General features: G+C 37.6%; 2 long non-coding RNA genes across 2 annotated transcripts; both read right to left on the minus strand.

The window, feature by feature from the left end:
• Window positions 1–14,683: 14,683 nt before the first annotated feature.
• Window positions 14,684–25,111, minus strand: LOC123379665. Its single transcript, XR_006584423.1, has 4 exons — window positions 24,880–25,111; window positions 23,157–23,255; window positions 16,591–16,778; window positions 14,684–15,426 (listed from the first exon to the last, which is right to left on the minus strand). It is a non-coding gene; the product is annotated as an uncharacterized LOC123379665 (long non-coding RNA).
• A 6,664-nt stretch (window positions 25,112–31,775) lies between these two features.
• On the minus strand, window positions 31,776–38,690 carry LOC123379366. Its single transcript, XR_006583753.1, has 4 exons — window positions 38,588–38,690; window positions 35,423–35,472; window positions 33,676–33,772; window positions 31,776–32,199 (listed from the first exon to the last, which is right to left on the minus strand). It is a non-coding gene; the product is annotated as an uncharacterized LOC123379366 (long non-coding RNA).
• Between the last annotated feature and the right edge of the window lie 33,399 nt (window positions 38,691–72,089).

The following is a 72,089-nucleotide window of genomic DNA, read 5'->3' on the forward strand; positions in this document are numbered from 1 at the left end:
GTCACAGCTAAAGCCATCAATAGCTACTAACCCCTTGGCATATTTATTTTCTTTTACTCTATTTGGTTTATGGAACATAGATGGGAAAAAAGAATGAAAATCCAAAGATCGTATTTCTATTCCTAGCAAAGCAAGTTACTAGCCTGGTCACCTTGAGATTGTTAGTTAGGATAATAGAATCTATCTGGCCTAACTGTTACAGATTTTGCCAATATCACAGGAGACCGCAAATATGAAAGTTCTTTGACAAAATGTAAGCATAGGTTAACAAAAGGATTTACCAAACAAGGACTTAACTCCCTGCTTTGACTGGATAGAAGCCGTAAAGGACCAAAGGTACAGAAAATTGTAAAGGAGAGAGGAACGTAGGTGGCTCAGAAGGTTAAGCATCCAAACTCAGCTCAGGTCATGAGCTCATAGCTCATGAGTTCAAGCCCCACATCAGGCTCTGTGCTGACAGCTTGGAGCCTGGAATCTGCTTCGGATTCTGTGTCTCCCTCCTCCTCTCTCTGTCCCTCTCTACCTGTGCCCCTCCCCCACTCACGCTGTCTCTCTCTCTCTCTCTCCCCTTCAAAATAAACATTAAAAAAATTTTTTTAATTAAAAAAAAATTGTAAAGGAGATCAGGCCCTAGGAATGGCAACAAATTTTGTGTCTAAAGTGAATGCCTCTTTTACAGTGTCCTTCCAAAGCTCAGCTGACCATTTTTCTCTAGTAGAATAATGTGGAGTTTCATGAAAGTTAGAAAATGTTATTTCTCCACATATAAATTCATAACAAAGGGGACACAATTGAACCTTTAAAAAAAAATTTCATAAATAGGACTATGAGAGGTGACAAGAGGTTAAGTTAGAAAATTTAATAATAATATCCAGTGCTCTTTACATTGACTGAATTCTTTGTGGACCTTTTTAAAAAAGTTTATTTATTTCTGTATTCCTAAAACTTTAACATGCCTGGCTAATGGTAGCTATATAATGGATTTTAAGCAAGTTAATATTTAAGACAGCTTTCCGACAAATGCATTAAAGTATTACAAATACTAAACGAACTAAAAAGAACATAATGTTTCCAATATCATACCTAAGAACAGGAACTAATCCGCAAAAAGTTTACCATTTTCAATAGAAATTTTAAATATGAGTGACATTAAACTCAATGTGCCTGTTTAAAATGAATTTAACTTAACTCTCCAACCAATCATCAGTTTAAGATCTTTCATACTTTGGAATATTGTCCATTTCCTGGCATTTTTCTAGAAGAAACAAGAGGTGATTATATGTATATGATAGATTTCAAAAGGCTGTGTCAAAGATTTCCCAAGCCTTCTAGAGAGCACTCTGAAAATAAAAAATAGTCCAATAATTGTCCATCCTACGGTCTAGGAAATGCCCCAAGGGAGAAAAAAATTTTTTCCTTAGTTTTTGCCAACAGACCAAAGCCAACTCAAAAAATACAGAAAGCAGTTGCTTCAAAATTAGGATGCTCCTGAATATACATGTTTAAAAACCCAAGGTGGGATCAAGTGAGGTTGAAAAATTAATTTCAAGTGGGAAAAATAGTGCCTATTGCACATAAAGCATTATAGCTTCTCCTGGAGGAAACATGAAGAAACTACAGTCATTTCCCTCAAGGAACTGAAAATCAGGTAAATTATTTTCATAAAGGTAAACAAATAACTATGAAGCAAAATGTATTCGGTATGGGAGGCATAAAATGCTGGGGAACCTCAGAAGAAATATTAAGCTTCTTTCTCAACCCAACACCTAGATGTTGAATTTCCTCCATTTTCAGTCCTAAGTCTTCACTTTACACTCTATTCCTAAACAATCTTATCCATTCCTGTAGTTTTAAATAACACTTACAGTCCAACAATTCCCAAATTTCTGTTTCCAGCCAAGACATCTCCTCTGAGCTTCAGACTTGTAGAACTAACTCTCTATTTAATGTCTTCACTTGAATGTCTCACAGGCGTAACAAATTAAATGTCTCTATCAGTCATAGTTCTTAGTTACAAGCAACAGAAATGGACTCTCGCTGAGAAATCAAAAAGGAATTTTTAAAAGGAGATTGAGACGCTTACAGAATTGCTAGGAGGGCTCGGAAACCAAGTTCAAGGCTAGATTTCTAGGGGGAAATCATCAAAACACACAAGAGGACTGGCCTGTCGAGAAAACTGCAGCTGCTGCTGTCACCAAACCCCGGAAGCTACCGTTCGCGTGGCTGCCATAAACGTAAAGTTTTCCGCAACTGACCACCAGCATGGACATCCTAACCCAAGTTGGTCTTGCAGCCACTGCCCCTGAACTCTGACAGCTGAAGCTAATGGAGTCCAATAGCAGAATGGATCATCAAGAACCAATCAACTTCTTGCATGAACTTACGTAATTCATGAACATCGAGTTTCAAGGAAAGCTGGGAGGAGTGTATACACACACACACACACACACACACACACACACACATTTGACTTCTATCTTGGGAAGACACAGTTTATAAATCAGAAAACTTCCCTGAACATAGCAATGGTGGTGAAAGGTACTGAGCACACAGAGACAAGACATATTGTATACTGCGGTATCCGAAACAGAGCTCTTCATTTTTCCTCCCCACAAATCACTCCACCTTTAGTCTTTTACATTTTATGTAACGGCATTTCCATCCACTTAGTTGTTCTAGTTAGAATTTAGACATTTGCCTTTAAATCCCCTTCTTTACACCCACATCTAATCTATTACCAAATTTTGCTGCCCATCCAGACATATTTCAACTCCCTCCACCTTCTCTGCATTTCTACTACTACTATTTGTCTAGATCAGGAGTCATCAAGTATTCCATATAGTAAGTGTTTTAGGCTTTGTGGACCACATACAGTCTTCCACCTATTTCTTCTAACCTTTAAGAACATAAAAAAAAGAAATCTAACTATGGGCCATACAAAGCAGGTCACAGATAGGTTTCAATCCACAGGCTGTAGGTTACCGACTTTTGGTCTAGACCATGCTACCGTCAGCTGATTTCTAGAGAGACACTAAAAGCTTTATGTTATCTGATCTCTACTTCTTCATCCATAGTCAATCCATTCACAAAGAAGAACATGGGTGGTATTTTGCTAACATAAATCTGATCCTGTTGCTTTCCTCCTTAAAGTCCTTTACTGGCTGCTCACTGCACTTAGCATCAAAACAAAACCGTTAGGTGGCCTTCGAGGCCTGCAACCATCTGGGCACTAGTGACCTCTTCACATTTACTGCATGTTCATTACATTCCAGCTGCATCAGCCTTACTTCGTCTCCCTGAATGACAAGCTGTGGCTCAACTCTGGAAATCTACACAGGCTCTTCTCTGCCACGAATCCTCATCATGCTTTTCTTTTACCTCTGAAGGCTCAGAGTCCCTTCTTCTGGGTCTTTTCTGAGCTTCCCAATAAGATTAGTTTCCTACTATTTTGTCAAGAGCACACTGCTATCTTCCTGCATAGACCACATTGTTATCTGCAGTTATATACTTGTTTCTTTACACTTTTATTTCCATCTTCTCTTGTAGAAGTAAAATTCCAACAGAACAGGAACCATATCTGAACTCTTCATTGCTATAGATTTGATGCCTAACATCCTAGCATATTCTAAAATAATTACTTGAAGGAATAAATAAATGAATATTCAAACCAAGGGAATGTTCAAGAAAATGTTCATGGAGCTAGTGAATTTTGAAATAAGCCTTGAAGAATGTAAAAAAAAAAAAAAAGGAAATCAAAGTTCAAATGGAAAATCTAGGGCATATATAAAAAGAGCAAGCGAGCTAGATTAGTGTACTGAGTTATATGGTATATAGGCTTACCTCAGAGATATTGCGGGTTTGGTTCCAGACCACTGCAATAAAGCAAATATTGCAATAAAGCAAGTCAAATGAATTTTTTTGGTTTCTCAGTGCATATAAAAGTTATGCTTACACTATATAGTAGTCTATTAAGTGTACAATAACTGTGTGTCTGAAAAAACAATATACATACCTTAATTTAAAATAATACTGTACTCGGGGTACCTTGTTGGCTCAGTTGGTTAAGAATCTGACCCTGATTTAGGCTCAGGTCATGATCTCATGGTTTGTGAGATGGAACCCATGTCAGGCTCTGTGCTGACAGCTCTGAGCCTGCTTGAGATTCACCCTCTCCCTCTCTCTCTGCCCATCCCCCACTCATTCTCTCTCAAAAGAAATAAACTTTTAAAAAAATACTATTAAAAGATGCTAACCATCACCTAAGCTTTCAGCAAGTCATAATCACTCACTACAGATCACCATAAAACATATAAAAAACTTCAACTACTGCAAGAATTACCAAATTGTAAGACACACAAAGTGAGAAAATGATGTCATAAATATGGTGCCAATAAATTTGTTTGATGCTGAATTGCCATAAACTTTTAATTAAAAAAAAACATGATATCTGCAAAATGTAATAAAGCAAAGTACAATAAAATGAGATGCCTATATAAGAAGTATGTAAGTAGAGAGAGAGAGAGAGAGAAGTAGGTTGGAAGCAAATTGTTGAAGGTCTTATGTGCAGAGATAAGGAGTATACTGTAACCTGAAAGTCTAATAGACTATTCCCATATGGTGTCTCCAAAGCCTTTAATGTGTGTTAAACATTTTAACTCTCTAAAGGAAGGGTTGCAGTAGAAAGAATCTAAAGTGGCCCCATGATCGTCACCTCCTGGTATTTAAATCCTTGTGTAACTCTCTCCTGTTGAGGGTAAGCAAAGTAAGTGACTTGCTTTTAACCATTGTAATTTGGCAAAGGTGATGGGATGGCACTGCCATGGTTCCTTTACACAATAAGACTGTAACCTAAGTCTTGCTAGGGGATATCCTTTTGATTTTGAAGACGCCAATTGACCACTTCGGGGATACTTCTGTGGCAAGGTAATGAAAGTCGCCTCTGGAGACAGCAGAGTCCAACGGGCCACAAGCAACTGAATTCTGCCAACCACTACATGAGCTTGGAAGCAGATACCTCCCCAGGAGAGCCTAGAGATGAGACCCATCCCTGAATGATAATCTGATCACAGTCTATAGATGACCCAGCTGAACTATGCCCAGATTTCCAATCCATACAAACTGTGAGATAATGTGTTATTTTAAATCTCAAGGTTTGTCATAATATTGTTATGAAGTAATAATTAATAAAGCATGTTAGAGGACAAGTTGTGTTCTCCCCAAAAGTACATATGTTGAAGTCCTATTATGCAGCACCTCAAAATGTGATATTTGGAGGTAGAGTTCCAATAAGGTCATTAGGGTAGGCAATGATCCAATATGACTTGTGTCCTAATTAGAACAGGATATGTGGACAGAGGTACATAAGGAAGGAAGATCAGAGAAGTCTTGGAGAGAACCAACCTACCAAAACCTTGATTTCAGGCTTCCAGCCTCCAGAACTGTGAGAAAGTACGTTTCCATTGTTTCAACCACCCAATCTGTGGTACTTTGTTACAGCAACACTAGTAAACTAATACACAGGGATTAAGTTATACAGAATCTCCCTTTTTAAGAAAGCTCTGTTAACACCTGAAACGCTACTGAGACATTCAGTTTAAGAAAGAGCTGTGGCGGGATAGAAGGAACATACTTAAAGATCATAAAAGCCATTTATGAAAAGCCCACAGCTAACATCATCCTCAACGGGGAAAAACTGAGAGCTTTTTCCCTGAGATCAGGAACACGACAAGGATGCCCACTCTCACCGCTGCTGTTTAACATAGTGCTGGAAGTTCTAGCATCAGCAATCAGACAACAAAAGGAAATCAAAGGCATCAAAGTTGGCAAAGATGAAGTCAAGCTTTCGCTTTTTGCAGATGACATGATATTATACATGGAAAATCCGATAGACTCCACCAAAAGTCTGCTAGAACTGATACAGGAATTCAGCAAAGTTGCAGGATACAAAATCAATGTACAGAAATCAGTTGCATTCTTATACACTAACAATGAAGCAACAGAAAGACAAATAAAGAAACTGATCCCATTCACAATTGCACCAAGAAGCATAAAATACCTAGGAATAAATCTAACCAAAGATGTAAAGGATCTGTATGCTGAAAACTATAGAAAGCTTATGAAGAAAACTGAAGAAGATTTAAAGAAATGGAAAGACATTCCCTGCTCATGGATTAGAAAAATAAATATTGTCAAAATGTCAATACTACCCAAAACTATCTACACATTCAATGCAATCCCAATCAAAATTGCACCAGCATTCTTCTCGAAACGAGAACAAGCAATCCTAAAATTCATATGGAACCACAAAAGGCCCCGAATAGCCAAAGGAATTTTGAAGAAGAAGACCAAAGCAGGAGGCATCACAATCCCAGACTTTAGCCTCTACTACAAAGCTGTCATCATCAAGACAGCATGGTATTGGCACAAACACAGACACATAGACCAATGGAATAGAATAGAAACCCCAGAACTAGACCCACAAACGTATGGCCAACTCATCTTTGACAAAGCAGGAAAGAACATCCAATGGAAAAAAGACAGCCTCTTTAACAAATGGTGCTGGGAGAACTGGACAGCAACATGCAGAAGGTTGAAACTAGACCACTTTCTCACACCATTCACAAAAATAAACTCAAAATGGAGAAAGGACCTAAATGTGAGACAGGAAACCATCAAAACCTTAGAGGAGAAAGCAGGAAAAGACCTCTCTGACCTCAGCCGTAGCAATCTCTTACTCGACACATCCCCAAAGGCAAGGGAATTAAAAGCAAAAGTGAATTACTGGGACCTTATGAAGATAAAAAGCTTCTGCACAGCAAAGGCAACAACCAACAAAACTAAAAGGCAACCAACGGAATGGGAAAAGATATTCGCAAATGACATATCGGACAAAGGGCTAGTATCCAAAATCTATAAAGAGCTCACCAAACTCCACACCCGAAAAACAAATAACCCAGTGAAGAAATGGGCAGATAACATGAATAGACACTTCTCTAAAGAAGACATCCGGATGGCCAACAGGCACATGAAAAGATGTTCAGCGTCGCTCCTTATCAGGGAAATACAAATCAAAACCACACTCAGGTATCACCTCACGCCAGTCAGAGTGGCCAAAATGAACAAATCAGGAGACTATAGATGCTGGAGAGGATGTGGAGAAACGGGAACCCTCTTGCACTGTTGGTGGGAATGCAAATTTGTGCAGCCGCTCTGGAAAGCAGTGTGGAGGTTCCTCAGAAAATTAAAAATAGACCTACCCTATGACCCAGCAATAGCACTGCTATGAATTTATCCAAGGGATACAGGAGGACTGATGCATAGGGCCACTTGTACCCCAATGTTCATAGCAGCACTCTCAACAATAGCCAAATTATGGAAAGAGCCTAAATGTCCATCAACTGATGAATGGGTAAAGAAATTGTGGTTTATATACACAATGGAGTACTACGTGGCAATGAGAAAAAATGAAATATGGCCTTTTGTAGCAACGTGGATGGAACTGGAGAGTGTGATGCTAAGTGAAATAAGCCATACAGAGAAAGACAGATACCATATGGTTTCACTCTTATGTGGATCCTGAGAAACTTAACAGGAACCCATGGGGGAGGGGAAGGAAAAAAAAAAAAAAAAGAGGTTAGAGTGGGAGAGAGCCAAAGCATAAGAGACTGTTAAAAACTGAGAACAAACTGAGGGTTGATGGGGGGTGGGAGGGAGGAGAGGGTGGGTGATGGGTATTGAGGAGGGCACCTTTTGGGATGAGCACTGGGTGTTGTATGGAAACCAATTTGTCAATAAATTTCATATATAAAAAAATAAAAAAAAATAAAAGGGCACCACACACACACACACACAAAAAAAAAAAAAAAAAAAAAAGAGCTGTGGGTAATGGAGCCGATGAATTGTTGAACCAGGGTATGGATGGCACGATCAAAGCTAGGTAGGCAAGTCTCTCCATATTTTTCCCCCTCAATAAAGGCTAATTATATTCTCAATAAGAATGTAATATTCCTCAGTACAGATAGGAAACTTCAATTTTTTTTCACTAGGTTAGGTAGGTCTTCCATCTATTTCTCTTGATGATGTGCCATCACCCATTTATCAGACCAGCACTCAATACATCAAGTCATTCTAATGTCACTTTCTTATCCATTATATCTTATAAAGGATAATTTCTAAGAAGCAACTATAAAAAAATAGTTTAAGTATTCTTCTCATGGGAAGTACAATGAAGGAAAGCCATTTTAAGCAGTTAGGAACACTGGTTTCATGCATATAAAATCAGGAACAGATTTTTTTCTTAATGCAACAAACTTTTATTCAAGAGACTATTTATTGGACTTGGCTATATCCCTCAGTAGCCTGATGTTTGGAGAAACTTGATTGAAACTGTTGCAAATGGCTGTTGTTTCCTTTTCATTTCGGTTTAGATCAAGGTTGTATATTCTCCTATGTATAATAAATGTCAAAGTACTCGTGGGTGGTTTTCAGACAATGAATGTGGTTTTCAACTACTAATTACCAAGTTTTGGTTACAAAAATCAGGCTTCTGAGACAGGGTTCTCAGAAGCTTTGATCACATATTTTTAGCTGGAAGTGTTTGGAAGTAGTCATTGCTTACTGGGGGTTCCTCTCCATCTCCCTGACAGCCATCCCCTCCTCCTTGTGATTTAGGTCTTCCTGTGAACCTTCTACATCAGACTCATGGTGTCTTTTTTTTTTTAACCTCTGATTTGTCACCAGTCTTGGTTACCTAATGGATTCAACTTATCGGTTATTATGCTGATTCAAGGTGCTGATTGAAGGTATTCAATCAAGGAAATACATCTACTTTCTTTGCTTTCTAATCAAGCTCAAGCCCTCATCTAGAAAGAAAAGTTGGTACTCTGTCAAATTCTTCACTTTTATTAAGTCTTTTGGTTACTTAGATGATATTTCCATGTCTATCACTTCTGATAGAACCCTCACTAGAGTTACCAATGATCTCCTAATTGCAAAATCCAAGACTCCTTTCAATACCCATTGTATTTGGTGTCTGAGCCATTTGCATCTCATCTCTGAGTTTCTTTCTTTAGCTTACGTGTTACTGTTTCCCCAGTTCTCCTTTTATCTCTTTAATTAAACCTTCTCTGTATCCATGGTGAGATCCTCTTTCTCAGTGCCCCCATTTTTCTTTTTTAATTTTTATAACTATGGAAGTACCATAGATTTTTCTCTCCTAATAACCTGCCCTATTTTCCATGTTCTTCATGCATATAAAGGTTATCTCACTTAATCCCATGATTCCAAAAACAGCTATCTAATGTCTAAATTATGAGCCCAAAATTTGTATCTTTAGCTCAAATTACTTTGAGTTCTAGATCTACATATGCCCAGGAAGCTTAGACTCTGCATCTCCAAAACAAACTCCATCAGTTCAACTTTCCCTCCCCACTTGCCATTAAACCTATGATTTCTCCTGCAACAATTACCTTGTCGGTTAATTGTGCCAATATTCTTCAAGATCAGATACACATTCTATACCAAACTGGCTTCATCTAATCAGTCACCTGAATGGTTTTCCTCTCTGGTTTATTGATTCCTTCCCTGCTGTTTACTATTCTTATTCAAGTCCTCACCATCCTCTACCTGGATTACTGTAATTATTTTTCTTCTGTTCCTCCTGCATCCAGTCTTGTACCATCTTGATGCAGCTTACATACTACTGTAAATCTTTCTAAAAGGTAATATTTCATTGCCTACATGTTACCTAAAAAAACATTTAAAATATAACTGAGTATCATTCATGATCTGGCCCCACCTCTATTCACATATGTTCTACCCTCCAGCCATGCAAAGTTCTTTTCATCTCCTTAATTTACCCATTTATACCCATGCCTACCCTGCTCAACCTACTGGAAGGCCCTTCTCCTGCACATGTCCACTTTTCTATGCTAGGCCTGAAGAATAGCTCATCATTGCTCATCACTCAGCTTAAGTACCTATTCTTCTTTGACTGTATTCTGAAAGCAATAGGTAAAACTCATCACTTCTTTCGGGCCTCACAAAATATTTGTATTCTAACATCTTAATCACTCCATACAGTGCTGCTGAATGAGCAGTCCATGGAAAAGCATGACCTGGAAGGTTCTTAGAAACCCAATTCAACCCTTGATCCCCTTCTGATATACTGAATCAGAGTCTCTGGGGTGGAAATCAAGACTTAGTGTCCTAATACGTTCTCCACATTTCCATGTTCACTAAAGTTTGAGATGCACTGCTCTGTAAATGTATTAGTTACCAGAGGTCTAAAAATTAGAGATTTAATATGACAGGTGGAAGTATGATAGTAAGATAATCTGAAAGACATGAGTGGCCTTTGCAGGACCCAGTGGGAGAGCTACTTTCTAGCCAAGAAACAAAAAGTTATACAGAGAAGGAAATACTAAGGCTGATGTACATGATGTGACTCAGTTCCTCTCTCCCTGACAAAATCAGAATGGATTCCTGCTGTGTGTGCACATTGAGTGGAGACTGTGCCAAGCAGGTTGCTGGGAGGCCTCTGTTCTTCTGGAAAAGAGAAAATAAAACCATCTCAGCCTGAGCTGCTGGAGGTGGGAACTCTGCCAACAGAGAAGCAGGAGAGCTATTAGCCCAAGGTAGAGCTGAAAGTGTCTGCCTGGCCTTCTCCAAAGTTTTGTCCATGCACATGCAGTGGAATATGGGAGCAACAAGCCATCTACACTCAGAAACCTTTTTCTTGGAAGACAAATATTTTCTATAAATGTTTATTACAGCTTTGTATAGAAATACTTGTCAACAGCTTGCCAGTAATGTGAAAGAAAGGAGTGACAGGAAGAGAGTCCGATAAGGGAATAGCATTAAATGGTACAGAAAATGTCCAGAAAACCAAATGCCTCAGGGAATTCATGAAAGGTGACAGTAAGGATATATATTCATTCTGTTTCACCATACTGAATGTAAAGCCTTTAAGGAGAAGAACAGTGTCTTTTCTTTTCATCTCTAATGAGGAGCCATTTGGGTACAAGGGACATAATAAGCATTCAATAAAAGCTTGCTCAATGAATGGTGAGAAGATTTTATGATTCATGCTGGTAGAAAATCTAGCAAGTTTTAGCTGCAAAAATGTTTCTGTAGAGATAATATGTTAATTTGAATATTGCTTTTAAAAATCTACATGCCATGTCCTGCTTAATTGAATTATTCATTACTCCTTTAAAGATTCTCATTCAGCATCACGCCTGGCAATGCTGTGTTTGTTTTTAAACACCAAATGGCAAACTGGAAACATAACTGCCCTCAAGTGCCTACAAAGAAAGTCTGGCCTACATACTGAGTGGTCACTTACACCTACAGCCTTCTGCTTACATTGATTAGTTTCAATGATCTGAAATGTGTCTACCCATGTATAAAACCACCTGTGTAATTTGATTATTGAACACATAATGCTGATATTTGTAATTTTTTAAATGCATACAATTTAAAACAGCTAATGTCAATATTGCATTTTTCCTAATTTAAAATGATGCATGATAGCAGAATAGGCTAATAATATAGCAATTACAATCTTCATTTCCTCCTACAAGGCCCATCCATGGGCATTTAGGCTTTGATCTAATTATGGGAGAAAAAAAAAAAAAAAAGGCATGATACTGTGGTGAGCCATGAAAATAAAATTCTCTGTAGAAATTATTTACAAATTAATCCTTTCAGAGATAAAAATAGAGGCTCAAATTCTCTCTTCCATTTATATATTTATTAATATCAGTATCTCAGGTGTCCCTTTTTAATCTTTCTGCTTATCCTTTAATTCCCTAGCTCACAAAGGCTCAAATGCATTCTATGTTTTGTTTGCATTAGCCATGCTATTGGAAATATTCTGGAGCTTTTGTATTATATGTCTATGCTAATGACAGCAAGTATTTTTGTGAGTTTTTGTTGAGTATTAAGAGCCATGAAAGCTGTGAACAAAATGACAAAGTTACAGAACTGTAATATTTCTTAAATCAGTGAGATAAATGCATTTATCATGAGAATAGTAAGAAAATGAGCTGGACATTGTCAACCTTGTTTAAAGACACTAGTTTAACTTCCCCCTGCCAAAAAAAAAAAAAAAAAAAAAAAAGTATAGGTGTCCACACATTCATTTGCATTTAAAATTTCAAAACGCACACACATATATGCTCATACACATATAATTATAAAGTCTTTGATTGTGGCTGATATTCAGTCTCTGGATTTTACTTTAGCTTATATGTTTGTCTGAGTTCCTCTAGTATAGGAAAGGATGTTTTTCATTTTATTCCTTCAAGTCCCCTAGAAAGTATCTGAAACTTAGCAGTCACACTACACAGGTCTCAAAAATGGACAAATTTATTAAATTTAATATGAAACAAAATTATAACTTACAGTTAAGTTGACATTATATTAGATGGTATGTTAGTTTTAAGTCACAATTGTGATACAATTTGCTTTAGTTGTGTTTGTGTATGCACACATACATACTACTATCTCCAATATTCAATGAATGGATAAAAAAGGCCCACTCCGTGAAAACTGGGTTATTTGAAAGGCAATAAACTGCTATATTTAAATAATTAGCTATATTTATATACATATTTTTGCTAAGCCCTTAACTTATAACACACTACGTCTGCAGGCAAATGCAATCAACTCTACGATAATGCACTTTGAAGTCTAGTTTGTCAAGGATTATGAATCTTTGTAGAAACTACTATTTACATGGAGTTTGTAAAGTCAAACATATTCAATTAAAATAGCATTTTTTTGTGCTAAACACAGATCTACATCTAACATTAGGCTATTGTGTTGAGAGAGCTAACAAAAGAACTTGACAAAAGTGATTATTTCATTCCCAAATTCACTTCATACTTGTATTTTTAGTAAGCAAAAGAGGAAGGAAGCAAATGCTGTCTGCTGAAGAGAATGATAATCTTAAGATGAGGACTACCACTGACTGGCTCTTCAGCCACCCAAATGTCTAGGATCACCTCACAGATTTGATGCACAGAGAATGTACTTGTCTTTAAAACATTCAAATTAATCCTACCAAAGCCTTAGAGTAGAAACTCCTATTTTCCATCCAATAAGGGGATCAGCACTCCAATCCTTATGGAGAATACTTCCCCATCCTAACCTTGGGAGTTGATTTAGAGCCACCAAGCATTTATAGGTCATCCCACTGCCCTGTTGATTAATCTAGATGTAGACACTGGCTTCAAATTGAATCTATCATAATATTTCACATTCCTGACAAATTTATTTCCTGCCTATTGAACATATCAGAATGCTTTCTAGGGTTATTTGTAGTTTTTAAAATTTGGGACTAGAGACCTAGCACATCCTAGGTCAATGATGCTGCGTATTATTCCTAAATGGACAACGAGGCCACTGAGGCAGAAAGAGGCCAACTGAATGACCCAGAGATCGCACAACTAGTAAGGGATGAAGCTGAAATTCAAACATAGTTTACCTCCAGGGCTCGTCAACTCAGAAACATTGTTTGTCCTTAGTGTGTTGTGGGCTCTGGAGTATCTGTAGTCTATACATACAGAGAACAAAGAATCTTTAAGCCATCCCTTTACCTTGAGTTCAAATCCTAAAATACACACTTACGCAGAATTCACAGGATAGCACAAATTTGCAAATGAATTCAATCCCCAAGTGTCCCTACACGCAAAGGTCTTAATATCAAAGAATTTTACAGCATTACAAGATGCTTTGACATGAGGCATTTTACCAAATGACACATCCTGTGAAGTATAATACCATCTACACATCTAAGAAATTCTGTTTCTCAGACTATCATTTTCATTATTCCTATTCCATTCTGTACTTCAGCACCAGTTGTCATCTCTTTGCTTTTTCTTTATAGCCTCTGTGTACCCCCTGTAAGTCTTAAAGGGTCACTGAAGAGTGAATAGGACCTTTCTCAATTCCCCACTCAACCTGAGAGAGAATTATACTTCTGCCATACCTACACAATGGAATTGCAGCAACATGACACAATTGATATGTGTCTTACTAAGGACTTTTTCCTTGTAATGAGTTTTGCTGAAAAGTCTGTACCTTTTTACCTCTCATAGGTTTTGACTAGCTTTTCTGAAATTGCCATATGGCTACACAGTGCTGGTACAGAGCTTGAGGATTTATTAGGTACCAATCCTGATCTCAGTTTCAGGTAATCAGGAAACAGAGCAGTTACAATTCAGCTATTAGGAGGTAGGAACGAAGCAATGGAAAGGTGGTCAGCAGTTTTCAGGAATGAAACAAGGAGAATGCAAGAGATATAGAACATTAACAATGACCTAAATTGCGGAGGAGGCCACTTGTAAGAATACCATCGCCGTCATCCCAATGAAGAGCTAGTCGTTGTACACAAAGTACATCTATCCCTATCCTTTCCTACCCCCTTAGAAGAGCAAACTTATTCACACCATCTGTACCATCAACAATGATCTGTTCCGCCATCACTTCTCTGGAAAAATGAGATAATAAGCAATGGGTGAAAAATTTGGCAAGAACTATAGTAACTGCAGTATTCATAACAGAAGATGGTTCCCATTGCTTCATGTTTAAATGAAGCTGTACTGGAAGTAAAGTTTATTTCTATTCCTGATTCATCACCAAAAGCTCTGGTTCATTGTGGAAGTTTTCTTGAGTATACTCTGTCACTGGTTTTTTTTTTTTTTTTTTTCATTTCTAAAACATGACCAAAATTTTGCTACGTATTATGAAAGTCTTCAGAATTACTTGTAGATATCTCCAGTGATCATTAATTCATTGTGAATACAAAGGGTATTATCATTAAGACTTACTTTCACTATAACTAATTTTATCAATTACTTTTGGCTGATTGAAAATGAAATTGCATTATGGCATATATATCTACATGCCGATTTATTTTTCTGACTGCAAGTTATTCTCAGTATATTCATGAAATCTCATTTATTTTTTCATTTCCTTTCCAATTATCCATAAGTGAACTCTCATTTTGTAATATCAGAAATCTATTTAGTGTTTGATCACCATGAGAAATGTATACCATATATGTATATGTACATACACATATAGTGACTAAAGCCCAATGTTTTTTAATTAATGTTTTCTGCTGAATACATCCCTATTGTTCTTTTCTACTTCAAATAGTAAGTAATCCACTGTGATTTCTCCAGCCTTCAGACAATGCCGTCCTTCAGCTCCAAGCCATAGTTGTTGGTTCCATGACTCAGTCCCAGAAGGAAAGCGCTTTAGCTAAATCAGTTGGTAGATTTCCCAGTTTCAGTGTCGTACATAAGCCAAGTATTGATCTACATGGAATAGCCTATATAACCAGTCCTTAGAGAACTCCATGGCTGATATAGAATTAAGGCATTCTCCCTTCCAATTTTATCATCACTAGAAAATATTCTGTGGGAACAAAGAAACAGTTCCATATTAACTTGGATTTGGTTTTCTAAAAAAGTTTCCTATATTCACAAGGCACAAACATTTGTTAAACACTAGCTGTGAGTCACACACCAGGCAAGGTAATTTACAGGCACTTAATTCTTGTTACAATTCTTGAATCAGTAATTATTACCCATGTTTGACATATGAAGAAATGGAAGAATAGAGAGGTTAAGTAGCTTACCCAAAGTTACAACACTAGCAGACGGTAAACCCAATGTAAAACCAACATAGTTTAGGGGTATCTGGGTGGCTCAGTCGGTTGAGCGTCCTACTTTAGCTCAGGTCATGATCTCACAGTTCATGGGTTTGAGCCCATGACAGCCCTGTGCTGACAGCTCAGAGCCTGGAGCCTGCTTCAGATTCTCTGTCTCCCTCTCTCTCTCTCTCTTCCCCTGTGTGCTTGCACTCTCACGCACCCTTACTCTCAAAAAATAAACATTAAAAAAAATTAAAACCAATGTACTTTAATATCCCAGTATGTATGCCTTACAAAATAGACTTCCTTTGTCTCTAAATATCTGAGCTTGATTCCTAAAGAAATTGATACCCAATTGCCTTTGCTATAAAAGTTTAAAAAGAATAATTCCTACTTAAGGTAACAGCAATTATACTGGGGTAACAGATACTATTGTCTAAGTCCAACCCTAATTTAATGCATTTTGTAAGTTTATTTATTTTGAGAGAGAAAGAGAGAGAGAGAGAGAGTCATGGGGGAGCAGAGAGAGGTGAACATAAAGAGAATCTTATAAGGGTCTGCAGTGTCAGCATGGAGCCCAACTTGGGGCTTGAACTCGCAAGCCAGGAGATCATGACCTGAGCCAAAATCTTAACCAAATGAGTTACCCAGGTGCCCCCAATCCCATTTTAAATACACATTTTCTCACTTGTCAGTCTTCACTCTAGCGGCTACCAAAACCAATTACCTATCTGGCATGTGGGTGGCTCAGTCAGTTGGATGTCTGACTCCTGATTTCAGCTCAGGTCATTATCTCACAGGTCGGGCGTTCAAGCCCCACATCAGGCTTTGCACTGACTGTAGATCCTGCTTGGGATTCTTCCCCTCTCTCTGCCCTTCCACTTGTGCTCTCTCAAAATAAATTTACAAAAAATAATAATAATTACCTTTACTCTCTAGTTTCCCTTGCACCAAGAAGAGCCATATGACACAGATTTATTCAATGATGTAGAATTAGAAGTTACAATAGGCTGCTGGGGAAAACTTGGTTTTTCTGATGAAGAGGCAGGACTCCTAGAATAGCTAAGATGCTCAGCAAATTCTCTCCAAAAAGTCATGGTAAAACTTGACACAACTATCAAAAACAAAAATTTCAGTTCTGAGAATCAACCAAAGGCATACAACAAATCGGAAACTTTAATTCAAGAGAAAACAACCAAAACTCAGATTAAAAAACAGTGGTACTCTGTGGTGTTTTAGCCTGAAACTAAAATTTCTCTCATCCCACCCCAATCCTAGTTCTATCAGCTCAGTAGTTGAAGAAAGCTGTGAAAACACTTTTCCTGCCAGAGGTGCTTTTTGACTTGGAGCAAAAGACATCCCCAGAGGGCTTGTTGAAACAATAGCAATCTCAGTGGTGTTGATTCAAGAGGCACCAACATCACAACCATTCAGAGGCTTTGATATCACTATGTCAAGCAAAAACCATCACACTAGCCAGGAATTTAAGAGTTATATCCAGAGAGAAAGTTTTGTAATGCATTCACTCATCTCTGTGGTCTGGAGGGTTATGCATATACCCAAGAGTGTATACATGCTCAGGAGACACCAGAGAAGTTCTGAGCTATTTATATATGACTGAATGTAAGGCCTACTCCAGAGAGGATAAAGGAGATGGCCAAGCAAAATTAAAAGCTAGGCACCCTCATAAACTGCCTGAACTTTGAATGCAAACCCTGATCCACACACAAATCCACTGAAAAAGATAGAAGATTTATTGACTCAAGATTTACTTGATCAGCCATGGTCTCCTCACTGAGCTATGATGATTCATCTCTAGGATGTCAGGCTTGGACATAAAAGAGAAACCTGAACAGAGGCATCAGTAGCTACACACTGAGGAAGAGAGACACTCTTTATGATTAGGCAGTGCAAGGTATTAAACAAGACAAATTTAAAAAAGAAAAGAAAACCCGTAACAGTCACCGCTGAGAAGAGGGGGATTCAGAATCTAGATTTGCTGCAATGTGGTTTTCAAGTTTGCAAAAATGCGAGACCCATAAAAAAACAGGAAGTGTGATACATGCACAGGAAAAAAAAAAAAGTCAACAGAAATGGTCTCTGAGGGGGCCGGGATGTTGAACTTATTCCAAATATGTTCAAAAGAACTAAAGAAAGCTTGATGATAATGGCACCAATAGAAAACGTCAGTTGAACCAATTTAAAGTCTAATTGAAAAGTGCAATAGTCAAAATGAAAAATCACTACAGAGGTCAAGAGTATAGGTGTGGTGGAAGAAGAAATAAACTTGAAGATAGACCAAGAAAAATTAATCTGAAAAACGAGAAAGACAAAAAAACAGCCTCCAAAACCTGTGCAACACCATCAAACACACCAATATGTGAAAAATGGGAGTCACAGAAAGCAAAGTGAAACAGAAAGGGCCAGAAGGAATATTTGAAGTAATATATCAAAAAAACTCCCCATGTTTGATGAAAACCATTAACTTATATACCCAAGAAGCTCCAAAAACTCCAGGTTGGAGAAATTAAAAAACAAAAACAAAAAAACCATACTTACACACATGAAATCGAACTGTTCAAAGTCAAAAACAGAAGAAAATCTTAAAAGCAGCAAGAGGAAAACGATTTGATCACATGGAGGGGAACCATAAGATTGATAGCAATCCTCTTTCTTAAATTAGTTCTTAATCATCTAAGACAATATTTAGAAACAGTGCTTTGTGCCTATAAATATAAATATGTAATATATACGACAAGGTCATCATGAACAACAGAAGAGAATATATAGCTATGTTAAAGTTTCTGTGTTGTACTGGAATTAAACAAGTATTACATTCTGCTATGGATTAACAAGATTCGTATTCTGACTCCTACAGAAACCACTAATAATTGAATAGTATACAAGATAACAAAAGAAATTTAAACAGTATGTTAGTAAATATCTATTATAACACATAACAGGACAGTAAACAAAAAGATATGGAACATATAGAAGACAAATAGCAAAATGACAGACATAACCATATCAAGGATTATAATAAATATGAATTAAACATTCCAAAAAAGGCAGAGATCGCCAGATTGGATAAAATATAATAAAGAGTTACATGCTGTAAGAGATGCTCTTCAGATTCAATCATATGAACAGGTTGAAAGAAGATATACCTTACAAACAGTAACTATAGCAGATTAAGTGGCTAAACTAACGTCAGATAAGTTTAAAGACTGAATTGTTTCTAGAGACAAAAGGCCACAGTTTATAACAGATCAAAAATATAAGAATTATGAATATATACACATCCAACAATACAACTCTAAAATAAGCAAACACTGACAAAATGTGAGAGAAATAGACACTTTAACAGTAATAAAGACTTCAAGACTCATTCTCAAATGATAGAATGCTTAGAAAGATCAAAGATACAGAAGACTTCAAGATTATCAACAAGTAGGACCAGGTTGTCTATTGCACACTTCATCCAACAATAAACTACACATCTTTTAAAGCACAAATATACATGTCCCAAGGTAAACAATATGATAGACCAGAAAACAAGTCCTTATTTTTTTTTAAGTACATTTTTAAAACAAGTCCATATTTAAAGGATTAAAGTGCCAAGTATATACTTTAACTATAATGTAAACATATTATTAGGTACCAGCAGTAGAAACAGATTGGATAACCACAAATATTAAAGGACACTTTTAAAGAACCCATGGACCCATGAAAAAAATGAGAAAGTTTTTTTTTAAAGGGAGGAAAAATCAAAGTGTATCATTATGATACCAAACACTAAACACTGCAACTAAAGCAGCGTTTAGGAAAACTTAAGGTCTTTAAATGCCAATAGACGAAAAAAATAACCTGCCATGGTGAAGACAGTTTCTCCATTCCTCCGAACTTTAAACATAGGATTAATACAGGACACAGCAATCCCATTCCTAGATGTATACCCAAGTGAGTTGAAAATAGATGTTCACACAAAAATTTTAACATGAATATTCATAGTAGCATTACTCATAACAGCCAGTGATAGAAACCACCCAAATATCCAAATGATGCACGGATATACAAAATGTGATATATCTATACAATGGAATATGAAGCCATAAAGATAAATAAATTACAGATATGTGCAATATGGATAAACCTTGAAAGCATTATGCTAAGTGAAAGAAAGCCAGACACAGAAGGCCACATATTGTATAATTCCATTTATATAAAAATGTATAAAATGGGAAAATCCAGAGACCTAGACAGTAGATAAGTGATTTTTCAGTAATTTGTGAAGAGGGAAAAATTGCGACTAATAGATTTGGTGCTTCATTTTGGGCCAAAGGAAGTGTTCTGGAATTAGATAGTACTGATGATTACATACAATAGTGAAGATGTTAAATAAAACCTGCTAAATCATACACCTTAAAATAATAAGTTTTGTTCTGTGAATTATATCCCAGGGGGAAAAAAATTTTATAACCTAAGAATCTACTTCAAAAATCTAGAAGAAAAATAACTAAGCCTAACACATCAGAAGGAAATAATATTAATGTGGAAACCAATAGAATATAAAACAGAACATTGGAATTGATTACACCAAGAATTTTTTTTGAAATAAAAAAAATCTGACAAACCTACTACACAAACCAAAGGAAAAATAAAAGATAAAAATTATCAAAACTGGAAATGAAAGAGGAAACATCATTTCACAGCTTACAGAAATTAAAAGAATTGTAAGGGATGGGATGTTATAACTTTGTCAAAAAATTAGACAGCTTCAATGAACTAGATATTCTCTTACATTGATTCAGGCAGAAGCCTAAATACACTTTTAATAAATAAGATTGAATTATTAATTACAAATCTCACAAAGAAAAGCTCAAGACCAAATGGCTTGAGTAGGGAATTCTATCAAGAACTTAGAAATACCAATCCTTCATAAACTCTTCCCAAAAAGTAGAGGAGGAAACACTGTCTAGTTCATTCTATGAATTCAGTATTACCCTGATACAAAAGCCAGCCAAAGAATTCATGAAAAAAATTAGAGATCAATATTATTCATGAATTTGGACATCAAAATGTAACAACATATAAATTCAGCAACATATTAAGAAGTATTATACATTATGATTAAGTGGGAGTTATCTCTAGGATGCAAGATTGGTTTAACATCTGAAAATTTAGGGGCACCTGGGTGGCTCAGTTGGTTGACTATCCAACTCTTGGTTTCAGCTCAGGTCATGATCTCAAGGTCATGGGATCAAGCCTCACATTGGGCACCACAGGCTCCAGCTGAGCCTGGAGTCTGCTTGAGATTCTCTTCTTCCTCTGCCCCTCTCCCCTACTCACACTCTCTAAAATTAAAAAAAAGAAAAAAAATCTGAAAATTTAACACCTTAATAAAGAACCAATACATCCAATCATTTCAATAGATGAAGAAAAAGCATTAAAAAAAAGTTTAACACCCATTTATGATTTAAATTCTCAAACTACAAAAGAACATCAACTTCAGAATATCATGAAAAAAGCTAGACGTAGAATATTTAATGGTGAAAGTAGAAACAAAATGCAGATAAATAACCAAAGGAAGTTAAAAATATAAATTACCCAATACCAAAACCAGGCAAGGTTCTTGCCAGGGGACAAGAAAGCCAAGATTAATTATTTTTAAGCAGAAGATTATTGCCTCACATCTTTCAGCCTGATGGATCCTTTTTTTGTGCCCACCCCCTGTGTTTACTAATATTTTGCATTATTAATCAGGAATTTTGTATTTAAGAATGATCTATTTATAATTTTGTTAGGCATATACTTTATTAGGTTTTGCTTAGTAATAAATATATATATTTTTTTTTTTTACAGGATTTTCTTTTTAAATTTTAGAAAGAGAACACACATATGAGTGGGGGAGAGGGGCAGAGAGAGAGAGGGAGAGAATCTCAAGCAGACATCACACTCAGTAGGAGCCCAAAGTGGAGCTGGATTCCAGGACCCTGGGATCATGACTTGAGCCAAAAATCAAGAGTCAGAAGCTCAAACCTACTGGGCCACTTAGGCACCCCTTTACTGAATTTTTTACAATCTCTTGCTAGTTTCTATTAAAATCAATAGCAGACACTGATAAAATATTTCACCAGAATAGTTGTGTAAAACATGGTTGTTAAAACACTCAAGAAGAAAAAAAAACTACAAAAACAAAAACACTCCAGTTAGCATGTATGGAAACTAAATCTATAATATTACCAAAAAACTTGATTCAATCTGCCCTCCTAGGTGTAGATAATCTGGTTTTGAGTCAAGATTTTTGTTTTATTTATTTTTATTTTTATTTTTTTATTTTTTTTTTTGGAGCACCTGGCTGGCTCAGTCAGTTAGGCATCTGACTTCAGCTCAGGTCATGATCTCACGGTTCGTGAGTTCAAGCCTCACATTGGGCTCTCTGCTCTCAGCATAGAGCCTGCTTCAGATCCTCTGTCCCCCTTTCTCTGCCCCTCCCTCTTTTGTGTTCATTCGCACTCTCCAAAATAAATATTAAAAAAGAGGGTTTTTTTATACCTATGTTATAAAGAGAACTATCAACAGACCTCAAATATAATCTCAAAACATTATGACCAATGTAAAAATTGATTTTATCATGCTAAAATTATGTTTAGATAAAAGCAAATAGTTGTTTAAATATTCAATGATAAATTTCAGAGACACCTAAAATCTACTGAGGTGATATTGAAATAAACAGGTGATTTTTAAATAGGTTAAACAAAGTGATTTACGTATGAAAATACACTATAAAATTCCCCAGTCATTCAAATTTTAAGTCAGGACTTTAAAAACACCAGATTTTAAAATGCAATCATGTTCACCATACTTTGACTATAAATCAGCTTTTATATTCATTTTGCACAACGGTGTATCATATTAATTTTGTTGCTTTATTATTTGCACAAAGAGATTAGTTACAGTTACTGAAGGAAACATAACTTGGAATTTTTTGACTTACACATTTAGAAAACTTGCCCTTAATGTTCTATTAATATAAGACTTTGCAATTAATTCCCAAAGCAAAGAGTAAATAAACAACAACAACAAAAAACTCTGCAAAAAATTTTAAATTCCTAATTCACTTCTAATGGGTTTTCTGAGTAGGATTTGAAATTCAGTGAACAAAATTGTAAATGCCTAATTATGTATCCTTTTATGAACTTGTTCTCATTATAATAAAATGCAGCTGTTATACTTTTCCCTTTCCCAGAATGTCACCTGAAATAAAAATAAAACCTGAAATTTAAAGGGCCAGACTATCAGAATAGTATATAGAACTTCTGAAAGAAGCCCAATGAATCAATGAGAAGTAGTGATGAGGCATCATTACCGTGTAAGACCTCGAATGCCTTTCTACCCAATTATTAATTTTGCTTCAGGCCCCTCATCAAACCCTAGTTCCTCTACGACGGCTTCTTTGATTTCAATAGTGCAAGCATTATTTCCCACTCACCTTCTTTTAGAACTACATCTGTTGCTTCTTCAAAGCATTTACCACTTGGTGCATTATATTCTGTTCCTTCTAGAGTTTAAAATTCAACACTGATACTTCCTAGAATACATAGCAAAATGTTTTGAGTACATGATGAATAATATTTTTGGACTCAAACAGGTAATTTGCTATAGTCTTCCATCATACCCTGTGCTCTGAACTACTGACAAACTCTTACAACTTTTCCCTCAATCCTCTGATATCTAAGAAGGATGGGATCCCGTGTTAATTGTAAACCTCAGTACTTCTACTATGTGGTAATAAACAAAAGTGTATTTTTAGAATGTGCTAACTTTGTGAGTAGACAAAGTTCATGATTCTCCTCAAACTGAAACAATGAATAATTTCACTTCATAAAGTCATAAAGCCAATAAAACCCCAAACTACAACCCGTTTTTCCTGTGACACTTGTCAAGTATTAAAACACACACACACACACACACACACACATGCAATAGGTCAAGAATAGACAAGACATTCCTGAACAAGGTGAGAAGACCATTGTACTGATTATGGAAACTTATAAAGTTCTAGTGATTAAGAGTGTGATATTGGTTCAAATATTGACTAGGAAATAGAGAAGAAGCTATAAGGTTCATAGATACTTGTTTTAGTGCAATGGTGTGTGGTTTCATGCATTAGTATTCACTAAAATTTGCAGGCCCTCCCTGCAGAAGGTAATATGTACACAAAGTTGTCGACCTGTCGGACACATTCTAGCTATGGTCAATGGGATAGGAGGTTAGCATCACTTCAGGAAATATGGTTTAAAAATCAATCTGTGTTTCCCTCATCCTCTCTCCTCTGCCACAAAGACCAGCTATGTTTCAGATAGAGGTTGTAGCATGAAGCCACAGCCCAGCCATGACAGACAATGAGTATCAGAAATAAACTTTGAGGCTTAAAGCTTCAAAGATTTGGGAATTATTTGTTTCTATAGTAAAACCTAGCCTTTCTAAATAGGAGTTTGCATTATAGAGTAGTACGGAAATAACCCAGTCTTTTCAGCTAATTGTGCTGGGATAAAAGTAGCTCCATATGGATAAGAATTTTTAGAAACACTTTTATACACTCTTTTATACTCCTATAATACACAAAAATTAATTCTAAGTGAGTTGCAGGTCCATAGAACTAGCAGATGATATACGAAAATATATTTATGACAGTAGGATAGAAAAGCCTTTCTAAATGAAACACAAGAAGGATTATCTTTATAGACCAATAAATCAAATTCCATAAAAATTAAAACTTATCTTGATCAATATATACCATTCAATCCTCCTGAGTAAAAGGAAAAAAAAGGGTAGTTTTATACACACACACACACACACACATATATCCAACAAAGGGCTTATAGACCAAATACAACACGATTTCCTTTAAATGGACAAAGTTCTTAAATAGCCACTTCACCAAGACTTTATCCATGTTGGTAGACAAATTAATACCAAATTATAACACCATTACAGACCCACCAAAGCAACTAAAAGAAAAACAACGGACCATACCAAGTGTTAAGAAAGAAATGAGGTAACTAAAAACTCTCGGATACCTTCATGCGGGTGCAAATAGAACAACTACTTTGGAAGAGAGTTTGGCGTTACGCGCTAAAGCCAGAGCTGCACATATTCTATCCCTTAGCAATTCCACTTCTGAGGTATACGCTCAGGAAACACACATGTACCTTTGCCGGACTTGGAGGTTCCCGCCAGGATCCTCTTCAAGAAAGGAGCCGCTGCCAGAGGCATCCACTGAAATCTGCAAGCGGCCTCCAGCTCTCGGCAACCTCATTATATACTTCAGCTGCAGAGAGCTCATTACCTGAGGTCACGCCCCTCCCGGGGCAGCAGCTCACATCCACACCTGGTTAACTGAGCGAGGCAGGTTCTAAAGGCCTGGCCCTTTGGCCTTATGTACTCACTGCAGACTTGCCTTCCAGGTTTTCCAGGTTTGCCAAGACACTGCCAGGCTTATATCTCGGTTCAGCTTCTTTCTCTGCCCGGTCCTGCCGCAACCCCCTTGCCTTTACGGGGGTTGTTTCCTAAAAAGCACTGCGTACCCTAAGTTCCATCTCAGCAAATGCTTCTGGAGAAATCGACGTGTGACAGTTGGTGTTAAGAATGGTCTTGTGAAAGTTGCTGACAAGTTAGGATTTGAGGCTAGCTCATTCACTGAACAACTGGCAGTGGAAAGTCCAAGAGTGATAGGTGGTACACAGGCAGCCTCCGGCGCACAGGTGTTGATCATATTGTAACTTTAATGGGCAGTAAATTGGGAGGGTGGGCTGGTAAAAGTGAGTGCACCTGTTTCAGGCTTTGAGGAAGTTTGGAGAAAACAGTAGCTACTAGCTATGGACTAACTATTACTAGACACCATTAGCAAGCTACAAAAAGATAATAAATAGCTCTGGGCAAAGAACTGGCAATACAAAGCCAGATGTAAAACCCTGAGGGCCTTTTGGGTTGTGTGCAAAGAAGCTCTCATCAGCTCTCTTGGTAGGATTGAAGAAAACCCAGGCTCAAGCCTAGCATTTAATAGAGGAGCTGAACTTCAGAGAGATTTGAATGCCCAACGAAAGCAGTTACTGGCCTTGGTTTAGAAAACTTCTCCCAGCTTACAGTCATAAGGGGAATCCTGATGATCAGTTAAAGGAGGAAGAAAATCTCTGAACTTGATTCATGGATGGTGTTGTAGGCTGGGGAATTATGTCCCCCTGAAATTCAGATGTTGAAGTCCTAACTCCCAATACCCCAAGAAGTGTATATACGTGGACATAGGGTCTTTAAAGAGGTAATTTAAGCAAAGTGAAGTTACTAGGATGGGCCCTAATCTAATATGACTGGTGTCATCATAAGAAGAGGAGATTAAGACATAGACCGGTACAGAGGGTATGAAGATAACAGAGGATGGCCAGCCATCCACCAGCAAAGGAGAGGCCTCAGAGGAAGACAAACTTGCTGGCACCTTGATCTCAGAGTTCTAGCCTCTACAACCGTGAGAAAATAAATTGCTCCCAGTCTATGGTACTTTGCTATGACAACCCCAACAAATAAATAGGTTTTCGTAATAAGAAGTGGGTTTCTGCTGTAAAAATATACCCAAAAATGGGGAACGGGCTTTGGAACTGGGCATTGTACAGAGGCTGGAAGAAGTTGAGTGTGTTGATAGAATTCCTTGAAAAGAATGTTGGTGGAAATACAGATGTTAAAGGCAATTCTGGTAAGAGCTCAAAAAGAAAAGAGGGGAGCTAGAGAGAAAGCTTCTCTCATCTTAGTGTATCATCATAAAGAGGATGTTGGTAGATATATAAATGTTAAAGGAAAAATATAAACACACATATATATATAAAAAGATGTTAAAGGTACTTCTGATGAGATCTCAGATGGAAATGAGGAACATGTTTTTGGACACTGGGGAACTCTGATTAATACAGATTTGTTGGCTCGGATGGTGGGTGCAAGCTGAACAAGGATGGCATCTATAGAACAGCTTCACTCAGATGGTCTTGAAAGACAACGGTGAGAGAAAATTCTCCCGATGGGCAGATCTCCAAACAGTGAATCTAGTCATCTACTTTGAGTGTAAAAAGAAGTGACCCAAGCCTATAGCGTACATGGACTTATGGTCCGTGGAAAATGGTCTGACTGGCTACTTGAGGGCATGGAAAAGAAATATCCATCAATACCAAAATGTGTAAAATTGATGGATAACATTTATAATATTTATACCATGAGGTATAATACAGCTATGACCATGAACTACTGCTACACTTCAAAAACATGGATGAATCTCACCAAATTGAGAAGTCAGAGAGCAAAGGATACATACTATATAAATCTATACTAGTTTTCTAGGGCTGCTGAGACAAAGTACCAAAGAGCGGATGGCTTAAACAAAAATGTATTGTCTCACAGTTCTGGAGGCTATAAGTGGGAGATCAAGAGGTTGGCACTGTTGGTTCCTTTGGACAGCTGTGAGGGAGAATCTGTTCCAGGCCTTTCCCTGTGGCTTGTAGATGGCTGTCTTTTCCATGTGTCTTCATATCAGCTCCTTCTATAGGTATCTGTCCAAGTTTCCTTTTATAAGGATACCAGTCATACTGGATTAGGGCACACCTTAAGAACCTCATTTTAACTTTATTACCCTATTTCCAAATAACATTTTGAGGTATTAGGAGTTAGTACTTCAAAACATATAAATTTTAGCAAGAATACAATTCAACCCATAACAGATTTAATTTTATAAAATCCAGAAATAGGCAAAACTACAGTGTTTAGTAATATATACATTTATGGTAAAACTACAAAGAAAAACATACATAAAATATACGTAACAATACTTCTAGTTATAGGGATGGAGGTGAGATCCAAAAAGGACACACAGGAGTGTTAACAATGTTCTATTTCTTGAGCTGGTGATCATTACACAGGTGTTTGCTTAATTATTCAATACAATCTTTACGTATTAGGCACTTTTTTGAATGCACATTTTATATTGGGCATTGTCTTACATGGTAGGCAAGTGGGCTTCCCAAAAGTGAACCTCCCACCTACCTTCGCAGGCAGAGGGAGGGCTGAACTACCACATACAGAACTGATAAAGACATGTGCATTCTCTAGACAGCTCATTCACAAGAGAGAGAGCATAGGCTGGTCTATGCATGTCCTTTTCCTCTCCTCTCCATAGTCAGATAAATCACTTCACTTCCCCTGGGGGGGGGGGGGGAGGCAGGGGGAGAGTGAGGAGGAGGAAAGAGAGCCCCAGAAGCAATATGTTCATAGAGCTTCATCAGTGTAAAAGGGGACATCAGGAGTGGAGAGTAAGCCTTGCCATTGTATCCAATACTGTTCCTGAAGTTTTGGCTGTTTTAAATCATTGATCTTAACCATTAAACTAAGGACTCTCGGCTTCTGTAACCATTCCACTTAGGAGTGTAAATCAGCACATCAAGACAGTCCTGTCCCCACTTTCATGAAACCATTCTTCCAATACCATCCCCTGTGAGGGTCCTCTTGATACCACTGGTGAGCAGTAAAGACGTGAATCCAAATTGATTTGGGGGCTACACTGATTTCTATTTGAAAATGATTCCATAGTACATTAAGCACATCAACGCCAAAGGCCAATTATACCAAAAGGTGAAAATGTATTCTATTTCTCATGCCCAACCATGTTGTCAAAAATAAGCAGACCAAAGAGCCTGTAATAAGATCAAATGAAAACACAAGGAGAATGCAATAGCAATTATCAATGTTAAGATATTCTAGAGATAAAATGTCAAATTTGAATATAAAGACCTCTGTAATTATCAAATTTCCAGCACAAAATTCAAGCCCAAAGATCAGATTCCCTTGCAAGATAGTTGCTAGAGCTCTAGTCATTAATTCTGTGTTCCAAGTAGGAGAAGAAGTGAAACAGAGCCTCCCCTCTCAATCTTTTTTGAAGAATTCTGGAAGCATCATATATCACTTTTATTTACAACTCCTTGGCCAGAATTTAGTCACGTAGGCTAATAGAGCTGCAAAGGAGGCTGTTAAATGTCTCTATCCTCGGTGGCAACTTGTTAGGATAAAAATGAGGATTATTTTACTAAGGAAGAACAACGATATCAGGAAGGCATTAGCAGTATTTGTTATAGAAGATCTTGTTTGAGATTTCCTCCTTTATATGCAAAATCTCCTACTATCATTTGGCCCCAGAGCCCCCATGATTCTAGCATAGGGATATTAAAAAGAAAGACACAATGACCACATTTTCTTTTTTTTTTTTTTTTTACGTTTATTTATTTTGAGAGAGAGGGAAAGAGAGAGTGCATGCCCACAAGAGAGTGAGGGGGAGAGAGAGAATCCCAAGCAGGCTTCATGCTGTCAGCGCACAGCCAGATATGGGGCTTGAACCCACAAAACAGAAGATCATGACCTGAGCCAAAATCAAGAGCGAGATGCTTAACTAAGCCACCCAAGTGCCCCACAATGACCGTATTTTCTATTGATGAGTTATTTTCAGACTTGTGCCATAGTGGCTGCTCCACTGCCTCTTGCTATGCTATTTATCCGACTAAGAAATCTGCCGGTGTAATCTAAGAAATTGGTGGGTAGGGGTACATTTGAGCTACAGGCAGGCAACGTGAACCAAGTTTAACTTTCTCCTCGGGACCCTGACGCTTGCCCCTCTCCTGGTCTGTCCCCACTTCCCCCTCTAGCAATCAGACCAATAACAAATCTCAGCACAGCTTTGACTGCCGATGTGCTGGGCCTGGCATGGAAGAGGAGGGAATAAATGCCAAAGGAGCTGCAGAACCTAACTGGCAGGGACCAGCATGAGCCAGGAGACTTTGCATCCTCAAGATGCTAACCCAAGGAAGTGGGAGTGGTGGGAGGTGAAACATCAAACTGGCTAAGGGAGAGTTTATTGACATGGGAGCTTTTTCCCACTGTAGAAAAGCCCTGACAATGAGATGGCGCTAACGTGCTGTGATGATAATCGTTGGAAGCTTACAAAAAGTGATGACCTACTTTAATTGAAGGAGAAACGTGGAAGTGTCTTAGATGATGGAGAATAGATGGGGCAGACTTGCCATAAGCAGCATGTAGATCTGAAAGACGCAGGGGGTGAACCGTAGTGCACTATGGTGCCGGGCCCAAATGCCCTCTCGAGGGCCAAGCACCCATTCCCCAGCTTCTGGCAGTATTAACAGCTGATGTCTCCAAGCCACGTCCCTCAGTGAGAATTACTATAGGCCTGGGGTCGGCAAACTATGACCTGCGGTTGGCTGCCTGCTTTAGTACATGAAGCTTCCCTGGAACACAGCCGTGCCATTTATTTACGTATTGTGTATACCCAGCTTTGTAGTACATCAGCAATGTGCAGTGGCTGTGACAGAGGTGGTATGGCTCACAGCAGCCCTGCTCTAGGACAGAGAAGGGGTCTTGTCCAAGGCTCCCCCTTCTAAAGGCAGCTCCTGGCTGAGACCGGTGACGCAGGGACATAAATATCTGGCCCTCTCACCTCAGTTAGAGAAAATTCTGAAGGCTGGACCAGCACCAGATGGGTTGAGGACTCCATTGCCATTGCTTTGAAAGTCAGTTCTTTTTTCCACACAGTCGTGTCTTCCTCCCTTCCTTACAGGTATCACTTCTGAAAATACTCTCCAATAAGCCTCCACACGCAACCCCCAGTTTCAGACTCTATTTCCAGAGAACTCAAACTAGAAACCACACCTACACTGGTTCAGTGACACCCATTCTGTAGCAGAGGTGTTTCACATCCCTGTGGTTTCACTGATGCTGTTTTCATTTCTCAGCTTGAAATTCTCCTTTCCAACCTGATAAATTCCTATTCATCCTTTAAGATCAAGACTCAAATGTTTTCCATTACCCCTTACAACAAACAAAATTAGTCATTCTATCATATCTATGCATACATGTGATAAAATATTAAAAAGTTAGAAAAATTAAGGTAAGAAAATGCATATTCTCCTTGACATCTGCAGGGACTCTGTGTTGTCTGCATGCGTATATACCTGTGTGTGATATGTGAGAGTCATAGGTGAGAAAGGGTTCAAAACTGAAATATTTCTAAATAAACAAAAACTTGGTTCAATCCTTTAATTAAGCAGTTAGTGTATGTATGTATTAGAGGCTAGGTTTCACTTTCCCCCCTCACTCTTTGCTTCTCAACACGGTAATAAGTTTATGATAAAATACACAAATTAAAAAACCGTAATATTAACAACACCAATGCACCAAGCAATTCTTAAGCATCAGGCAATAACCTACGAGCCTCACACTTACATTAGCTCATATAACCCTCCCAGCAAGCACAAGAGGAAGGCCCTATTATTATATCTACGTTGTAGATAAGGAGCAGAGACTCAAAGAGATTGTAACCTGCTATGGTCACACAGTTCATAGTGACAGAGCCACGATTCAAATTAATCATGTTTTAGCCCTTCTTCATTTCTTAACAATTACTGCCTAAAAAAGACTTTCTTTTCTTTAGTAATAGGATTATGGTTTCAGATGCTGTCATTATTTATAAGACAAAGGTGTGTTTGATTATTAAATAGTCCTCTTTTAAAAATCTGCAAGTTCTAGGTCACATATTGCCATCATTAGCAGAGGAAGACACAGCCGTCTGCTTCCAGGATGGAGGCAGGAAGAGAAGGCAGAGCGAGAGAAGATGGAGGGAACACAGAGGGATGAGAGAAGGAAAGAGCCCCTTGTGATGGGTCTTGTAGACACTCATCACAACTATGCTGTGCTCGAGTCTGAAATGTAGTGAATGCTTTTGCAACAGCCTTTGGACTGCATGTGTGCATGTAATCAGCTAATAGTGACACTGACTTCTTGCTGGTGACAGAGGAGAACTGCTTCCTTTCCTAGACACGATGAGTACAACCTAGGTGTTACACATGCATGCACGTTTACCGACAACGCACCATGTAGTTTCTTTGCACAGTGCAAAAGCATCTAATAAATGTCTGTCTCCTTTAATTAAATTATGTTTCACACACTTGATTTTCCCCATGTGAAGTTTAGCCTTTAATTTGACAGAATCAATAGGAAGGAGTCAAACTAGTAGGATGTCATTAACGTGTTAATGTGTTTATTGCAGAGGACTTAGTGATGAAAATAGATGAGAGAATTTTTAGACAGTAGGAGAATGTAAAACAATTTTTACTTTCAATTAGAAGCAGAGAATTTTCACTTTCATTGGGAGGTAAAGGGGTATTGTGAAAAGACTCCTGGGGTGCCTACATGCTTCAGTCGGTAGAGCATCAGACTCTTGATCTTGGGGTTTTGAGTTCAAGACCCACGTTGGGTGTAGAGCTTACTTTAAAAACAAACAAACAAAGGAACAAAGAAAGACTCCCCCAGGTCAGTAATCCTTGATCTGCCATGAAGAGGTTGTTTTCACTTTCAGCCAAGCTGTTTTGACTTTTCTCAGCTTTTTCATTTCAGGGATCTCGTGAGACTCCAACAAGATAATCCATGTCAGAACCCTACAAAAATTCTACCATATTGAAAAAAGTCTTTTCACTGTTGATCACGATACCTTATGCAAAGTAGACTTCCCTTAAAACTCCCCTGATTAAAATCAAGTCCCTCAATTTTAACATTTAATATGTGTGTCACTACTGACACATAAAAGTATAACAATAAAAATAGGTAAAACATCTTAATCATGTTATTTGTGTATAATACTTAAATAATCCCTACAATGACACTGTGACTTCTCTATTTTTGCTGTACCTATTTCACACCTGAGGATTAGAGAGGTCATATAACTGGTTACAAAGTTTCCTAACGGGTAAGTGCCAGAGAAAGAATCCAGCATATGGTCTACAGGAAACCAGTATCCATATCACTTCCACTATGAAGTCTTTCTCCTATTTGATATATAATTATCTCAGGGATATTCTCAGGGCAGAAAACATACCCACTATGGCCTCACAATAGCAAAACATGCCCCCAACAATTCAAATTTGTTTTAAATTTTAAATGCAAACACACACACACACACACACACACACACACACACACACGCACACCCCACATATAGATCCACATATATTAATGAATGCCTTGAAAATAATACAGGTCTGGGCCGAAATCTCTTTGTTTATGGAGCTATTTCTCATTTTCTAATTTCTTTGCTTTACATAATTATCATCTCTTGAAAAAAAATAGACGTAATTTGAAATGTTTTATTCAGAAAAGTTTCTGTTACTTTAAAGAACGCTCTGCTTGCAATATCACAAAGATAATCAGAACTGGTAACCCAAAGGAATAATATTGTAACAAGCCACCCTTCCCATCATAATATCATCATTCCCCAAGCAGCTGCTCCAAAAAAAAATCAAAAGTTTTACTCAGATGGCAATATTTATTTTAAATAGAAATAGAAATATATGCTGAACTCTTCAGAAAAGGTCTGATTACCTGTGAACCTTGGAGGCAGCCATCTATACATTAGCATACATGATAATTGCCTGCTTTTTGATGATGTGTACGAATTTGACATTCCAGCTACCTGTTTCCATGAGCAAGTATAAAATATTTACCACTTCTGGCATCCGACCAACTAATTACCTTCAAAAATTCAACCAGAGTCTGCATAAAATATAAAATTAAAACTTTTAAAATAGTTCCCTTACATTCTTTAACTTGATATTCTCTTTTAATTGTAAATAGTCCTTGGAGCTAAAAGTCTCAGGGTACTGAAAAAGTTATTCAGTGATCCTAGAAAAATAACTAAGGTCATGCCAGCAGTTTTTAAACACACTTTACGTGTTTAATTGAAAATCACATTTCCTTTACCTTCTTCCAGCATATATTGTACTTAACACTCTGAACATTAGCCTTTGGAATAAAGAAATGAATAATATATGAGTTGCTCTTTATTATGATTTTGAAGCCTGATTTAAAATTAATTTTCAAGACTATTATGGAATACCAAATGTCATATTCACTAGTACCTGTTCGCTGCTTCCCAATTGCAATGTGCTGTTTGCCACAGCCATCTGTTCATATTCTGTCTCTTCCAACTTGAATGAATATTGACAGAACCTCTTTCTAAACGAAAAGAATTAGAAATTTGAAGCTCTCTATGTTTTCGCACAAAGTTCATATAAAATTTGCACTCTGTAGTTAAGAATTATACAAAAAAAAAATACAGCTACAAGAACTCACATAAAAGTCATCTGTGATACGCTTGACTATGCCGGAAAAGTCTGGTATTGTATTTAAGTGATAGGTCTTACTGCACAAACGCTCATAAAGTGCACAATATGAAGTCTACGGGGACTATGGACATGAATGCGGTGCATAACTATGTAACACAGTCTTTAAAAATAATACTAAAAAAGAGGACGTTCGTAGGAATGGATGCCAAACTCCCAAAACTAACATCTTCAGCACATCATAATTATACTCATCAAGCATGAAGAACTTCCTAATGTTTAAAATAAACCTTTCCTGGCTGGAGGATGCAACAGTAAATGTGAAAATGAGGACCTTTACAAGTAGTATTTGACAGTTTCAAACTTGCAAAGTTATGACTATCTAAACAGAATAGATTCATACAGTGAACAACATTTCGTGAATCTATTTTATATGGAGCACTGTGCTAATTTGGAGAAGGAAGGGAAGAAAACACAAAGAAGATAATTGATAAAGTACTTATCCTCAAATTTACTTTACATCCAATAGGAAGGATATACAGGCTAACACACTGGCAGGAGAAAGAGAACAGAAAATCATAAAATCTAGTAACAAATGAAATAAACAACACAAGCAGCCCTCATCTCTACCAATCTCAAAGCAATATGCTTTGCGTGGAAACTTCTCTTTTGAAAAGAAGTTTAGGTAATCTAAGAGACCAACCCATGAATATGTTATCAAATACGTCGTTGTCTTTATTCCCAAAGCAGATTGAGGAGATGACTTTGGCAAAATTTCCTATGTGAAAATGGCAGGCACGGGACACTTTCCCTCAAGTGTAAATAGTGCCTTGTTCTCTTCCCAAGTAGTTGCTCAACGCTTGGAATAAATTCCAGAAATGAGTAGGATCTGCCTGTGACGTCTCAGCCCCATTGATCACCATGGTTGCTAGAGCCCATAGGCATCCCTTTGCTACTTAATCATTTCATGTATGCCAAACTAAAGCTGCAATTCTCAATCAATTTCCAGGAAAAGGTAAACCATTCTTAAAATAAGGCTATATAAGGAGATGAGTTCTCTTGCTGGAGCCTCCAAATAAATATACTTTCTTTCCAGATCCATGACTCGATTCAGTTAGTTTGACGCTGCAGTTTTTATTGTCCTATAACTTACTCTTTTTTGGTCATGTCGGTAAAATCACTGAGTAAGACTGAATCATATCTCTGACAGCCATATCTATAACTTTTCCAATTGGCATGAGCTGCCAAAACTGAATCAATATTACCATGATCCTGAACAATTAATGACATGCTCAGATATATTCTAACTGGCTGAGTGGCAATTTAATTGATTCTGCTGTACACGTTCCACAATATTAAACCTTTATTTTAGTATAATGAGCAACATGAATCGGTAAGTCCCTGAAAAAATAGTATCGTGGACAAATGCAAGATCAGTAAAGGTCTGAGTTTCTACTCAGGTGGAGAGCTGGAAAGCAAACACGAGTGAAGATTTAGGAATGATAGCAATCAGGTATTATTTTTGATAAGAGCAAATACATACCTCATTCCTTATGAGAGAATACAGCACACTGTTTCATTAATGGATATTCCCTGGGATAGATATCAAAGACAAAAAAGATGTGTTTGTTACACACACATACACACGCATATATATTTAAAGTTACTTGTCCATTACTGAAAAGAGATTACTCTAAAAGGTATCCAAAAGAGCAAAAAAGGAGACACTAATGTCCTTTTTCTTTTTCCAGACCATCAAGTAAGCCAACATAAAGGGCTTGATATATCAGACAGGGTTTCAGCTGAATGTGTCAGCATGAAATACAAGCACTGAGGTAAAGGAGAATAGATTATATGTTTTCAAAACGAGTGTACATTATATAATCTATCCTGCAGGGACTATAGGGTGAGACACATCAGGTGGGGATAATCAAACAAGCTTTATGAGTAAACACTTCCATGTAGATTTTTTTTTTCAGTTGAAACCACATTTCTAAGGATAGCTTTTATTCAACTCAACAAACTCCTGTTTTTAATCGCTCATTTAAACCTTTTTTTTTTTTTTAACAATTCATTACAGACTGCAAAAGGCTCTGTGTAGCATTTTGAAATGGGCTTTGCACTAATGTGATAAGAGATATCTTTTGAAAAAATAAAATAAAATAAAAGCCAACAGAGCATATGGTGCTTACCACTCAGATATTTCTGTTTTTTTAATACTAAAATTCACCAGGGAGCCCTGGAGTTTTTAAGAAACAAACAAAAATACTTCCATACTTACAGGAATGCTCTTGTGTCTCCCACATTTTAATTAACTTTAAAAATGATATCATTACGTCTTTTAGATGCAACTTTGTAAGTTGGGTAGGAAGGAAACATGTTTACTGCGAACCTACTATTGCGTCTTATGCCAAGCATTTTGCCTATGATATCCTATTGGAGCCTTGCGACAACCTCTCCAGGTAGGTACCATTACCTCACTTTACAAATGAAGGTGCTGAAAAACTTTCCCAACATCTTACAGCTTTGACAAGTCACCTAATTCATAAACTCAAAAGTCACATGCTAAGCAAAAGGTGCCAGAGAAACCACAGTCAACAGAACCATTGGTGCCCTGCTTTCATGGAATTGACAGACTGCCAGTACAACAAATAGCAAGGTGGTTGGCATCTTCCCTAAGAATCCTACCTGCTAACTGCATTAGGGCCTCCTGGAAAGCCCCAGTGTTATCCTAACACATAAACACTAGAAGGAGTTCAAAGAGGCTATATCCACAGAAAGATGCAGAGACTTGATAGCTTCTGTTTTAAATAGCTGCCGTGAAATAGGGACAAAAGTCACTCGTTATAAAAGTTGGATCTGGATTTGTTTTCTGGGAGATGAGCTAAGTGTACCTGTCGAGATGGTTCTCCACTTACATTTGAAGAAGACACTTAACATTTGAATGTCCTCTTTTTTTTATTTTTAATTTTTTATTTTTTAAACTGCATTTCACCCCCAAGGTGGGGCTTGAATTCAAGACCCTGAGATTAAGGGTCACATTCTCTACCAACTGAGCTAGCCAGGTATCCCAAGTTGTAGGTCCTTCTAACAGAGAGAAAACCAGATGCCAATTTTACACCAGCTTACTTTTGACATTAAAATTCATTTCTTTATAACTCCTTTTTAAAAAAAATTTTTTTTAATGTTTATTTAGTTTTGAGAGATAGAGAGAGACAGAGCCGTGAGTGGGGAAGGGGCAGAGAAAGAGGGAGACAAAGAATCCGAAGCAGGCTCCAGGCTCTGAGCTGTCAGCACAGAGCCCGACTCGGGGCTCAAACTCACGAACTGTGAGATCATGACCTGACCCCAAGTCGGACGCTTAATCAACTGGGCCACCCAGGTGCTCCTATAACTCCTTTTTTAAATGTTTATTTATTTTTGAAAGAGAGGCAGAACACCAGCAGGGGAGGGGCAGAGAGAGAGGGAAACACAGAGTTGGAAGCAAGCTCCAAGCTCTGAGGAGTTGGGTGCTCAACGTGGGCTAAAACCCACAAACCGTGAGATCGTGACCTGAGCTGCAGTCAGATGCTTAACCGACTGAACCACCCAGGCACCACAACATGAAAATTCATTTTTAAATAAATTCATTTTAGGGGCATCTGGGTGGCTCAGTCAGTTAAGCATCCGACTCTGGATTTCAGCTCAGGTCGTGATCTCATGGTTCATGAGACTGGTATCTGTGTGGGGCTCTGTGGAACCTGCTGGGGATTCTCTCTCTCCCTCTCTGTCTGCCCCTCCCTGGCTCATGCTCTCCCTCTCTCACTCAAAATAAATAAATAAACTTCAAAAAATTTTTCATTTTAATCTTAGCCAACTTGACCACACATAAAATTCCTTTTTCACAAAACTTCTGCAACTTTATTTTCTATATTTCAATTTTGCCCTATGTCTTTTTCTCTTAAAACAACTATTTAAGGGCAAAATTAACTTTCTTTCCTTTCAACAACAACAAAATCCATCTCCATTTCTCCTAGCTCCTCTTACTGAGAAAACACATCCTACTTTCCAAGCATACTATGTTGGTGTTTTAGCGTCCCAGTCTGGTTTCCTAGTGACAGCTCAGAGTGAAGTCACTACATTTTACGCCCCCCAAGTGCACAGAGGGACAACACATGAAGGTCTCAATCTGTGCATCCTGAGTTTTGATCTCATCTGCCAAGTTAAAAGCCCAAAGGGCTGTGGATAGTCTCATGTTCTTCTCCACTGCTAATTCTTCCTCCACCTGCCTTACTTTTGTTGCTGCTGCTAGCTGGGCATCAGTGGTCAGCGGAGGGGTCCAGAAGAGAGGCCAACTCAGCAAGGATACTACTCCACAGTCCGCCTTACCCTGGTGGGTGACTTTCTAATAGCAGCTACTTTAACCTGCACCACTTTTTCGGGCATCCCCTCCTCATGCAGTGGTCTACGGGAATCAAGCAAATAAATGATCATGCCTCCCCACACCAAGATGCTTGGTCACTTGGGGATTTCACCCACAGAAGCCTCATTCCCCTTGCTCCTTCTTAGGTCTCTAGGCTCCTCCTGGCTGGCTTGCCAATTGTTCTGTAAAAAGAAGGTACCCTATAGGCAAAACGAACTCCAAAGGCCGAAGGAGCAGTGAAACTGAACAAAAAGACTGACAAGTCCAGTTTAACAAAAAAAAAAAATGGTGTACTAAGGGACTTACGGATAGAAGCGTGTCACGGGCAGCTGCAAGAGCAGATCTCTGCAAGCCCAGCTTCTATTAGGAGCTGCTTTTACGGCCCCCTAGGCTGGGGAGCATTTGCTGGTAGGCCACCTGGGAGGAAATGTAACCAACCAGCGTGAGACTGCGTTTTGGTGAGTTGCAGAGGGAAACCACACCAGGTGAACCGCGGCACAAAGTAAACTTTAATTGGAGCAAATAAGGAGATCTCCAGGAATAACTTCCAAAGCTGTGACTACCCCAGCAAGGGTGAACAGGTTCCTTTTATTTAGGGTTAGGATGAATATTTATCTATAGGGAAGACTAGTCCTTACAGGCAAAGGAGCACAAAAGGAAACATTTCTAAACTTACAATGTGTGTTATGTAAATGAGGCTTGAGCTCCTCATTGAGCAGAGATTTTAGCATTATAATGAGGTACAGGTAATTGCGGGTCACTCCCTGGTCCATCTGCACAGGCACAAGTGGGGATTTAGGTCAAACTGGTTTAGGCTGCTGGAGCTCTGGGTCTGGGCAGTCAGTATTGCCAGAGGCATAGTTTCAGTTTCCTCACTGCTATGCCTGCAGGGTCTGTTGCTTGAGTTAAGAGATAAGAGCTTAAGGGAAATGTAGGACAAAGGTTGATGGGTTCAAGCTGGCAAAAAGGAACGTCACCTCTTGGAGTCTAGCTGGTGACAGGTTGGAAAACCCTAGTCATCTCCAGAACAGATCAATGACACTGTACTCCCAGGGTGTACTTAAGGGTGTGGTTAAACAAAAAGAGGGGCGGGGGGGCCTGGGTGGCTCAGTCCGTTGAGCTGCAGACTTCAGCTCAGGTCATGATCTCACAGTCTGTGGGTTTGAGCCCCGCATCCGGCTCTGTGCTGACAACTCAGGGCCTGGAGCCTGCTTCGAGTTCAGTGTCTCCCTCTCTGCCCCTCCCCGGCTTGCTCTCCGTGTCTCTCTCTCTCTCTCTCTCTCTCTCTCTCTCTCTCTCTCTCTCAAATAATAAACATTTAAAAAATTAAAAAAAAAAAGAGGGCGCCTGGGTGGCAAGCCGACTTTGGCTCAGGTCATGCTCTCCTGGTCCGTGCCTTTGAGGCCCGTGTCAGGCTCTGTGCTGACAGCTCAGAGCCTGGAGCCTGCTATGGATTCTGTGTCCCCTCTCTCTGTCTGCCCCTCCCCAACTCGTGCTCGGTCTCACTCTCTCAAAAATAAATGTTAAAAAAAATTTTTTTTTTTTTTTTTTAAACAAAAAGAATAGAAAGAGAGCTGCCCAGGATCTGTGCTCCAGCTTTTAGGTCATAGAGCAGTCATCAAGGTAGATTTGTCCAAGATGCCTTAGGCTGGTTCACACAGCACGATACATTCTTGAGAATGCTACAAAATAACATAGTCTTGATTATTTCTCCTTTCTTGGGCAAGGGTCTTAAATAAGTTACCATTTGCTCTCACTGCCATTCTTCCTTATTGAAGAAGATAGGAGGGCTTTTTTTTGGTTTTTATTTTTGTTTGATTTTTTTCTTTTACTGTTAACCATTTATTTATACCCTGCCTTATGCCAGAAAGGATCTGAAAAGACTGAACAGAGTTGATATTGACTAATTACCTACAGAGTTCAAAGTTCATATTCTCCTGTTCCATTCTTGCAGCAGTCCTACTGAGAGAATTCTTCATAATAAAACCAATAAAGAGAAAAAGAAATAAGGAGAGAAGATAGTGTTAATGCACTGACAACTAATTCCAAATTTCCTGATCACTTTAATCTAAAAGTCAATTTGGTGAAATGAAGTTTTCTTCTCTTACATTTGCATTATATATTTATATATATATATATATATATATATATATATAATTTTTTTTAATTTACTATGCTTATAATATCATCAAAAGTCATGTTGTGTGTGTGTTTTTGTTTTTGTTTTTCTGGAGAAAGGAAAAAAATTTGTTTGGACTCTAAACACGTTTCCCAGGGGATGTTTTTGATATGTTGGAAATTTAGGAAGAAGAGGCTAAAGCTTCAGCAGAAACCAAGTATGAAATATTTCTACGTTTCATTTTTGATCTTTAAGATGAAGACAAAATATTTTCTAGCCTTGGCCAAAAAAAAAAATATTAAAACTACATTTTTCCTGTTCTTTTTAAAATTTTATTTATTATGTTTATCGAGGTAATGAACTACAACATCATATTGGTTTCAGGTATTAGTTTTAACATAATGATTCAGTACATGTATATACTGCAAAATGAGCACCACAGTAAAATTAGTTAATGTCCATCACCACACATAATCACCTATTTTTTTTTCTTACAGTGAGACCTCTTAAGATCTATTCTCATAGCAACTTTCAAACATACAGTACATGTTATTAATTATAGTCATACTGTACATTATATCCTCTAGGACTTATTTCTTTTATAACCGGAAATTCGAACCTTTTGACCACATTCATCCATTTCACCCACCTCCCTCCCACACCCATCTCTGGCAACCATCAATCTGTTCTCTGTGTCTATGAGTTGGATTTATTGATTGACTGATTGATTGATTGTTCCACCCAAAAGTGAGATGATGTGGTATTTGTCTTATGCTGTCTTGGCTATTTCATTTAGCATAATGCGTTCAAGGTCCACTCATGTGGTCAGAAATGGCAGAGCATGATAAATTTAAAAACGACATTTTAAAAATGTATGCAAGACAAACAACTGATGCTGTTCATCTCATGGGTCTTTCTTTCCTTCTTCCTTCCTTCCTTCCTTCCTTCCTTCCTTCCTCCCTCTTCTCTCTCTCCCTTTCTTCCTTCCTCCCTTCCTCCCCTTTTCTCTTTCTTTCTCTTTCTTTCTTTCTTTCTTTCTTTCTTTCTTTCTTTCTTTCTTTCTTTCTTTCTTTCTTTCTTTCTTTCTTTCTTTCTTTCTTTCTTTCTTTCCTTATGCTGCTTACCCTTCAACTGTTTTTAAGGCCTTGGAGGAACTTTTCAGCTGCAGACAGTAAGCAGACATGGGCATAGTAGAGAGCATGCAGACCACAATTTGCTTTAGGACCAGCAGTTATGATGTCACGGTCAGAAATTGCTAAAGGTTATCAGAAAAATCTCCATCCATTATGGATGTGATTAGGTTTTGAGGAATAAACTGCTTCACCTGTCACAAATCCTACCTGAAGGGCCACATTTAGAATTGTGAGAAAGTATCATATTTTCTCTTTTCTCCTTTCATGATAGCCCTGCATGTGAAATTAATTGTTTCGAGCATCCACAGTGTTTATTCTACCTATCGTAGACCTACCTACTTGATTGAATGGTCTGTGAATCCTTGAAGCTTTTGGGATAACAAAAGTGCCTCCAACTCACACAGCTTATTTCAGAAAACCTTGAGAAGATTCCTAAAACTGCCAAAGGGTGTTTGCATACACATCTTCTTGCACCATTACAAGAGAAATGAGAAGTACTACATGGAAAACTGGTTTGTTTTGTATTTTAATCCAAAGGACTGAACTAGGAGGGTGCCCAGGTGGGTCAGTTGGTTAAGCAGCTGCCTTCGGCTCAGGTCATTAACTCACCGTTCGTGGGTTCAAGCCCCACATGGGGCTCTCTGCTGTCCCCACAGGGCCTGCTTCAGATCCTCATCCTCCTTTCTCTCTGTCCCTCCCCAACTTGTCCTCTCTCTCTCTCTCTCTTAAAAATAAGTTGGAAAAAAAAAAAAAAAGGATTGCACTAGGGATTTAAAGAATGAAAGCATTTTTATTTTTGAAGAAGAGGAGGAAAAATATCTTAGATTATTACTATCTGAAGTGATTTTTTCTGTGTATGCCACAAGAGCACAAACAAAGTGGGCTCTTTTCAGACTCTTAAAAAATGAGAACAAACTGAGGGCTGATGGGGGGTGGGAGGGAGGGGGAGGGGGGTGATGGGTATTGAAGAGGGCATCTTTTGGGATGAGCACTGGGTGTTGTATGGAAACCAATTTGACAATAAATTTCATATATTTAAAAAACAACAACAACAACAACAACAAAGTGGGCTCTTTTCCTCAAAGCAGCAGAAGCAAAATTGTATACCTATGTTTTATGGACACCAATACAGCAGGCACTATAGACGCCTTAAGATTTGTTCTTAAACAGTTCATAGTCTGTGCATTTCTTTTCTCATTTTCAGGATTACTTTTGAAGAGCACAAAATTATATATGATCATAATGAACTATTAATGTTTCTGATCCTAACTAGATAAAATCTCTAAAGATTAAATATTTCTCATCTAGTCTTGTGGTATGTAGACCCCACAAATGTTCAATTCCTAATGCCCCAAATCTGCCATATATTACATTGCATAGCAAGGGGCATTAAGGTTGAACATGGAATTAATATTGCTAATCAGATGACCTGGATTATATAGGTGAGCCCAGTGTAATCACAAGAGTACTTGAAAGTGGAAAAGTGAGGCAGGAGAGAAGGTCAGAATCCTTGAGAGATTGTTAAAAAAAAAAAGATTTTTTTTTTTTAATGTTTACTTATTTTTGAGAGAAAGAGAGAGATTGGGTGACAGAGTGCAAGTGAGGGAGGGGCAGAAAGGTAGGGAGACACAGAATCTGAAGGAGGCTCCAGGCTCCAAGCTGTTTGCACAGAGCCCAAAGCAGGGCTTGAACTCATGAACCACAAGATCATGACCTGAGCTGAAGTTGGATGCTTAACTGACTGAGCCACCCAGGTATCCCATTGAGAGACTTAAAGATTCTATGCTGGCTTTGAAAATGAAGGAAGAGGCCACAAGCCAACGAGTACAGGCAGCTTCTAAAGTCTTGGGGCGCCTGGGTGGCTCAGTCGGTTAAGCGGCCGACTTCAGCTCAGGTCATGATCTCGCGGTCCGTGAGTTCTAGCCCCGCGTCGGGGTCTGTGCTGACAGCTCAGAGCCTGGAGCCTGCTTCAGATTCTGTGTCTCCCTCTCTCTGACCCTCCCCTGTTCATGCTCTGTCTCTCCCTGTCTCAAAAATAAATAAACGTTAAAAAAAAAATTTAAAAAAATACTTTCTTAAATAAATAAATAAATAAATAATAAAGTCTGGAACAGTCAGGGAAACAGATTCTTCCTTACAGTTTTCAGAAAAACGTAAAACAACACATAAACACATACACACACACACACACACACACAACGCAGGCCTGAAAACACCTTGATTTTAGCCTAATGAGACCCACTTTAGAATTCTGACTCTTGGAACTGCACAATAATAAATGTGTGTTGTTGGCACAAAAACAGACACATAGACCAATGGAATAGAATAGAAACCCCAGAACTAGACCCACAAACGTATGGCCAACTCATCTTCGACAAAGCAGGAAAGAACATCCAATGGAAAAAAGACAGCCTCTTTAACAAATGGTGCTGGGAGAACTGGACAGCAACATGCAGAAGGTTGAAACTAGACCACTTTCTCACACCATTCACAAAAATAAACTCCAAATGGAGAAAGGACCTAAATGTGAGACAGGAAACCATCAAAACCTTAGAGGAGAAAGCAGGAAAAGACCTCTCTGACCTCAGCCGTAGCAATCTCTTACTCGACACATCCCCAAAGGCAAGGGAATTAAAAGCAAAAGTGAATTACTGGGACCTTATGAAGATAAAAAGCTTCTGCACAGCAAAGGCAACAACCAACAAAACCAAAAGGCAACCAACGGAATGGGAAAAGATATTCGCAAATGACATATCGGACAAAGGGCTAGTATCCAAAATCTATAAAGAGCTCACCAAACTCCACACCCGAAAAACAAATAACCCAGTGAAGAAATGGGCAGAAAACATGAATAGACACTTCTCTAAAGAAGACATCCGGATGGCCAACAGGCACATGAAAAGATGTTCAGCGTCGCTCCTTATCAGGGAAATACAAATCAAAACCACACTCAGGTATCACCTCACGCCAGTCAGAGTGGCCAAAATGAACAAATCAGGAGACTCTAGATGCTGGAGAGGATGTGGAGAAACGGGAACCCTCTTGCACTGTTGGTGGGAATGCAAATTTGTGCAGCCGCTCTGGAAAGCAGTGTGGAGGTTCCTCAGAAAATTAAAAATAGACCTACCCTATGACCCAGCAATAGCACTGCTAGGAATTTATCCAAGGGATACAGGAGTACTGATGCATAGGGCCACTTGTACCCCAATGTTCATAGCAGCACTCTCAACAATAGCCAAATTATGGAAAGAGCCTAAATGTCCATCAGTTGATGAATGGATAAAGAAATTGTGGTTTATATACACAATGGAATATTACGTGGCAATGAGAAAAAATGAAATATGGCCTTTTGTAGCAACGTGGATGGAACTGGAGAGTGTGATGCTAAGTGAAATAAGCCATACAGAGAAAGACAGATACCATATGGTTTCACTCTTATGTGGACCCTGAGAAATTAACAGGAACCCATGGGGGAGGGGAAGGAAAAAAAAAAAAAAAACAGGTTAGAGTGGGAGAGAGCCAAAGCATAAGAGACTGTTAAAAACTGAGAACAAACTGAGGGTTGATGGGGGGTGGGAGGGAGGAGAGGGTGGGTGATGGGTAATGAGGAGGGCACCTTTTGGGATGAGCACTGGGTGTTGTATGGAAACTAATTTGTCAATAAATTTCATATAAAAAAAAAATAAAAAAAAAAATAAAAAAAAAAAAAATAAAATAAATGTGTGTTGTTTCAAATCGCTAAATTTATCCTAATTTGTTACAACAGCAATAAAAAACTAAGTGTTAGTCCATGATTTTTATTGTAAAATTCATTTGTGTTATCAGTGTGAAAGGTATTTTAAAATATTTTTAGGAGTATAGGAAAAATTTGTGCTTCAATAGAAAACTTCATTGTCTACTGCACATTCCACTGGATTATTTGATTCTGAGTCTATGGGAGCTAGTTTCCAACTCTAAACTGGAGATAACGAATAAAAATATGAGATAATTCTTGCCTGTGCACATGTAAATCCAGTTCTGTCCAGTGCAGGTTTAATTGATTTCCCTCCCCGACCATGAAAGAAGTTGGTTTTGTGTCCATTTACATATTGATTTCAAAATTCCTGATCTACAGTTGTGTTTGTTCTTTGGATTCTCCTTTGAATTTGTTGTAATGCCTCAGCAGCTTTCTCATTAATAAGTTAAATAAAATAATTCGTATGCGTTTATTTTTCTATTTCTATAATAGTCATGATTTTACCTTTTTTGACAGTTATCTTTTAACAGAAGTACCAGAATTTATCTCAAGCTAAAAGAAGAACAAGAAGAAGCCAAAGAGGAGAGAAGGAAGAAGAGTGGGAGGAGGGCAAGAAGAATAAGATGAAGGTGAAAAGGTCAAGTTTTTAGAGCCTCACTTCACTCAATTCACCCTCGAGATTCCTGGCTTTTTGTACAGTTGGATGACCGTGCTCACATTTATGCCACCAGAAGCATGTTTCCTGTTTTAGCTTTCTCCCATGTGGGCATTTTTCTTAGCAAGCTCCTTCTTGAGAGAAGAAAGAATGAGAAGAATGCTTTTGAGCATTTCTAGGCTACTTGAGTCTCACTGTGTCAGATCCCAAACTTAGGCCAGTGTCTTGGCCAGTTCCATAATTCATATACACATCTATTTGGTATCTATGTGACTGGATACTATATCTAGAAATTTGGATGGCACCAGTAAATACAACAAATACCTCCATCCTCATAGAGCTTACATTCTATTGGGGGAGACAGATCTGTAATAATAAAAAGAAATGAGGTGATTACATAATATATTAATGGATGATAACCCACAGGGCACATGGGTGGTTCAGCTGGTTAAGTGTAGACTTTGGCTCAGGTCATGATCTCATGGTTTGTGAGTTCCAGCCCCGAGTCGGGCTTTATGCTGACAGCTCAGAGCCTGGAACTTGCCTGGATTCTGTGTCTCCCTCTATCTCTGTCCCTCTCCAGCTCATGCTCTCTCTCTCTCTCTCTCTCTCAAAAATAAATAAACATTAAAAAAAAAAAAAAGATGTTAAGATCCATCTTTGGAGACAAAGTAAAGTTGGGGATCAAGAATGTTAAGGACGGAGACCAGTTGGTAGTATTAATTAGAGGTCAGGCAGGCCCCTTTGAGAGGGGGAAATTTGAGCAAAGGCTGCAGAAGAGGAAGGGAGTTGTATGAATAACTATAAAAGAGCAGTCCAAACAGAAGAAACAGTCAACGCAAAGACCCTACTACAAGGGAACTGTTAGCATTTTTCAGGAATCACACATTGGCTTGTTGGCTGGAGAAGAGTGAGAAAAAGGGAGAAAAGTAGATGGTTTTGAGGGGCTAATCATGTAGCACCTCAGGCCACTTTAAGGACTTTGGCCTTGCTCTAAATCAAATGAGAATTCTCGCAGTGTTTCCAGCAGAAGAATGACATCATCTGACTTACATTAAAAAAAAAAAATCCGTTTGCTGTGTGCTATGAATTGATTTAAATGGGCAAACATAGAAGCCTGTTAGGAAGCTAGTGCCGTAATCCAGTTAAGGAAAAATGGCAGCTTGACCCACAGTGATAGCAGTGGAAATGTAGTAGTGGTGAAAAGTGATCAGACTACGAAGACATTTTGAAGACAGAATGAAATTGATTTTTAGCGAGGTGTGAAACACGGGGATCAAATGTGATTTCATAATTTTCAGTTGAATAAGCAGAAGGAAGGAGTTACCAGCAACTGGAAAGTGAGGGTTTCAATTATTGGAGGAAGATCAGAAGTTTCATTCTTTACATGATGAATTTGAGTTGTCTGTTATATAAGTAGATGGAAAAATCGAATGGGAAATTGAATATATGAGTCTAGGGTTTAGGACAGAGGTCTGGGATGGAGATATAAATTTAAGCATCATGCACATTTAGATCTTATTTGAAGACTGGATAAGGTCGGCAAAGGAGCAAGGACAGACAGGGAAGTGATCAAGCACTGCTCAGTCCACACTGAGAGGTAAGGAAAAAGAGGAAGAACCAGCAATGATGACAAAGAATTAAAGTAGGGGAAATCCAAGAGAGTGTGGCATACTAACACCAGATGAAGAAAGTGTATCAAAAAACAGGAGATTATTAACTGCATCAAATGCCCTGAGGATTGTAACTAGGACAAGAATTGACTATTGGAATTGACAGCAAGAAGGCCATAATGAAGGGGATGACAGCAAATGTGGTTGGAGTAGTGAACTCCAAACACTCTTTCAATAACATTTAATAGAGAATACAGAGAATCAAGAAAAGGGTCTATATGGTGATAACCGGAGACAGTTCTTAAGTGTTGCTGCAAAAGGAGCTGGTGGTGAATAAGAAATCAAGCGAAAGGTTTGGATTTTTATGGCAGAAATAATTTTATGTATATTGTAATGGCCATTTCCAATAGAGTGTGAAAAATGCAATGAAGTAGGAGCTAGAAGGGACAATTGCTAGAGCTATTTCTTTAGGAAAGGAGGAGAGGGATGAATCTAGTATCCACAGGGAGGGATTATCTCAAGTAAATATGATGCTATTCATTTACAGAACCAGGTATGAAGGCAGAGTGAGTACAGAAACAGTGTAGGTTAGTTGTGGAGGGCAGGGATATAATTATCTGAATGTTTTAATTTTTTTAATGAAGAAGGAAGTAAGATCCTACCTGAGAGTGAAGATGAGGGAGGAAGTATTGAGGCTAAGGAAGAGAATTGGAAATAGTCATCAGAGTGGGAAAAATAGGAGACTTGGGACATAATGTACGATGACTGGCTGTATTAAAGTCCCTCCTGAGGCTCACAGTCATGAATTTGAAATGAGACCAGTCATCAGGGTTGAGTCTTTTCCTCCAGCTCTGGCTAACTGCACAGGTACAGGTACAGGTACAGGTACAGGTACAGGTACAGGTACAGGTACAGAGTGGTGAAGAGTTGAGCTTAAGTACGGTTTTGCTTTTGCCAAATGAGTTTAAAATTCCCAGGGCACATAAGCTATGTTTAACTTGTGTAAAACATGTAAAGTGAAAGGAATTTTAAACCTCTTGGGTATCCTATCAGGAAACAAAAGTGTCTTATTCCTAAGGGCTTATTTACCTAAGGATGTTTAAGGCTCCCACATGTCTGGCAAGAATTCAGCAGCATATCCTAATTGTGAAGTTGAGTTTTAAAAGTTTGTGTATTGACCAACTAATTGAAAGTTATTTACAAGGGGGAGAAACTATACTGAAATAGTACATTTTACTATGACAAAGAATTCAACATTCTATTGTTGTGTCAGCATAAAATGTAGTTATATATACTGCTGTCATTTCCATTTATTGTTAGAAGTGTCTGTGTTTTATTTCGCAACTAGGGTGACTGTTTATTTTAGGCAGATACTGTGTTTTATTCTTTGTATTCCCCACTGAACTTAGCATATGACACAGCACATGGAAAATTCTCAAAAACAAAAAACGAAACAAACAAAACAAAACAGACAAATAAACAAAAAAACTCTTCATCAATTGAAATTATCGACTTTACTATTTTGGATGCATAAAGTCCCCGAGTTGGTTACCATATTATACAAAGATTCAAATTCACACTGCAGATGATCTTTAAAGCATGTTTTTCAATTGCAGTCATTTCTGAATATTGGCTAAACAAAAGAGTTTAAATTCTGTTACTATCTTGTTTCAATAACTTAAATATAATTCCAATAATTTTCCACATACACAAAATATTCAGTAGACAAGTGAGATACATTACATGTCAAGGACCATATCTAGTATGGTATCAAAAAAAAAAAAAAGCACAACACTAAGGCAGATTTTAGGACTGAAATATAAATCCTGAAAAATAGCGTTTATAATGGAAATGCTGACAGACCCATAACAATCGCAGTGCTAGCAGGCGCCGCTATAATACCCAACATCATCAGCCAATTTACCTCTTCATTCATGTCTGTTGCTAAGTGTCTAGTTACTGTAAATGCTTTAGATTTTGCATAATTTATGTAAATTATTAAACACCTGTTCTCTTCCCAGAAAACAAAGATATGGAACAGTCTCCTTAGTTTAATTGATTCCTGGCTTGAGTTCTGTCATTGTTTCCCCAGCAACTACAAGGGAGTTGTAGCTCCCTAATGGTCAGATATTGTTGGAAAGACACAGATGTTAAGAATTGATCTTTCAGACACATGTATCCGTATAGCTTTATGTGTGGTTGGGTGAGCATGTAAATGAATAAATGAAAATATCATTGTTTCTCCTGAATGCATTTAAAACAGAGTGTGTCCATTATCAATGATACTTAATTGCAAAGCACTTTTCCTGATTTTTCCTACATTTACCTTTTCTACATTAGTATTATCCTTAAATTTAAAAAACAGAACTGGGCCGTATTTTCCTTTTATGAAGCAAGTCATATTATTTTTTGAATACCCAAATTGAGTGATTTTCTTTAAAGATTTCCAAACATCTAGCTCAAGAAAATTGTGCTTCAGGTATAGAGAAATCTCAGTGAGGTCACTTGAAGTCTATTGCAGAAGCACATGATTTTTGTGAAAAATGATTCATTGTTATTATTACTCTCCTTGTTCAACCGTCAAGAAGTTGTTGGATTGAAATACCATCAGAATTACCTAGTTACTCTAGACAATGCTTTAAATTGGGACTTTGCTAGGCAAAAATTCAGGATAGCCAAAAATGGGTTAGTTACACTTGGTCAATTAGATGCAATGTATTATTTGCATATATAAAATCTTTCCATGAAATTATTTTCTTTAATGCAGTTGATTTGGGAAGTTATTTTCCTCAGAGAGGCATTTAAAAGTAATTTTAAAGTAATCTTGAAAGTATTTTTAAAATTTTAAAGTAATTTTAAAGTAACTTTAAAAGTATTCACAAATATAACATTGGTGAATAGGTTGTTCTGACTTTGAAGTTCTTTGACTACCAGGAGAACCTGAGTCAACCACTGAAGGAAGTCATGACCTAAAAAGCAGTAAGTAAAAGAAAAAAAAAAAAAGGACGACTAGAAAGGTGTTTGAGTTGCTTTTACCTACCATATTTTTATTCTTTGCCATTATTTATAAACCTTACCCATAACTGTTTAAAATTTTCAGTATTTGAAATCGATGTGGAAAAGTGTATCTGAATTCTGAGTTCATATTCAGCTACAAACACAGTAAACCCCAATTTTTGGAGTTAAGAATGTGAACTCAGAGTGGCTTTTAGACAACCTAAAAGGTGAAGAAGAAGGGGGGGTGGGGAAAGGGGCATAGTAAAAATGTAAATAATACATTTAATGCAGATAAGTTGAATGCATGCAATTTTTACAATACATAAATTAAAACCCAACATAGTAGATGTTTTATGATAAAAATATAGGTATTTAACTTAATACAAACTTAATATGAGTCCATAGTGTAAGGTAGGTAGTTAATAAAATGAAATAAGATGCCTAATACATGGCAAGCAGCTGTGTATCAATTATTTTTCACTAAATAACAAACAACACACAATTTCAGGTGCATTCAATAACAAACATTTATTTCTTACTCACATGTCTGTAGCACAACTGGTCTAAACTGGCCTCCTCTGAGTTTGATTCCAAGATGTGGGATGGGTCCAAATCTTTTCTACATGTCTTTCATCACATTGAACCATTAGGCACCAAAGCAGAAGCTTCTTTCTGTCAAAAGCAGGAGCACAAGTGAACATGGCCACCTGCACAAGCATATGTCAAGCCCCAGTTCACATGTTGTCTGTTAACACCCATTGCAAGAGAAGTCACATGGCCAAGCCCAATATCAATGGAATAGGAAATAGGTTCTTCCAATGGAGGTAAATTAGGATAGAGTGAATATTTGCTGAATAAAGTTTTAATTGACTGTAGTCAGCTGTTATTATTTTAAATGCAATGATAAACTGAGGCTACATTAATAGATGTCTAGTGCCTAGTACAAAGGAAGCATGTCTAGTCAGATAGTAAAATAAAGAATTTAGCTATTTTTAATGGCATTGACCCCATGCTTGTTCACTGATCGTGTGCACGTGTGTGAGTATATGTATGTGTGTGTGGCATGTAAAGAGAGAAAGAGATTTATTTAGAAATAATTTCTAGATTATATTGCTATCCCTTAGAAGACTTGCAATCCATGACCTACATAGTCATGGTCTCTCTACGTCGTTTCTCCTTCAGCACCCTACACAATGCCCAACTCCTACCTTCCTGCTCATCATGTTTGATTGACCAAGGGATAATACCTCTTCCAATATGGGTCAATCAAATGATTCTCTGGGACATTTGTAATTAAATGTAAAAGGCGTTGTTCAATTGAGGTTGGTCCTCTGAGGAAGGACCTTGTACTATTGGGGGTAGCCATGTACAGCAAAACTAACTTCAAAGAGAGGGGTGAAACAGCAGAGAAACTTCAAAGAGAGAAGGGACTTGACTTTGTTCCTGGAATTTTTGGTTCTTGATACTCCCTGCTCTGAAGCCTAGCCCTTCTTAGGTTCTGTGAGATGACCTAGAACCCTTCCAATTAATTGATCTTCTTGTGGCTAACTAAGGTGATATTCTAATTCTTACATCCCGAATAACCTTGGTTCAAAGCAGAAAATTCTTGTGTTTAGGTTTGAAGTGAATATATCAATACTTACCAAAGAAGAGCAATAAAATGATCTCTGAAGTATTTTCAGTTAATTCTTATTTATATTTACATTTATATACCTAATACCTATAGCATCTTATTTTATTCTCAACAAATTAAAACTAAATTAAACTAAATGACACGAATTTCAGTCCAACTCTGTGAAGCAGGTAGCATGTATAGGATTCTTTACAATTAGCATGCAGTAAAGAATTAATGAATTATATAAAAATGTATCTGGAAATTTTTTTTTTTTTTTAGCGTTTATTTATTTTTGAGACAGAGAGAGACAGAGCATGAACGGAGGAGGGTCAGAGAAAGGGAGACACAGAATCTGAAACAGGCTCCAGGCTCTGAGTTGTCAGCGCAGAGCCTGACGCGGGGCTTGAACTCACGGACCGCGAGATCATGACCTGAGCCGAAGTCGGCGGCTTAACCGACTGAGCCACCCAGGCGCCCCTGGAAAATGTTTTATAAATGGGTCTTGGTAATTAATTTCAGAGAGCATTTCTAGATTATGCATTTCTTTTTATTTACCAGGGCTCCTAAAGATACATAAAATGCAGGATGTGCTCACTTACTGGTGCCTCATGTGGTATGGTTTAATTAACAGAAATATTATGTAACACAAATTTACCTAATATGCTCAGCCCAGATTTCTGCTGAGCTCCTTCTGTTTCTCAAATCTTTTGGGAAAAGTAAAAGTTTTGGTGTCATTGCCTCTCATTGTTTGTTCACCAATATTACAATTCTATTCCATATCCCCTAGGTTTTTAGTGGACTATCATTTGCTACTTACTGTCCATTCCCAGTGGAAACTCATGTCATGGTCCACATGATGAGCTGCTATCCCACTCTGCTTTATCTGGGAAAGATTTAGAGTAGAGCTTACTGTCCCTTTTGTTTCCCTAAGTCCAGTACATGAGATTTTGTTACATATGTTCATTTTCTTTCTTTCTTTCTTTCTTTCTTTCTTTCTTTCTTTCTTTCTTTCTTTCCTTCTTTCTTTTTACTGAAGCATTAAGATAATTTCAGGAGAGAATTTCCACACACACTGGAAAATCCTTAAGTTCTAGCCACAAGGAAATCTTAAATTTTCTGTGAGTCTAAATATGGAAGAAATCTGAATACTGGAGACTTCCATAAAAACAGAAGCCTTCCATACCACATTATTACAATATTATTGACTATACTCCATATGATATACTTTTCATCTCCATGACTGATTTATTTTATAACTGGAAATTTGTACCCCTTAATCCCTTTGATGTATTTTGCCCATCCCCCCACCCATCTCCCCTCTGGCAACCACCAGTTTATTCTCTGTAGAAAAGAGTCTGTTTGGTTTTGTTTGTTCATTTGTTTTGTTTTTTTAGATTCCACCTGTAAGTGAAATCATATGGTGACAGATGGTGACTACGCTTATCATGGCGAGCACTGAGTAATGTATAGAATTGTTGAATCAATATGTTGTGTACTTGAAACTAATATAACATTGTATGTTAATTATACGTCAGTTTAAAAAAAGAAAGAAAGTATGTCTTCCATGGGTATCTCTTCAAATCTTCAATTTCTTCTCTTCTTGTAGGTAAATACACCTTCTCAATTCATCTTGCTTCAGATGATTCCCTCCAAATCTTAATCCCGTTCATCACCATTATTATAATTTTACAAAGCAGAGCATTAAGAGCATAGATTCAGGCTTTTAACTGCTTAGGTGAATATCCTGGATTTGCTCTTTTGTGGTTATGGGAAAATTTTTAAAATCTCCCTATGCCCACATTTCTTTATCTGTGAAATGAGTATAGTAATAGTACTTATTAGATAGTGTGGAGGTTAAACAGATTGTTATGTACAAATGCTTAAAGAGTGCTTGTTGGGGCACTTGGGTGTCTCAGTCAGTTAAGCTGGTTTCAGCTCTTTGCTTCAGCTCAGGTCATGATCTCATGGGTTCCTGAGATCAGCCCTGAGTTGGGATCTGACAGTGTGGAACCTACTTGGGATTCTCTCTTCCTCTTTCTCTCTCTACTCCTCCCGCGCTCCCTTGCGCTCTCTCTCTTTCAAAATAAATAAATAAACATTAAAAAAAGTGCCAGTCAGGTAAGAAGCACAAAATGTGTTTGTTGTTTTTGTTGTTGTTATTATTAATATGTATTGCTCCTTGTCAAAGTCTTGTGGGCTCAAGAAACTTTCTCAGGGTTACCCAAATGACAATGATATCCATCAGTACTCAATGCCAAGGGTTTATCAGCCCCATGGATGAATTAAGTACAGCATACAATTAGTATTTCCTAATCAAAATTCTCACCTGTATGACTCTGTTCTGCTATTTCCCTTAGTAAATGGAACCATTAAAGTAGGGACATCTATCAGGGATAGACTTTAACTTATCTTTTGGCTACAGTCTAAATCCATATTGAAAAAGGAAAACTCTTTTTTTTTTTTCTTCCAATTAGCAAGGAGGCTGTCTGCTCTTTGAGTCAATGGCTCCCGATTAGTGGAGGAGCATTTGATTTCTTTCCTGCCCCACCCCAATGGGCCTACCTGCACCATAAAAGAGATATATATAAGCTTTTACCGTGTGCTCTCCTGGTTAATATGGAAGGACAGGGAACTTAATACTTTATACCCAGCTACCTTCAGCAGTGGGAAGAATACAAAAGGATTACCAAACTCTTCCACCAAACCTAGAAAATATATAAACAATGACAAATCCCAGACATTTGAAACTTCCAAGGGCTACTTTGCCCTGTTCCTACTAGCCATGACAATCCTGTTAATGAATTTTACACTTGAATTAGGTTCCAGCCTCTTTAAACTAGAACCTACTTTTCCTAAAGGCTGTTTTCAAAATAACTGATAAGATTTGCTTATATCTATAAAAGCAGTGCTTTGGCCATTGTTAAAAACACGTGAAATATTATATTCTATTTGTCTAGTTGTCTAATACCAATTTTAATTTTCTGCTTAAAGTATGCTTATAAAGTAGAACACAGAAAAATAGAAACTAAAAGATTTTGCTGTAATTATAGGCAATTTGAGGATCTTATTATTCAATTCACTATAGCCTCTTCTCGTGGAATCTTTCTGAGACACCTAAAGCCATACTAGTATGTATTCCTGAGAAATTGGGTAAAAGTGTTTGTATGAGTAAGTTTTTTTAATTAATTGTAATTCTTTCTTAAATCTCTTTTTTTTTCACCTTCACCATCATTAAAATTTTGAGGTTTAATTTAATTTTGCTTAAGCAAATTGCAATAGAAATGATTCAGCCACCCAAAGAATGCATTCTGGGGAATTGAAGCTTGCAATTATTTGCTCTGAGATGTAAGTATGCCTTAGAGGGATGCTTTAGAAGCTACTTGGGTTTGCCAGGTGTTCTAACTCAGATATACTCTTGACTAGCATGTCAACTGAACACACTGCGAAATGGGGACTCTTCTATTAGTGGCTCTCCATGGTGCACTGGAGCCCAATACAAGTGGTTGAATATAAAAAGAAAATAGACTATATTCTATGATTTTCATCTATATTAACAGTAGTATATTTTGTCAAACCATATTCTCAGTAATACCAGCAGATAGCATGTGAACCTTACGTTAAGTTTAGGGAATATTTCCTCCCCCAAACTTTCCAAATACAGTAAATTTTATTAAGAGTATATCCAAGTTGGTTGTTCTTTTTGTAGAGCATCCATCCTTTATATTCCAGTACTTGTAACAGATTTAAATATCAAAACCATCCTAGTTAAGAAGTTACATAATTTAAACAAACATCTCCATTGTTAAGACTATGTTTTCTCATACTATATTTTCAGTTACAAGAGCTGAATCTTATGTCTGTTATATTGTCAGAAAATCTGACTTGTAGTACTAATTCCTCTGTAGACTGTGGGGAACTTGGGCAATCCACTCACAATCCCCTTTCTCTCAATTGTATCATCCCTCAAATGGGATAATAATAATGATAATATAATCTATCGCTTCCATTGTGCTCCAAAGACCAATGTGTTTATGTGGACAAGTTTACAATTATAAGTCATTATCTGTGTGTGATACAGAGTTTTCACTTGTAAGTCACTATGAGTTTTGGCTTTTGATTTGTCCATAACCTTTAGAATAAAGGAGATGTTAAATATCACTAAATATGTTTCACCTGGTAACCACTGATGACCTTCTCTAACCATTATTAAATTGGTCCAAATTGAAGAGTATAAAATGATGGGGCACATTTCCAATAGCTTAAGGGATAGAACTTTATGTGTGCATAATAAAGTTTGCTCAAGTCCCTTTCCTCGACTCTTGCTTCTCTTTGCTTCTCCAAGCAGCAAATGTAGTGCTAACATTGCATTGCTCTAAGTTTAGCTGTATATTTTCCCATGTCCCGTGTCCCGTAAATTCAGATTTAGTTCTGAATGAAATGGGTTACTTTTTTGTTTGTTTTACTCATGACATAAAAGAGATCACGAGTCTTATTTTTTGTTTTTGTAATCTAGATTTTTCTTTCTGAAGGTGTATTTGCAATTTTGAAATTTTTAAATAAATAATTAATGCTCCGAGAACATTAGAGAAATAATAAGCTAATTCTCATGATCTCATTTATCGTCTGCCATTCTTCTATAGGTAAATTACACTTCAGTACTTTCTCAATATGCATGATTTGATCATTACAAGAACTCTTAAGTTTAAAACTGGATTATAAATTAATAATGCTAACCATACAATTTTGTAGAGCCCCAAGGCTTAAATAAAGTAGGCAAGGGTCAAAGGAAAAGGAAAAAAAAATGGGGGAAAAATGCCCTCAGTCTCCTCTTAGCCCAACCATCTGTCTAAAGAAAATTTAAGATCATCAAAGAGAAGATGAAGGCTTTATTTGGCTAATGTTCACAAGAGAACACCTGAACACCAGCTAACTCTTCCAAGTTAAAGCAAAATTGGAGTTTCATAGGGTCAGAGGAAGAGAGGAATACATGCTTTTGTGGCTTGGCTCAGATTACACTTTCTGTTTCTAACTGCTCCTAAAATTGTGGTTACAACAGCTGGAGGTCATTCTGCTTTTTCCTGCCTCTTTCTTGGTATCATTGGTACAACTCCATCCCGATAACTGCCAGCATACTTCTTTTGCGAGCTGTTATTTGTAAGCATTGTGCTGTGATATGTTGGTTGGTTAAGGTTTAGGAGGTGGATGGTCAGGGGGAAAAAGTGGGCGGGGTGGAAAAGGAAGGGAGAAAATGGAAGAAGCTAAGGGTAAAAGGTTAGGGTGACTAAGGGCTCTCTATCATGTCTAATTTAATCCTTTTACACATCTTTCCTTAAACTCTGAATTTCTTTGCTGTCAAATAAATGATCCTTTGGTGTCTAAAAAAGCATGTTAGGAGTTAGTGAAAGGCTATAAAATTGACAAATTCTTTGAATCTTTCTCTAAGATTGAATTTTATAGCACCTTTCAATTACATTCCTAAACCCAAATATCAGTAATGCCACCTATTCACAATAATCATTGCATAACTAAAGCCTTGATTCTCAGACATTTACACAATACTGAAAAGGCCCTGTTCTGCATATACATTGGGGGAAGTTATTGTATGGTAAAGCTTGCAACTCAAATTTGTAAAAAACATTTCATCTCCCAAAGCATTAGAGAAAGGATTCTTCCTCTTCTGGTAAATTTCCACTTCCGGTAAATTTCAGTAGTTTGACTAGATTAGAGTTTACACATGGTTTCAATAAATTTAAATAATAGGACAGAATGAGATGGATTCATTAATGACTTTGGAATGAACCACTTGTAGTCTGAAAGTTAACAAGAATCTTGGTGGCATTCAGTCTTACTCTCCAGAGCTCAAAGGATGATTTTATCTACATTGTAACACAATGTTTTAATTTACAAACAATCTTCTTCTACAACAATTCGTTTTTTGGCCCAGCTCTGTTTGAAAGAATGAAAGGTCTTTGGCATCAATTCCTATTTTTCTCCTACATGGCCAGTAGATACCCTTTTGCTTCCAGAACAAACTTTCTCTTGCCTTCTCTCAAAACATTGTCTTAGAACTCATTATTAACATCTCAAATTTCAAGACCAAAGCATGGAAACAAACATTTGAAACTTTATTAGTGTTTACCCAACTAAATATATCCTTATTTGATTTCCTTATTATAAAATGTAATGTTTTACTGAATATTGCATTAATTGTGTTGGAGTCTGCTAACTGGTTAACTGAAAAATAATCTCAACTCCATCTTGTTTAGAATGACTAGACTTTGAACCAGAACCTCTCTGAAGTTCTTGCTATTTCAGAAAATGTATGAAAAAGATAGTAATTTAGCACCATGCGCCTTATAATTAGCTTAATCGTTGTCAGCATGTAGCTATAAACCAAATACCAATTAGTCCTATTTGTATATCCATGGGCTTTTCTGGTTGTCTTTGAGCTAAAGTTTCTTATTTGTGCAACTTAGAGCCCCCCTAGTGTGCAAGGGAAATGTTTTTTTTTTTTTTTAACATTTTTAAATGTGCAAATTAACTGCATATTTAGTTTTACTATGCAAATAAGCTGAGCTGATAAGTTCTTATTAGCAAAAGACAGGTTTTGTAATGCTTAAAATTCCACAAATGTAGGAAAGCAATCTGTGATATGCTTCAACAGTCCATAAATGGTGGTTAGGTATTATTAGAGATTCAGTTACTGTTTAACAATCATTTAATCCCTATAGCTTCCTGTATTTAACAAAAGCCTATTTTCCAAATTGAAGAAAGCATATATATCAAAATGAGTTGTGTTCACATATTAAGACAGGCACAGAGAAAAATCATTGCATACATACTGAGAGAAGTACCCTGAAAAAGATTCAAACATATATCAAGAAAGGCACCCATAAATAGAGCAAGTCACGTACATACAGAGAGACCTATAAACATTCAGAGAAATAAATATATTCAGAAAGAAAGGAAAGAAAGAGACATACTCAGATCCAAAAAATGGATTCAAAATTCCTACAGGAGGGAAATCAATGTTCATCAAAATCTGTTTCCTCCTGTTCTGGAAACACAGACAATATTTCCAGTCTTGCTTGCAGATGTGATCGTGTGACAGTTCTAGACAATGGAAAGGGAGAAGGTAATGAGTTCCGTCTCCATGCTTTGCCCATAGTGACATCCTATGTGACTTTCTGCTCTGGCTGAATAGGGTGGAGGTGTGATTTATGACGACCACGGTAGCTCTGTGTTAAAGACAGCAGAGATGCTGTTAACCTAGATATCTGACTTAGGACTGAGTCCCTCCTTGCATTCTTTCTCTACCATGCCCCTTGGACTATTAATGAAAAGAAATAAACACCTTGGACTACTAAATGGAAAGAAATATATTTCTATTACATTTGAGCCATTATGCATCTTGATCTGTTACATTTGCATATCATGCTTGAATTAATGCAGTGGAAGAGTTACAAATGTAAGGGACATCTTCCAGCTTTTCAACATTTGTTTTCCTTCAAGATTATCAGAGCTTGTTGAGTTGAAGAAAATGCTTTCATATATTTGATTTCAGCTACTTTGAAATTGCATTATAGGCCAAATACCAAGGCTTAATGAAAGCAGTGAGAGTATAGTATAAACAGCACTGGACTAGAAATTAAAAGGTATTATTATCTTCATGATACTGCTCCTTCCTAGCTGATGACAAACAAGTGACTTCTCCTTACTAGAACTCCTTCTATTTCACATCTATAAAATGTGAGCACCTAGATTAAATGACCACCAAAGCTCTATCACAGCATAGTTCTCATTCTGTTAACTATAATTCAAAATGGGGTCAAAATATTAGAGATCCTCCTGTCAATAATAAATAAATAAAACAAAGTAAAATTAAGAAAGGTGAAAATTTATATGCTTAGTTTTTCTTCTAGTTTCTCTGGGACTTTTGAGACTCGAGCTCTAGCTCTGGTATAACCCTGAGCTAGTTCTTATATACTGTCTCATATATTACTACTCAAGAATGATAGGATAATATGGACAATTTCTAAAATTATTTCAAAATCTAATGCACCATGGTGCTGAGAAACAGAAAATGTTAATCCCCAGGAATAATTTGCTTATTGGAATCTTTGTTAAATACACCCCTGCTTCTGTGAGCAAAAGAATAATTTAGAAAACTGAGTTTTGAAACAGGCTCTATGTGTTAATGAGTAAGTTGTTTAACCTCTTGGAAACTTATTGTCTTCAACTACAAGTGGGGATTAACATTGACTACCTATTATTATTTCAAGGACTAAAGGAGATTAGGAATATGGAAATTCCAAGGTTAGCCCCTGCCATTCAATAGCCTCTCTATATGTATTTGGCTTATCCCCCCCCTTTACTGCATGTTTACACAAAGGGTATACTATACAGCAGACCCAACTCTGGCCCAAATACTTTCAAGCTGCTGGGAGATATTCAGGATGGTTAACAGAAACTAAGTATTAGGAGAACATGCTGGTTGTGGCAGAAAGACAAATAGAGATGTATCAGTGTAAAATTAATTGTAATCATTGATGAATATTTTCTTGGAGTTATATAATTTATGCTTATAGAGAGAATGTTAATAATCATTTTTAGTATTATTTGTTAATATTAAGCAATGGTTTGTTTTCAAAGTACTAAAGGTAATTGACATTTCCTGATTATATACTAAATGCCAGACATGCTTTTTCTTTGTTACAGACTCTAATTCTCATAAACAAACCTTCAAAGTATGTAGGTGACCCTCCTCCATTATTTGGATTAAAAAAAAAAAGGAGGGGTCAAAGAGCCTAAGTCACCTGTTCAGAACTACCTACTGAGCTTGATTTAGAAGGAAAACCCACTTATAGAGCCAAACCCAAGTTTGTCTGGCTCCAAAGCCTCTTTTTTTTTGACCATATCACAAAACCTTTTCATAATAAAGTCTACAGAACCTCCAAATGGTTGTGCCTTAATTTGTCAGCTCTTCTCATACTCGCCTTTCCTCTCAAGTGAGTTCATGTATTAAAACTCAGAAAAACAAATCCCAGGGTGAGCTTGTGGGGGTAGTACAGCAATTGATAGGCTTACTAATCCTTTCTAAATAGTGCTTTGCATTATGGAAGGATACAATTGTCCCAAAATATATAAATACATGTATTTATTGGCAGAATGTTAGGATGTAGTAGGCACATTCTGATATGTGGGTAAGTCAAATATAACATAATCAGCATAGAGAACAAACAAGAGAAACTTTGCTGTGACAGTTCTTTTGCATGATGTCATTTGGCTTTTGTTGGTGAAAATCTATAAATGACATCTGTTTATTCATTTGTGAACAAGACATAGCCATATTTTGTACCGGGTCTCTCTACATAGTCCCCCGAAGGAAGGCCCCTTGTAAGTGATGATGTGTCAAAAGTCACAAAAAACCGTTAAAATTCTACTTCTGTTGAGAAAATAGTTTGCTTGATGGATATGTGTGTGAAATGTATTAAATCCAGATGAGAGTGGTATTTCTGTCTCCATTAGCAACAAACACCCAGGAGAATGAAATGTTTAACTTAAAGAAAAGATTGTTTGTGATCTGAATGGCAATTTCCTCGAGAGAGACCAAAATGCAGACAACTATACCACCTGGATATGCTTCAAAATTTCAGTTCCCACCATCCTCCTGAATCATTGTATGTGCACAAGTAGAAGACTTCAGAAAAAAGTTTTACTGTTATGTCTGGAAAGAATTTCCTCATTTTTAAACGATGCTCTTTCAAGAATTGTTACTCATAAAACTTGCAAGAATTGTCTGTCATCAACTCTACAAATTAACCTTCCTTTCTTTAATCATTGGTAATTCCTGAAATACTCCTGTATCTCTGGCTTGCCTCGGCAGGCTTCCTATATACACTATTTGTGCACCAGTGGCCTGCAGACTCAAATCAAGAAAAGTTCCCATGCGCTTGTCATTTGCATGCCTCTACAGGCAGCCTCAATAGAAGGACTCAACCAGGTACAGTCCATGGGGAGGGGGGGTACGCATCATACCTGAGGGGCAGTTGCGCGTACTTAATACCAAATCATTGAGGTTTGTTGGCTTATAACTTGCTGAAAGAAAGAAATTAAATAGAACAGCAATACTACTACAAGATAAAAAATACACTAGTGCTTTCAGTTATCATTTGCTATGAAAAAATGAAAATGAAAATAAAACCTAATGGCTTAAAGTGCTAATTACATTTGGTCACAATCCCACAAGTCAGTAATGTGAGCTGGGCTCAGCTAAAAAATTCTTCTGCTGGTCTCAGCTGAGATCACTCATGTGGCCGCCCTCATCTGGCAGCTCAATTGAATTGAATGATTGAAGATCATGTCACTTACATGTCTAGTGGCTGGTGCGGGCTGTTGGCTGGGGCTGTGCAGGTGATAGGGCCATTTGCTTTCTCGTATGCCATTAAACTTGTCCAGATTGCTTCACCTGTCAGTTTCAAAGGAGTAAAAACAGGACAAGCCCTGAAGTGCCAGTGTCTTCTAGCACCTTAATTCTTACTTCTGTGATAGGCCCTTTGTTGCTAGGATGAGTCCCCATCACAGCTATCCCGTGGAATATGTTCCACTCCAGAAGGCTAGGCTTGACTGCTTTCTGTACTGACCACTGACCCACAGGAACATTTACCCACCAAAGCTTAGGAATATGGGCCATTTTCATTGTCTTCAGAGGCATGGTCAGACAAGCCTTTTCTTTCAGCTTTTTAAAGTAAGAGTCAAGGACACTTTCCATATACAGCAAACTTTAGATGAAGGTCGGTTCTTCAAAGATCTCCCTCACCGTGCTTCGCTCCGGTGGCATCATGAGAAGGATCTATGAGCCTCCGAAGAATGAAAAGTATCCCAGTGGAGTAAGGATGTCAATTTTCCTTTCTGGTAAGCAGTTTACTATCCTCCGAGTGGTTTTCTAGCTTCCTCTCTGGTATGATTTGTGTAGTAGCATCTCCCTTTCGTCCTCCAAAGAGAGGGGAGGGCAAATGCCTCAGTGCTTTAAATGGGAAAAGCCTATTGAACAGTCTATTACTTAAATATTTATTTATGTAACATTTTCCCCCTCTGCACTCTCAAGTTTAATATCTAATGCAGCAGACTTTCTGAAGTAACTATTGCTACCGTTCTTTATCATTTGTCTATTCTATGCAGATTTACATATTTGTATATGCATGATGATGCATACCAGGAGACTCTCTTCTCAGACTAATCAGAAAAACATAAGACTTCTTTTTACTCTGTTGTACATTATGATTGGTGCCTCCAGCATTAATCTCTGCTAGACTCACTTTTGCTTGCTGCATTAACCAAAGTTCTGCGCTTCCCAAAGCTTTTTTATAATTCTCTTAGCCTCACTCCCTTAAGAATATTTTTCTTCTAAGACCACAGGGCTTGTAAGACCAGGCTTCAGTGGGCCCCTTGACTTGTACTGAGTCCCATTCATGAGTAGCAAAACAGGTTGGTGATTTCAGTTTTCACATAATCTTTCTGGCTTGGCTTTGCACCTTGGCTACCTGAATCTTTAGCCACCCAGCACAGTCTGCTGTCCCTACTGCTGTCACATCTCTCTGCACTGCTCTAAACCTTGGGCCATGATTTTTCACATCTGTCCTGACTCATGCCAGCTGTTGTCTGAAATGCTCTAGGAACTCATTTATCCTGCTCTCAAGAGTTCCAATTTCAGGTAAGAAATGGATAGGATTTAGGCTGCAATCGCCATTTTAGGAAAAGCAGATGGATGTACCTATTTTCTTTGTTGTGTGTTTTTTTTTTGTTCTTTCCAAATGTCTTCCTTTCCAAACACTAATAAGGTAAAGAATGGGAAACTCATATTGAATACGCAAAATGTCTAACTCTTACTCGAACAGTCCTTCAAAACAAAACAAATAAGACCACTTCACATGTTTAACTTATACCACCAAACAAGTCTAGATTACACTAGTATTCAGGGCCATACTCATAGATGAGAAGGAGCTCTTACTTTTCTATTTTAGATGTCTGGTAGCAGAAAAGCATTGGCTGATCTTTCACAAACTCTATCACTTAGTTCTTCTAGTCTGGACTCTATTGAAATTATTCAAAGGAGTTTATACAAGTGCTCAAGCAAGACCAAAGATATGGAAAATATTGTCCCAAAGGATACCCGTTTGAAATCACCATAGCTCCGACTCTTTCAGGATGCTTCTTTTCTCTTAGAATATATTGCAAAAAATTTTAAATGAAAACAAGAGCTATTTTATTCAACGTTTAAGTAAAATCTCAAGATCTATCGAAGTCTAAAATAGCCTGAATTTATGTTTGAATGTGAAATCAATTTCATTAATGGGGGGAGGTAATATTTTTAAAGAGCTTTTTGGTCATGGGTACCCTAGGCATAGGTGGACCCTCATCTGAGTCGTGTACTTCTGAGGCCAGGACATGGGCTCTAAGAATGTGTTCACAGGGTTATCTATTTTTGTAAAATTTGAAAAGGTGTTATGTTACCACAATTTTATCTGCTATCATCTTTCATTCCTGTATCCCCAATATTAGTTGCCCATCCCCTCTTGTCTTGTAGCTTTGGCGTGGAACAGGCATAGTAAGGTGAAGAGGAGATAGGCATGTTTGGGTTTGGTAGTTTATAGTCACTTCTGTATATAGTTCAAAGGTTGCTTGTTACCCACTCAGATTCAGAAATGGCTTTCAGAAAAACCACCACTGAGCCACTGGAATTGTGACTGACCTTGCAAGGTCAGAGGTCGGAAAGCTGCGTGAAGGTATCCTATGATATCTGACATCAGCAGGACATGACTAACAGCTCATGAGTTTCCTTCAAAGAATATTTAACATTAGTCAACAAGAGGCTTATATATGAAAGAATCTTGAGAGATGGTTTGCCAAATTTGACAATAATCCTAAAAATGTATTTGATATTACCAGTAATAAGGTGTGAAGCCAAAACAAACTTTTCTAAAGCTAACAATAGAAGATTGAATTATCTGAGATAAGATTGAATTATCTTACTATTATTTCTAAGGAAATAATAGTCTAAAATGTTGTCGAGTGAAGTTATAACCAGAGAGCATGAAGCAAAATTTCAAGAAAGAAAGTAGGTAAAATATGTAATAGAAATGTCTTGGGGAATTTATAAATTTAAAATATTGCTATTTCTTTGGATTCCATGATATTTGTGGTTAACTTTTTAAAATTTTACAGGTTTTCATGATTTCTTTCCCAATTTCATATATAATTTAATGGTATTTTCTTTTCGAGGGCTCCACACAGTGCATAACCTTAGGCCCACAAAACCTGGATCTACCCCTGCCTCTAGGGTAGGTACATAGATTAGATAGATGATGATAGATAGACAGATAGATGATAATAGATAGATAGGTAGATAGATAGATAGATAGATAGATAGATAGACAGATAGATAGATAGAAAGAAGAGTAGACAACTCTCTCTAGTTTACTTCAGCTTCTAGGAAGGAAAATTAGTGAAGGCAGGCAATACCCAAACCATACAGGACTTTAAATCAATATTTCAATGCAACCAGCTTGCACTTAGGAGCTAACTAGGAGCCAGTACAAAACACATAGATGACTCACATAAATAAAGGAAACCTCCTAATGGAGTACATGTGAAAATTAAGACAACAACAACAACATCCCACTTAAGAAAATTATCTGAAGAAGCCAAGTTCCCTTCTGGAGATGGTGTGTTCTCAGTAAAACCCTGGGACACATTAACAAGATAGCTTATCTACCCTTTCCCTTAATTGGCTCTTAGTGAAGGGGTGATGGATGTAGCAGCCATTGAGATTTGGAGAGGAATTTGTCTGAGATAGATTTATGATTAGGTAAAAGTTTTTCAATCAAAATATTATACTATTTGACATTCAAAAAAAATCCCATTTGTTAACATAGGACTCCAATTTCTGTTGTCTTTGTTTTGTTTTGATTTAAAATCCTTTGATGATTTGGGGGTTGCCGTCAGTTATGGTGTTTGAATGAGATGTTCCTTGTCTTCCAACTTTCAAGAAGTTTAAACTAAAGCATGTTCCACAACAACATATTCTTGGATAAATATGTATCTGAGCAACAATTTTTCAATATTCTGGAATAGTGGAATTTCAGTTGTTAATAAGTTCTGGGCAGAATTTATATATGTTTTTGAATAACAAGTGAATTTTCTTCTTTTTAAATAAATCTCTGAAAGAGAATTCCCTAAAATCATAACCCCACAGTGCAAGAGGTAAAAAGTTCTGATCATAACCAAGCCTATATTTATATCCTCAATACACCTTCTCTGATGAGGGACTGAGAATATGGCTTCAACTCTGAGCCTCATTGTATTCAGACCTAAAACGCATCTTGTAATGGAGCTTAAATCCAAACCCTGTGGTGAGGGTTAAGTGTGATCCCAGGTGAAAATGTTTTAACATAGGGCCTTTATACAATAATTAAAGGCATTATAAAACTCATTTTCAACTTGCTTTTTTTCAGAGCTAATTAAAGTTAACTTGCTACTAAAATGCTGGTATCAAATTTTTGGAAACAAGTTCTTAAAGGAAGTAGAATGTGTGACTAACACATATTGAAGATACAACAAACAGAAATGAAGTACAGGACATACAAACTCAGATGAATTAGTAACACTGAGAAAGCAAGCAAGAAAAGGAAGGAAGGAAGGAAGGAAGGAAGGAAGGAAGGAAGGAAGGGAGGAAGGGAGGGAGGAAGAGAGGAAGGAGAGCAAAGCAGTATTTTCCCATATAAAGTTTACCTTGCCAGGCCATGTCAGTGTTTCTGTGAGTTAGCGATGCTTAGGATAATTCAGAGTAATGGGTGTCTCCTCCGTTTGTTTCCTTCCTCCCACTCTCTATTTCTTTTTTTTTTTTTGAGAGAGAGACAGCCCCCTCACATGTGAGTGGGGGAGGGTCGGGGGGGGGAGGGAGAGAGGGAGAGAGAGAGAGAGAGAGAGAGAGAGAGAGAGAATCCTGAGCAGGTTCCTTGCTGTTAGCACAGATCCCGTGACCCAGGGATCAGGACCTGAGCCGAAATGAAGAGTAGGCCTCTTAACTCACTGAATCACCCCGGCACCCCTCCTCTGTTTTCTAAATGGCTTTTAGTGCACTGAAGCAAGAAAATGAATAATTCATTCCATTACCACTGGTTTGGCTTTTGTTTTTTTGGTTTTTTGTTTTTTTTGTTTTTAGGGGGCGGTGGGGAGGTGGGTGAGGGGTTGCAGGGCAGATATTCCAATAGGGAAAAAAAATACCACACTCTCAAAGATTTGAAAAATAATTCTCTGACTTAAAATTTCTCTCTCTCTCTCTCTCTCTCTCCCTCTTCCCTCCCCCCCCCCCCCCCCCCCCCCTGCCGCCTTTCTCACACACACACACATTCACATACACACTATTTCTGTTCTTTTTTCCCCCCGTAGGGGCAAAAGGAACATAAACCTTAGAACTTTGTGGATTGTGGAGGAAATAACAATTAATGGACTAGAGATTGCTTTGTTAATTTCAACCTTTATTAAGACTTGAGTTTATCTTTCTTGTCATTAAAGGAAACAACATTGAGTAATAACTGTCCAAATTGTAATTTGTCTTTTAAAATTTAATTTAGTATGCCATGCATTTGAAGCCTTTTGAGAAAATACTAGAATTTTTAACCAGTGGTATTCTAAAAGTTCTGAATTTGTCCAAATTCTGTATTACTGCTGCTAGTGACCGTCACTACATAATAGTAACAGTGACTATTTTCATTGTGTGCTCAAGTGATGATTAAATATTATATTATCTTCCTTACTTTTTAAAACGACTTAGGAGATATTATTTTTACCATTTTGAAGATAAGGAAACTGAAACTAAGAGGTAGCAAATCACTTGCCATAGGGAGCTTTCCAGGAATTGATCAAATTAAAATGCATATTTAAATTCAAGAACCTACGAGATTTCATTTTCTGCAAGATTATCCAGAAAGAACCATGTTCTGAGTCATTGTTTGACCTAATAACAATAATATTAATAGTTCATGTTTTCAAATTTTCACTATACCTAGAACTGTATTAAATCTTTTATATATAGGAAGGGAAGCAAAAATAATATAAAAACGGGGAGGGGGACAAAACATAAGAGACTCTTAAATATGGAGAACAGAGGATTACTGGAGGGGGTGTGGGGGGGGGAAGGGCCAAATGGATAAGGGGCATTAAGGAATCTACTCCTGAAATCATCGTTGCACTGTATGCTAACTAACTTGGATATAAATTAAAAAAATAAATTAAGTTTTAAAAATCTTATATATATATAATTTATAAAGTCAGTACAAAACCCTATGATTATCTCCATATCTCCAAAAAAAACTGAATCTCAGAGAAAATGAAAAATGTACTGCAAAATCACACAGGTTTGTCTCTCAGAGTCTATGCTATGTATCACACCACAAGATGCCTTTCTCATGTAGATGAGATAGGTATTGATATAGCATAAATTGAAAAATGCCACTGTTTGCCTCTAAACAGTTCCACCTTTGGAGTCTTTGGACCAAGTTATTATTTAAAGGCAAGTGATAGATGATTTATCCATTAAGTTATTATTATCTAGTCCAGACCTACCTAAGACTATCCCCAGATCATTCAGAAAAGAGACTAACAAACACAGAGGGCTGCTGGGTAAGAGAAAATCCAAGGCTAAAAGAACAATTCAGATGGAAAGCAAAACAATCAGCTGTGATGTCAGCGTGGTGTCAAAATAAGGAGCAAATGTCCTTTAAAACAAACAAAATACCTACAAATGACTAACATGCAAAGAGTAGGATCTTAGCTTCAGGCATATTAATAAATACAGTCCCCTTGTTTGGAAGAGGTCAATGAACTTTAAAAAGCAAGATTTCTCAAGACTTTCTATTGCTTGTGATTTTTCAAATGGTAACATTTCATTATCACGTTGGCACTTATTTCTTTCAATATGATTCAAAAGTTTGTAGACAAAACAAGTTTTCCAAAAATTGCATAGATTTTGCTTAGAGCCACCTATATGCTTGATGTGAGATGCAGGAGTTGTTAATACTCTCTCTCCTAAGTGCAGTAGAGATCTTTCCATATGCAAAATAGATGAGTTTCAGAAAGGCAGTCTTTAAAGCAATATTCATGCATTAAACAAACCTATATTAAGGCACAAGGTATCTTTGTCCTGCAGAAATGTTTGATGGAAGAAAGGAAAGAGAGGAGTGGTGGAAGTTAGCCACCACATTAATAGTATGACAGTGGTCCATCTGGGCTATATTTTGTTGACACATCTGAAGGGTCATAGCCCTTTTATTTTTTTCCATGAGAATACAATATATTTTCTTGAACCAATGAGGAACAGGCTTGTCTGTGGAGCTCTTGTTCATCTTTCTGGCTCCGAGATTCTCCAATGTAGTGCTCCCACTCTTGCCCTAGTTTGTCATTTTCTCAGCATTTCCACAAGGAAAACATATGGAGGCCTTGGGAATCCTATGTTGTAGAGAAACACTAATAAAAAACAAAACGTTGCAGAGCCGTTAAGTTGTCAAACTTCACAAATCAGTCTTTCTTTCTTGTTTCTGCCCTCCTGACTCCTATCCCTGCTCCCCTGTAGTCTCCCCTCCACATGAGCCAAAGGAGGAAGACCCAAAGCCAAAATTTTGAATGGGCTTCTCTTTTCATTCCAACCTACATTCCTGCCTCAAGTTTTTCCTTTCAAACTCTTTCCTCACAAGGAGGCCTCCTTTCTTCTCCAGTGTATAGTCTGAGAGGGCAAGACATAGTTCTTAAACACCGATTAGTACCAGGGGACTGTGGAAAACCGGTACCTAAAGGGAGAAATCGTTTCAGTCCCCATGTACTCACAGCCAAAGACTAATTTTTTGGTATGCTTATATTTTTAACATCCACATTTCTATCCAACAAGCATTTATTATATACAAGTAACTGTCAGATCTTGTGTTAGTTTCTAGGAAAACAAAATAAATTGGATGTGGACTCTGCTCTCAAATGTCTTTCCATTTAGTACAAACGTGCCTGAATGCATCTCAGTATACATTGGTTAGGGTAGTTTATGTTCCCAAAGATGATCACAGTATCTCCCATCTTACGTGTTCTTTGGTAATGGGATATTGTCACTCCCATAAAGATGTACAGTTGATTTTCCCTCTTTGAATCCATGCTTGCCCTATGAGGTATTCTGACCAAAAATATGTGAAGAACGTGAGGCTAGGTGATCCTCAAGGCCAGTCTTTAAGTATCTGTTTGTGATACTCTGTTGTGGAAAGCACTCACTTTTTTAAGGAAGCTCAACTAGCTAAGTGCAGAGGCCCCAGAGAAGAAAACAGGTTTCTAATTAATAGACCCATTGAACTGTCACTTAGAAGCTTGCCTCAACTGTTGCCCACGTGCATGAGTTTGGATCATCATGAGTTTTGGCCATTTTGAACTTCCAGTCATCCCAATATCCCAGAAAATAGCACATGAATCACAATAACTGAGTAGGCAACCCACAGAATTGTGAAAATGATACACTATTGCCATTTAAGCCACTAAGTTTTGTGGTGGTTGGTCATGCAGCAATGGATAATTAAGAACAAAGGGTATGTAGCTTTGATTTTTTTTCCTGGAACTGGCCTTCCATACTTCAATACATAAATAACTGAATGCATATATATGAATAATATACTATATTTAAGTGACTAAACATGAATTTTATTTTAGTTGTCAGAAAGGTAACACTATGCAAGCAATCAGCTCCATTGTATGGTTTCATTCTTTATTCAACAAGAATTTGGGGAAATTTGCTATAAACCAGGCACATTTCTGGCAATGGGGAAGAAAATATGACCTCCACCTTTAACCATTCTGTCTGGTGAAAGTGACAGACAAGTGCACTTTGGAGATAAGTGATGTGATACACTGTAAAATGTTACCAACTCCCTTGCTATCCCACCTTCACTTCCCTTGAGCGCCATCCTACCCCCTGCCTTCTGAATTCAGCCTCAGCTACTGCAGAAGTTTCCATGTGACCTCAGACTCACATTGCCATGGCAAGGATCCACCTCAGTCTCCTGCCACCCATCTTCCTGCTTTTTGCTCTCAGAACTTCTCCAACGCGAGAGAAGCCTCTGCCTAAATATTTAGGGGAATTAATGCCTCTAGGGGCAACTCTCAACCAATGAGGGAAGGCAGGCAGGGAATACGTGTTCCAGCCTCCATGGTTCAGATGGACAACTCTGGGAAACATTGTGCTTGCTTCTCAAAGGTTCAAAGACAGCTGAGTTCCTGTTCTCTGTGGCAACCTCAAGGATGCTCACTTACATAGTCTTTCTTCCTTCCGTGACCAACTCTCTTTTTCCCTTCTCCCTTCACAAATAAACTACCTGCATCAAATCCTGTCTCAGCCTCTGCTTTTGGGTAAACTCAAAACAAAACAATGAACAGTGCTCTGGGAACAGAAGAGGGCCCCTTGAGACTGGAATAAGATAAGCAAATTGTCTTTGAACTAAACGTATGGTCAGCAGAACACATGTGGATTGACTGAGTGATTAAAGGAGGGAGGTATCATCCTTCTAATCTGAACATCAGACATTTCATGATTTTAAATCTACAATGACCAAATTCAGGTTCTCTTCAGCTATGTAGAAAGGCAAGAGAGAGTAGGATGGTTGAAAATTGGATGAATAAATGCAGTTACCAGATGTTCATTTTAAATGTAAAATTAATGTGGTGAAAAAGTATATAGTTTGTCAAGAGTGTCTATGGAATGGAAAATATTAATAACAAGAATGTCTTATAAATGATGTACTCCCCAAACAGCTGAGTATACAAGATAAATTCAATTTCAAAGCTCCTGTGTCATTAACAAACTACTCATGCTTTTCTCACTAGGCTTATGGATTCTCCAGGACCTTCTGTGC

Source organism: Felis catus, chromosome C1, assembly GCF_018350175.1.
Source record: "Felis catus isolate Fca126 chromosome C1, F.catus_Fca126_mat1.0, whole genome shotgun sequence".
Lineage (NCBI taxonomy): Eukaryota > Metazoa > Chordata > Mammalia > Carnivora > Felidae > Felis > Felis catus.